Source organism: Alnus glutinosa, chromosome 8 (assembly GCF_958979055.1).
Source record: "Alnus glutinosa chromosome 8, dhAlnGlut1.1, whole genome shotgun sequence".
NCBI lineage: Eukaryota > Viridiplantae > Streptophyta > Magnoliopsida > Fagales > Betulaceae > Alnus > Alnus glutinosa.
Window position 1 is genome coordinate 13,891,453 of NC_084893.1, and position 71,939 is coordinate 13,963,391.

The window sequence follows — 71,939 nt, forward strand, 5'->3', positions numbered from 1 at the left end:
CCTTTATTGAACTCAAATCATTCTTATTTTCTGTGATTATGAGAATGATGATTATACAACGGGTTTAATTGACATTTGATCAAGAGGATTAGATAGGTTATGCCTAGAGAAGACGAATCGTACTACACCCTAGTTTAGTGTAATTTAGGTAGACAATTTGTACTAATCGAAGATGAGTTATACTTTTCCATTGATTGTATGTATCTTATTAAAGATGTAGCTAATCCATGCCTAGGAAAGAAGGGTCGTACCGGATCTTAGTGGTTAGGTGGACGATCCGTGCCAACCGAAGATGGATTATACTTATGCTTTAATAAGGTAATTTCTTTGTTTATTTATAACATGCATATAATGAATTTCTCTAATTAAATATGATTAACCATTGATGTGCGGATAGCGGTAAAGTCAATACTCTACTATTTCTCTCTCTTATATTTCAATTCTCTTTTATGTTTCTGCACTTTAGTTAATCACAAATTCAACAATCTTTTCTTAAGTTATTTTTAATTTTCACAAACTTGATAACAATACCCATGTAGTCCTTGAGGTTCGACACCCTCTCTATAGCCTTATCCTACAAGGATTTGTCCTATTGCGAGTGGTTATTTATTATTGATATATTTTGGTAAACAAAAGATCACATCAATACCTACACCGAGTTCACATATACTGGAAAAATCAATTGCTCTAGGAATCATCTTCTTTTGTGGTTGTGTTTATTAGTATCCGGGTGGTTATATATATATATACCATATAATTAGGACTTCTTACATGAATTAATTAAACACATCTATATATGTAGATCAATTAAATCTTGTATTCACATATGTGCATATTCGCATTTATATATATGAGTCATAAGACACATCAATCATGCAACAAAAATAGGCACATACATCCATCAACATCGTCTATAAGTTATGTCAAGATCACACATGTAATCAAAGCATATGAAAACATTCATAGAAGACGATTGAGAATATGATAATGTAAAACATGTGCAAGTGTTAAGAACACTTACTCAAAAACACTTTCCTTATTTTTCTTTTTTCTTTTTTCTTTTTCTTTTTTTTTTAAAAAATGCAACAAATGCAAAATTACTAAAGCAGGAAAATCACACACAACAAGCTAGAAGGGAAAAAAAAAAAAAAAAATTCAAAAAAAAAATCAATGCATACAAAATAACTAACCAAAAGCAATGCACGAAAGCAATAAAAAGACATTATGTGCATAAATGCATATGCAGATGCATGCCCTAGGATATCAACATGGATGCATGAAGACCCAACCCTAGACATGCTACAAGGCACCTAAAACTAGGTAGGTCTCTTGCCTTCCCCTTTATGGGGTGAGTGGCAGCCTCTCCTCTAAGCATGTTCCTAATCTCTAGAGAAACACCACTAGTCACTTATAACTTTTCCATTTTAGACACTAGATCTTGAACCATTGGGATAAGTTTTCCCAGGTTAGCCCTAGGTGGAGGATATTCTCTTTTAGGTTGCCTAGATCTAAGGTAGTAACAATGAGTATGGATGTGAGCCATCTTACCACAATGAACAATACTTAGGAACAAACCTCTTTAGATGTTGATTCCTAGAAGGTTCGAAATCCTTAACACTAGACTTCAAGAGACTCCTATTATTTTTCCCTTGATCAAACTTCTTAAGTCCCTCAAACACTTGACTTCCTTCCCTTTCGCTAGTTTCCTATGACTGGGACTAGGACTAGAATCCTCACCAATAGTATGTGGCATAAACAAAATCCTTCATTGAAAATCAAGTGGGTTTTGAGAAGTAAAAGCCTCGTTTTTAAAACCCAATCCAAACCCAACCCCAAGGGGTTTTTGAGAACTTAAAAGTTTATCTAGATTAACACTAGATTCATGAGGCACATCAACATTTGACTAAACAATCCATGTTTTAAGTTTGCAAATTCCACCTCTATTTAGAAAATTTTATTGTTGGATTTAAGTTTCTGTTAAAAATCACTATTGAGGGTATTTTTGCAACATAGTAACCAATGGATTGCTGCTTTCTTTTGAAAAAAAAATAAGGGTGATCAATCACCCCATGGAAAGTAATTGACCGGCCCTTGGCAATCTTCAAAACCCACGAAACTCCCCACTTCTTAAACACCCAAAAACACCTTTAAACACATTTCTTTCACCAAAACCCTCCCCCAACCACCGCTAGCCACCCTGTTACGCCGAAGTAACACCACCAAACGTGTAGACACGCCTACAAATGAGTTAAGCTGTGTTTTCTCCTTTCATTTTTTGATTTGGGGAAGAACTAGGGTTTTTTAGTTTTGTTAAATCTTTGATGTTTGATTGATAGGTTTTGAAATTGGTTATTTGGGCATTCATTAGATGGCTTATGACGTCATTTTCACGCATCACATTGTGCCATAAGCCCTAAAAACTGAAATCCCCAATGAACTCCATTCCATTTTGGGTAATTCAAACCCTAAAGTGGCTGACTTTTGGGCAAAGTCCATTATTGAATTGCAAAATACATTAACTCTTAAAATATAATAAATCTAAAGAACAAATATTCTTTTTTTATCATGCATCATCTTGTCATGTTGAACCATTATTGCATTGCAAAATGCATTAACTCTTAAAATATAATAAATCTAAAGGTTTAAGACCTTTTTAGTACATGTGATTTGGAAACTTTATTTTTTAGTAGTTTCAATTTGCATCGCAGATGGTACATAGGTTTTGGGAAAAGATGGACTCAGTACCACCGTTAGTTTTTCCGTCAAAAAACTAACGGTATGCCATGTGTCAACTCCTGAGAGTAGACACGTGTCATAATGTAAAAATAAAAAATAAAAAGGGAAAATAAAAAACGTTAAAAATTAATAAAAAAATTAAAAAAATAAAACTTTAAAAAAATAAAAATAAAAGTATTAAAAACATTTTTAAAAAATTAGGGTTGAACCACCTCCATGATTTGTTTGGGGGTGGTTCGGCCACCCCAAGAGCCAAAACCCCTTAATACATTTTTTTTTTTTTGGCTCTTTGGCCCTTGGGGGTGGCCGAACCACCCCTGTGGCCGGTTCGACCACCCCTAAGTGCCAAAACCCCTTAATACTTTTTTTTTTTTTTTGCTCTTTGGCGAGCCACCCCCAAACCCACCCCTCTTTTTTTTCAATTTTTTATTTATTACTTTTATTATTTTTAATTTTTTTTTTTTTTTTTTTACATTATGACACGTGTCTACCCTCAGGGATCGACATGTGGCAAACAATTAGTTTTTGGACGGAAAATCTAACGGAGGTACCAATTCAGTCTTTTCCCAAAACTCAGTTACCATCTACGATGCGAATTGAAACTGAGGTACCAAATAATAAAGTTTTCAAACCACAGGTACCAAAAACGTCTTTAACCATAAAAATAAAGAACAAATGTTCTTTTTTTTTTTTTTTATCATGCAGCATCTTGTCAAGCCATGTTGACCCACTAACCATCAGAATTGGAAACTCGTCTTGAAATACAAAGTTGTCTCATTTTGAATTAACTTTTCAACACCACCAAGTTTGTCTTCATATGATGTTAGAGTCAAAAGATATAACCGTTTTACTCTGACTGTCTTTTTTTATCGGCATAAACAAGCATGAATTATTCATGTCTTGAGCAATAATTTGATCTCAACTCAACCCTTTTCATAATTACAGTACACAAATTTTGTCATTGAATTAGCCAATACTAAAAACCTAACAGCAAAAAAACAAAAGAACAAGGCAGAAGGAATATTCAAATTCATATATAAGGTGGCATGATGATTTAGGTAAAATAGGAGAGAGCCAGACTTCTATAGAACATTATCTTAATTATACTGACGGATATATTAATGCAGGGGATAAACTATGATGGGAAGAGGTTCCATCAAATTGATGGGCCTCATTTATTTTCACCTTTATTGGTGTATGCAGTAATTTAGAACATTTAAGAGGTTCTTATACAATATATGGTAATGAAGTGAAAAATAGTTACAGTTATTGTCACCTATATTGTTTTTGTTTTGAGAGGAAAAAATAAAATAAAATTAAAAGACAAGAAGAAAAATGATAACAAACAAAGTCATAAATGGTACTATGGCAGTCAACTATGTGACAACAAAGAGGTCTAGAAAACTGTGTATTGTGACCAATGACATTCGAATATGAAGGCAAATGGTTGTTAGGTAATTAATAACCTTGTAACGTCTGAGTGTCATCTTTAATTCTTCGGTAATTACAACTTTTTTCACAAATTAAATGACATTTCTCAAGTTTCATGTATAAAATGTCAAGAGAATAGGCAAAGCATTGATCATCATATAAGAGAATGACTTTATTTACAATTTTCATCATTCTTCACCTTCACCTTACTCCACCATTGCTTCGCCAAGCCCATAAGCTTGTTAGAGCCGACGACAAGTTGATGCAAATGGAATGTCACAATGCGGAGGTACCAACGACATGCATGCAGTGTCTAAAATCTAACCGACGTGCCGCAACTGCTGATAAAGTGGGAATCGCCACTATTCTTGTGATTTGTCTGCAAAATCACGCAAAGACCTTAGCAACCAACATGTCAGATTTAGCTTCCCGCGCCAAAGATCAAGCGGCGAAGACTCTTCTTCAAGAGTGTGGCCAAGGGTATTCCTCAGCAGAAAAGGAGCTGTCTTCAGCGACCTCTAGTTTGAAGAATGGCAAGTACGACGATGCTGAAAGGTTTGTGAATGAGGCACTTAAGTATGAGCTCACATGCCACTCAAAGACCGGAAGCTATAAAGAGCGAATCCCGGAAAACCTTGTTCTTGAAATGAAGATTTACGAACAACTTTCTGAGGCTGCAAATAGAATAGTCGAACGACTTTAATAATTATCGCTGTTTTTCAGTTTCACCTCTCTCGTCATGTCGTGATATAAAAAGATAAATAAAGGGCCCAAAAAAAAAAAAAAGCTTGTTTATGACATAATTTTGTGAAGGTTGGAATTTTTTCAGATTCAATATGCTATACAATGCCCAAGAGAGATTGCCTAATTATAAAATATAATTATGATTATAAATAGCTTATCAAGCTCATGGATCCAAACTTCCAAACAATTGAACCATATAACATGCACGATTGAATCATATACTAGGCAGGGCTGACCAATTTTAAATGTCATTCTTGTATCCCTAAAAACATGATGTGACTTTTAAAATCACTATTGGATCAAAATTTAATAGTGATCTATTACAAATTTAATGGTAATTTTAAAAGACATCATTTTTGAAGGCACACAAGAATGACATGTAACATTACTCGGCAGGGCTAGACCTCAATAAATGATTGATAAGTGAGCTCGTATTGGTGGGGCATAAAATGAACATGAAGTCGAAGGTAATCGCCATGCTGACACTAATCAGCACAAAGTATCTCCTTTCCAGAGGATTCTATGTGCTAAAAGAAACAACTGAATATTCCATAAGAATTACAAACACACAGGACCATTAAATACCTCGGCTTGAAGTAGTTATCAATCAGTAGAGATCCAAGGGTTTTAGTACTCTCTCCACTTGATACCCACTGGTAGAATGAAGCATTTGAATTGCCGCACAACAGGAAAAACCATGCGCAATAGTGAATTTTTCTTGTGCCTGGTGTCGAAATGAAAATCCTCTTGTTCAGATACCTCATGCATCCATCAATTCTATTCTCAAGTTTGCCTACCAGCCAAAGCTGGTTTTTCCTAGCTTTCACAGTTTGTACGTGATGGACCCACCAGAGAGTTCCCAAACACCTCTTGCTGTCCCAGTGAGGATTTCACTTTTTCCTGTGCTGATGTTGGGGATCACAACAGTCATCCTTAACCTGTATTGTATATTTATGGCATTTTCACTTTACTGGTCGCACACCAATGGTTCTTACACGAAACCTATACTGCGGCTGAGATTCTTCGTCGTCATCATCATCTTCTTCTTCACTAGAATCGTCTTCAACTCTGTCCCACCTTGCGTAGTCTAGGGTTGAGTGTCCCTTTGGTTTCGGAATTGTTTGCCATCCTTTAGGATCTTGTTCAAATGGTTCCCTCTTGCTCTGCATTTTAGTGGCAATAACTACAGTAGTTGAAGAAATCATTTTAGTCTCAGATTTATCTCTTTCTTGTCCATATGATTCCTCAGAGCTCTGCATCTCAGGTGCAATAACTTCAGCATTAATATTAGTCCCACTAAGCTCAGCTTTCTCATCTCTATCTACTGCAACTACTACATCTTCGAATTGTTCCTCTTCTCCATTTCTATTTGATTCTGCTTCATCTTTGTCTTCTTCGTCTTCTTCTAGCTCTGCTTCGGATTCAGGTATTGGAGCGAGTGACTTTCCTTAAGCAGAAAAAAGAAAAAAAAAAAAATAAATAAAAAACAATTTCTTATGAACAGCTGGGAGATAAGTAACTTCAACTTTAAAATCTAGACTGCAGATCAACAATTATTAAAAAAATTTAAATAAGCCACAATTTTCAAACAATGTGGGTTTCAGAGGTAGTCAAAAGGATTTTAGATAGGGAGGCAACATAGAAGACAATTTTAGATCATAAGATAGGGTGACGGAAAAGAACACTTGTGGCCAAGCCCTATTATTCAATGGGGGGATCCAAAAAGCTGACCCAAATTCAATTGCAAGAAATAATTGAGTTGAGTTTATAGTTTGCACTCCAAAGGCACGTTTCTCCATCTGAAGAGTCAACATCTACCACAAAAGAGGTTACCCACTGAACTAATGTTAAATCTTAGAGAGCCCCTTAATTTCAACTAAGGTACAGCATAAGTATAGCAGTCTTAACTGGACCCACCTTTCACATGTTGACTTGAGGAGATAACTACCCTAGATCAAAAGCGAAACGTGATCACATGAATAGCAACCATGAAATAATAGCATTCAATTAAATAATTGTAGAAAGAGGGAAAATACCGCTACAATAATAGAAGCATCATAGCACAAGGCACAACAGGTGAAAGGTGATCACATTTAAATGGGTAATCGATACACATATCATTAAAAGTGTAAGTTGCCTGTAAGTACATTGAAAGTATACAAAAGGAAGCACCTAATTAAAAGAAGCAAAAAAGAACAAGGAAATCGTTATAACTAAGCGTCACAGGAAAAACATAAGCAGCTGTCCAAGATTTAAAGTTTTGAAAAATAAGGACTTAATTTCCTCTAAAGTCCTCTCTTGGTCCTCAAAATTTCTATCATTCATTCCCCTCCATAAACACCAGAAAAGACACCAATGCACCATCTTATACATAAATAACAAAAGAAAACCAGTATCATCCCAATACAAGAACAGCAGGTGATGAAGATCTTGATAAAATCCACAAAATATCATGCTAGTTCTAACTATACGCCCCATGTTATCCTTTCCATTATAATTTTGAAATCCTAAATTACTCCTTTAACAAAACAAACCATAAAAAGTGACGGAAGTCTTAGTCAAAAGAAGAGATGAAAGTCTACCAATTGTGTCCTCAAACGAGCTTGAAGGTTTTGATAAACTTCTGATGATGGATTCAAATCCAAGAGCCTGTTGACATCAAAAAGCGCTGAGTGATACTCCTTAAGGGTGACAAGTGTTTGTGCCCGCAGCATTAGTGCTCCAGTGTGCTTGTGATCAAGCTCAAGCACCGAGGTACATTCTTCTGCTGCCTAAAATTGCATAACAATAAAAAACCGAAGCTATTTTATGATAATAAATTAATAATCATATCGGCGAGAGAGAGAGAGAGAGAGATTTGAAAACATAATAGCAGAAGGTGAAATCTAACCAATGATGAACAAGCTCAAGCATCCATTCAGATTTCAGACAAAACCACCCAACCAAATTTAAGCTTCAGCCTCAACCTACCAAGGGATAAATATTTATTTTATTCTTTTGAAACCTAATCTATGGAAAATATTGAAGTTTGAAACAATAATGCCTTTTGTTCATTTTACAATTTTGTCAATGAGATTATATGGGAAAATTTTGACTTCTTCTGCCTGGTCATGCCTACTTTAATACATTATCTTTACAGAATAATGGCACTGTGAAATATAAAAAAAATTAAACACAAAGAGCAACAGAACCATGTGAGACCCCTGGTGAGTGTCAAATATAAAGTATCTTGTAAGAAAGCAGAGCCTTGTTTAGCAAAATATGGTTAATACTCCCTCCATTCGAAATTGTGTTAGAAGATGACTTCCAAGGAACATAGTCAAACGCAAAGGGGAACAAATACTTTTTCCAAAAAAAGAGGAATGACTTTGAATCCAGTCTGCTTTTGTCTCTCAAAGTTGACTCTTACAAAGTGTAACTTATAAATAAATAAATAAATGCCTTAGAAACAAAAGATGACTCTATGAAGGTGTAAATCGAAAAAGACCTCCAGGGGAAAAAAAAAATCAAAATAGACCTCGTGAAATGAAATTATTGGAGGCTGCAAAGAGCCTTCCAGTAGCTTCCCTATGAAATTGAATAGGCTATGAGAATTCTGTGCAAACTTTGACTGAGAATTCGTAAAAGACATAGTAGGCTACCCTTTATATGCAATTCTCTTTTTTTATAGGTAAGCAAAGAAATTTTATAAAAAGCATAAAGGCGCCCTTAAGCATACAAAAAGTATACAAAAAGGACACCAAAACAGAAAAAGAAAGAAGAAAGAATGAAAACAAAACCCGCAAAACCCAAAAACAGGAGGAAACCCAAGCACCCTAACAGGAACTAGCCCACAAAACCCACAGAATAATACATCATGGCAAGGGCCCTCTTGCCTTGCCCCGGCTAGAACCAAAACCCCTATAACATCATAAGACAAGAGAAGAAGAAGAAGAAGAAAGAGAGGGAGCAGCTATGGCTTCAAGAAAAGCCACCACCTTACTCAACTCCCCTGACCCCAACCTTTCTCTTCACGACCCTCAGGCAATAAGGTAAGCCCTTGCCGACCCCCCTCAGCATACACCACCAGTTCCAAGAAACAGTCGGCCCTGTTCTCACCTAGGCAAACGATCAAGACTTGCTGATCCTCTCGAAAGGATTTGACGAAATTATTCATCCCAGTGTTGCGCAGCGCCACCTTCACCGTTGCAACCAACCAGACTGCACATGGAAGACTCAAAGACACCACGCCGGCAAAACCCTTCCTTCTCTCTTCCAACCGCACGACCGCCACATCTTCCGTCACCGAGAAGAGAAAGGATTTCGCCTCAACAAAGAAGTGCCACTCCATACCCTCGCACAGAAACCACTACCACCTGCGACCACCTCCGAGGAGGACTCACCTCCACACATCGCTCACATTGCCGTCGGAATAGGGGATCTCAGCCGAAAAGACCCCCCAAGAACCATCAGAGATGAGAGACAATTGACCAGAACCACCAGAATGAAGGAGCGCCTACCAACTCCGGTAGAAACCCATCAACAAACCTCCAGCGGCTTCTCGAGAGAGGCCTAAAAAGACTGGAATTGGAAGGAATGAGAGCCTAGACTTGAAGGAACTTAAACCTTACCCTCTATATGCAATTATATATGCTTAATAATCATTCAGATAAGAACAAAATGAGAAAGGAAAATGATGTTGGGTAAGATTAGAAAGTTCAGCGAGAGCAGATGTCCGTGTTTCATATAATTTAGCTTGCCCTCGAAAATTTGCTTTAACCAAGTGAATGACATTCTTTTTGCACAACTTATTTTAAGGATATAAATGGAATCTTTAGGTTGGCATTGAAAGGTATTTGCCAGTGCTATGAATGAGACAACCAGTTTGCCTCGCTATAAAGGAGCATAACCTCAGCCAATCTAGTATATACATTAATATGATGTTTTCTGACATGAGGATTAACTTTAAATGGTTGGGGTGGCATGCAGCATATGTGTTTGACATTGGAAACTTAAGCGCCCTCTACTTTTCAAGAAAAAAGACAGGATATGTTAAAAGCAGAGTCCATGTAACCAACTCTATCCCCTCATGTACATGTACATTGAAAGATTGAAATAAGCTTGTTCAATGAAATTTAATAAGACAATCTATTGTCAGACTTTCTAAGATACTAATACTATGGGTTATAGACAAAAATTCAATTTTTCTAATAAAATAATTCTGAATGGAGAGGGTAAAGTTTAAAAGGGAACATCCAAACAAAAGATGAACATAAAGTAATATGAGGAAAACAGCTACTTAGGACATAATTTTAGCTATTCTTGATATTACAATTTAAAAATCTTCAAGTCATGAAGAGCAAAATGAGGCTTGATGGTCATTTACCAATAAAACGTTATACATGAACACCTAATAGAGTTATATTTGATTTGCTATGGTTGTCTATACTGCTACCATCCAAAATATTTTCCAACCTTTCATGAAGATTTCCTAAATTTGAAGAGCTTGTTAGAAAGGTCATTTTCCTAATGAAGTGTTCATAGTTTTCCCATTACCATCATCTGATATCTAGTGTAGCCACCCTCTTCTGCCATCCATCCCAAGCCTTCGAGACTTTAAGCTATGCAGAACAGTAGTCGTATTAGTTACATATGAGCTTATGATTTATGAACACACTTTTTGGAAATTTTATTCTTTGTTAATTTTTCTCCATTTATCATCCTCACTTGCACTTAAGCATGTTGCAGATTTTACTCACTCCTCCTGACTAGAATATGGAAACATCTTTCTCACCCTGACCGCTGAAAACATCAAAAGTACCAAACAGCCAACAGGGGTATCAAAGGATTTATGGCATACATGCACAGCTGGTTAGCAAAAGATTCAATAGTAGATGAAAAAAAAAAGGCACGCACCCTAATGGGTAATAATGGCAAGAAAAAAGCATAAAGCCACAAATAGGGCCATTTCAACTCCGAGCACAACAAAACAGGCCTTTTTTTTCAATCAAAATCTTCGGTCCAAGTGAATTTGGTTCAAACTCTTCCAAAAAATCCTCTGTTTGTTTTTCTTCGTTCATTCATTTTATTAAATCCGAAGCAAATTCATATAGAAAACTAGCTCCTTCCTTATTATCCACACGCACACAACCGCACATACATGCATACATACATAGATAGAGACATACATGAATGCGGACGTACATATGAGGAAAAGAAGAGGAAGAACCTTGTTGAAATCGTGGAGTTTGAGAAAACAAGCGGCTCGGTTGCTATGGAGAGCGATCTTTTGGGGGTTGGTCTTGGCCATCGCCAGGGCCTCCGTGTAAAACCCTAGCGCCTCCGAGTACCGTCCCTCCCGGTACATCTGGTGCGCCCGCTCGATCATGTTCAGCGCCGCCGATGCCATGGCGATGGGATGTACCACAATCAATCTCAACCGTCTGATATTTAAATATTTGTTTTCCTGGATTTGATTAATGTAATAAGAAACAAAATGAAGAATAGGGAACATGTAGTTTTATTGATTTATTGTTTGGGCGCGTGTGTTTGTAAAATTTGAGTAGGTGGCGCAAAGGTGGCAACATGTGCTTTGAGCCCGCCAACCAATTTTGAAACGACAAGTGTACCGTGTGGCGGTGCTCCTATTGTTATTATTTATTTTATTAAAAGCAATATTATTTACTAAATCATAAAAAAGAAAAAAAATTAATCCCAAACTATCAAATTATATAACAGTTTATTAAATAACATTATTAGATAAATAGTCTTCAACATTATTTCTATATTCCATTCACATCACCTTCATAAGAGCATTCCTAGTAGCCTAGACAATTTGGTGAAAACACACAAAAATACACTCAGCATTCCTAGTAGCCTCATCAAATTTTACTCATCAAAGTAGCTAAAAATCACTTTTCTCTATTCTGGTGAGCCACTTTTTAAAAATTCTCCCAGCAGCCTCACCATTTTAACTATTTATTATTATTATTCTATTTAAATAATTTTTTTTTATATTTCTTTATTTTTTCTCTTTTTAATCTTTTTACAAAGAATCATTTGTATCCATGAAATAAGGATATTATCGTGTGAGAGAGATGGGAGATGGGAGAAGAAAATGAGAGAAAAAAAAAAAAAAAAAAAAAAAAAAAAAAAAAAGTGTGCTGATCATGTGAGAGAGAAAGGTGAAACAAAATTTGGTGAGTAAATATTACTCATCAGAATTGGTGAGTAATTTCACTCATCAAAACTTTTTGGTTAAAATGGTGAGGCTGCTGGGAGTGATTTTTTAGTGTTTTCATCAAATTGGCTCACCAAAATAACTAAAAAGCTATTTTGATGAAACTACTAGGAATGCTAACAAAAAAGTTTTGGTGAGCGAACAGTACTCACCAAATGACTAAAATATCTTCTTTCTCGCCCTTTTAAATTTATTTTTTTTTTCTTTATCTCCCACACTGCCCATTCTCTTCGGTCCTTTCTCTTGTAATGGTTTTTTTTTTTTTTTTTAAGGGAAATTAGAATATCATTAATAATCAAACATATGAAGTTCAGAATTTACAATTCCCAAGAGAAATAAAGGAAAAGAATCAACCCAGACATGATTCAATTGACAAGACACCAACAACTTGGCCAGATGGTGAGCAGCCATATTCCCGTCTCTCCCAACATGTTGGATAACCCATGACCGAACCCTAGAAAGAATAGCCCTTGTATCCAAAATCAAGCTCCCATACGGCCCAACCGAGTAATGATAGGTAGGGGCCATCTTGCCGGCCCCTGCCCGGCCCTTTCCTACGTGGAAAGGGCCATTTTAGTTTTACAGTATTTTTTTTTTCCAAAAAAAAAAAAAAAAAAAATCAAAATTTGAAAACAACTCGTCGATATCTATGTTCATTTTCCCATTTTCTTCATTTCAAAGCTTCCCCCCAAATTTTTCCCTCCCTCTCTCCATCTACCCATTTTCTTCCCACCGTCGACCACCAAGAACGACCCGCCACCGCCGTTCTCCACGCACGACCCACCACCGCCGTTCTCCACGCACGACCCGCCACCGTCGTTCTCCATCTTCGGCCAACTCCATCGTTCTTCCAGTTCCGGCTGTCTTCCATCTCCGGCCGTCTTCCAGTTCCGCAACCATTCGAAACCAGTGCAATACGTCTTCTTCTCTGTAACCAATTTTTTGGTCCCCAAAACCACTACAAACGGCCACCGTCGTTCTCCATCTCCGGCCAAAACCCAACCACCGTGCGATCTCCATCTCCAACAGAACGATCGCTGACGAGGTCCCCCAGTTCCGGCGACCCATTTCCGGCTCTGGTACCGATCTCCCCCATTTTTGCGTTTTTTCAGTTGTTTTCAGATTTGCTTTTTTTAGTTCCTTGCTGTGATTTGTGGTTTTTTGCTATTGGGCTTCCGGTTATAAAATGCCTTCTTACATGTTTGTGTTATGTGGATTGTGAAACATTGATTGTAAACCGAAAAACCCCTATGGAACATGAAGCTTCAGAAGCCAATACCCAAAAGCTTGAGTTTCTAGTTCCTTGAACCGGGGGAGCAGATTTTTGCGTTGATTGGGGATCTCATCGAGCTCGGTTCAGCTCATTTCCTTTCCAAGTAATCTCTCACAGTGGTGCGTTTAAATTCCTCTTTTTCCTTTTGGGAATCACTGAATTTAGAATTGGGAAAGTTGCTTGCTTTTTCACTTTTGTTTAATTTAATGTTTTTGGCATATTCGTATGGAAGTATATGAATTCAAATAATTATCATTGCTGATAAAATTGTAGTCTACCTCAAATTAGGGCACTTTCATTTTTATTCTCTTTTGGGTTCATTAGTGACAAACTGACAAGTACATCATTCCTCCCCTCTTTTGGTGTTGCATAAGTGTTAGATGTGGATGAACTTGCATTTGATGTTGTAATGTTGCCCAAACTCACCCTTGAATGTAACTAATACTTGCTCAAATGAACAAGTATTCTGAAGCAAAAGAAACCTATATCATTGGAACTAAACCCCCCCCCCCCCCCCCAAAAGAAGAAGAAAAAGAAAAAAAAAACCAAAAGTCACATACACCCTCCCTTATGTTCTAATTTGTTCTATTGCTCTTTCACCCAGTGATTATGATTTTGTGGATATTGTTTATGGTTTTTTGTGGTTTTTTGATTTTTTGATTCCCTCCCCCATCTTTGGATGATGATTTAAATAATTTTTTTTTTTTCGATTTGGATTTTCTGATTCACACATCCAGATTGGATCTTGAGTTCACGCTGTATGTGGGATTATGAATTAGATATCAAGTAGGCTTAATGGACTTGCAAAAGTTTTCTTTCAAGCCTCTCTTATCCAAACTTTGTAGACCATTTCATTGCTAATACTGCTGATATTTGGGAGTTAGATGTAAAAGGTGGTCCTAATCCTTTGGGATGAGCAAGCCATCTAAAGAATTGCCCTGAATGCTTGTCTGTCTCAAAGGATAAGAAAGATGTTTATAAATTTGACTTCTCTTTGCCCTTGGATGTAAATATACTTCTTCTTTGTGTCATACAACAGATTAAATGTATGATATATAAATTTCTGTAGACATTATTGTGGAACAACCTTCATCCACAACAACTTATAGGCACGGTTGCTGTTGTAAAGGAGATTGATTGTTTAACTACCACTGTGAATGACATCCTTAAACTCGGATCAAATTTTTCTTCATTAATAACTTCTTGAAACATGTGGAGTACCCGATTTGTTGGAAATTGTTTGTGGTTTTTTGATTGTTTGATGGTCTTTCCATCTAGTATGCTGGAAGTTCACAAGAAAGTTGCATAAAGAATTAATTTTAATTTTTCATAAAGAATTTTTTAAAAAAAAAAAAAAAAGGGAGGAGGAGGAGGATGAGGAAAAGAGGTGGGTGATGAGTGTAATTGAATTTGAATCAGGTGAGCTGCACCCACTAGCCAATTCTTGTATGACACTCACTGGCTCAGAAACACTTTTGTTCTTGTTCTGTACAAAAGTTTATTATTACCACATTCTTGTATGACACTCACAAATTGCACAGCTGCCCTTTTCTGTATGCAAGGCCAGCATTGTTTTCATTGTGGTGAGAAACTTGCAAAGGTGGTTCATAAATTTGATTGAATCTGGTCAAGTGTTCCTATATGGAGAAATAACTTTTATTAGACTAACTAAAGCAAAGTGTGGAATTTAGGTGCTTTTTTTTTTTTCTTCTTCTTCTGAGAATCTCTTTTTCTCCCTAATGAATGGTTGAACAATCAGAATCTCCAACATGCCTTTTCACACGAATATAATAATCCCACTTGTTTCTTCTAAAGCCATATTTTTAGCTTCTTGGCCCTCAGGCTTGTGACAATGGAGCTACTGTTGGCAATCGCTTTTATTTTTGTTTAAGCTTTTTGTTCCTCACGTGGGTGGTTTTCACAAGATTTCTAGTCCACTAGCATATAGATGCACTTGGTGCAATTTTTTTTTTTTAATTAGAAACAGGACAGCCTTTTACCTAATTGGCCAATTTTATATAGTCTTTATATATATATATATTTCCTGAATAGAGCTCTCTTCTTGTTTTTTTTCTTTTTTTTCTTATTAATTTTCCGTCTAGTATGCTGGATGCTCAGATTCAAATTTTAGTTGTGCTGGTTCAGTAGGTTGTTGAAGTGCAGATTGGACAATTTTTTTTTTCCCTCGATAAAGTTTTACTTTGATATTGATTTTAAAGAGTGCATGAAAGTGGTATGGATGTAATAACTACAAGGTAATTTTTGTTATATTTTGAAATTAGCTTTGTGTTATATTTCGTCGTTAGTAGTTCATGACATTTTTGTTGACCCTTGTTTTTTTCATGCAGAAAGCCGGTGATTGTGATTTTTTTGAATGGGCTGATAAGGAGATGTCTGCATACGAGAAGAGATTAGTGCAACATCTGAAAGAGATAAAGGAGAGAAGACAGGTTGACAATGACAAAGTTGAGGAATTAATTGAAAAAAAATGTAAAGAACAATTAGCGCAACATTTGAAAGAAATGGAGGAGAAAGTTGAGGAATTGATTGAAAAAAAATGTAAGGAACAATTAGCGCAACGTAATGAGAAGATGTTTCGTGTTTTGTTGTTAGTTGTCATTTTGCTTTTAACATTTTTTATTTTTGTAGTTATAGTGAACCTAGACATACTAACTTGATGTTAGAATGAAATTATGGAAACAATTCAGTTGTATGAAAACTTTTTTCTGTTTGTACGAATTTCTTAAATGTGTATGTTAAATTGAATTGTTGTCTTTTGGTCTTAGACTGAATTGTTCCTATAGTTTCTTTGGTCTTTTGGTTAGTTGTTGATTACATGTTCTAATTGATTCGACAATCGCTCTTAGTCTCTTACTGTCAACAACGGCTATTTTTTTTTTACTGATGAACTCCTGAACTCCTTAGTCTTCAAGCTTTGCTGAAGTGTTTCCAATTCTCATAATACATACATATTCCATTCTTTTTTAATGTCATTGTTGATGCAGGGCTGGTGGCTGTTATTACTATTTTATTGACTTTTTTTAATTTTGATTATTGGTGGGTTATGATTGGGTATCTAAACGAAGCATGCTCAAAACAAATATGTTTATTCTCCTCTTTTTCTTAATCACATGATATTCTTCTAAATGCTCATTTGGCAATCAGGGGCTACCCACTTGAAGTTAAGGAGTCCCTGTCACCCAATTTCAGGTTGTAGTAACCAACAAAAGTTGTATGTCCTTTCTTGCCGACTCTATTTCCACTTTCTCAACATCAACAACTCACACGTCTGGATGGTCCAACCCATGGAAAACTTATCATCAAGATTCAAGACAAGCACGTAAACTAGAACATTAATGACAACCCTCACTCAAAAAATTATTCACACCTTTTTCAGAATTACAAGAATGCTGAAACCAAGACTCAGCCAGCCACAATAAACAATACGATACAGCAGTTACACATTCCAAATGATAATAAATGACAATGCTGATTAAACTTCCAATCTTCTGCATAAGAAGTCACAACAAAAAGTTCGAATTGATCATAAGGAACTGCACACCCATTAATGAAAGGTTCACCTGCATAAAGCAAAGGAAAGATCAAAAGCAGAAAATGTGCACTTTTCAATATTAACAGCAAATATTTTCAAAAACCATTTGCAGTTTTCTATTTCTTATTGTTTTACTTGCCAAACTGCAAGAATTCAACTACCCCAATTCCAATACATCAATACACTTAGCTCTAAATCCCTTAAGATGGTAGTCAACAACTAACAAAATCTTTTACATCATCATGCATCCTTCAACAACACATGGACAGCATTCAAAAGACAATGAAGAAAAATTTAGATCCTGAAAACTGATCAACAGAACTAAAATTGATTCTCAGAATTAAAACAAAAAAAATGAACTAAGGACAATTACCTTTTGATTCCTTCAAATTCAATAAACAAGAAATTATTACTCTCAAAATATTACACTACATACCAAATGCTACGTGATAAAATACACACACCCTTACCTCCATAATCTTTGTTCTTAACATCCAAATATGAATCAGGAAGAACCCATCTGACTCCGGGGACTTCTGAAACATTCAAAAAAAAAATCCATGAAAATTTCCACCGACCAAACATATTAATGAATATCAACATTTATAAAGCAACAGCAGAAGCAGAGCAAGTCCAACATCCTTGCTTCTTCCTCACTGTAAGACGCATACAAAATACAACAAAGAACTTATACAAACTAGATACATGCGAACACACATATGATGTGTAGCATAAGCTTTTCTGAAGCGCGCACATGATATATAGCATAGCCATACAACATTGAAATTGTCAATAACAATCCACCTTCATATAGGAAATGGAGAACCAAATCAAACTTGAAAGGGAGGGCATTTTAACAGATGTTATGGACTTGAACCAACCTGAAAATATAATTTATTCCACCTAAATTATCTCAACAAACCAACTCAAAGCCAAAAAAAAAAAAAAAAAAAAAAAAAAAATCATGTCCTGTATATTACTTTCCACCCATCTCAACTCAACAAATAAAATAGCGAACTGTATATTTACTTACGACAGAAGCTGGGAAAAAAAAATTCTCACTGAGCTAATAGGAAACAGAGAACCACCGATAAATGTATGGATAATGGTACTCAAATATCCAAAAAATTGATATACATGGAAGGATATCTCAACCGTCAGAAAAGAAAGCACAACACAACCAACCGAGAACTTACAACCAAAAATGTGTAAAATGGATCATCAGTAGAAGATCTTAATGACCACATTCCCTTAATACCTTGGAGTTCTACTGAAGCCTACACCATTTCATATATACACATCAATTTAGTTTAGTCTAATAAAAAAATCTATTTGTCATTCTAAGAAGCCACAGGATTGAAGCAAGAGAACAAATAAACTTTCAACATCACAGAATAATAATTGAGCATTTTACTAAGCCTAATTACTCAGTACACGAGACAGGAAGAAAATGAAGGAAAGGTATTTGCTTTAATACCTGAAGGAGACGGATTTGGGGGGAAGCCGGAACTGGAAAACGGCCGGAGATGGAAGAGGGCCGGAACTGGAAGATGGCCGGTGGGTGGGCTTTGGCCGAAGATGGAGAATGACGGTGATGGCGCCTGGCAGTACCTAGTGGCCGGAGATGGAGATGGAGATGGAAGTAGACGGTGGGGGACCTCGTCGGAACTGGAAGAATGATGGAGCTTGGAACGGTGGTGGGCTCGTGCGAAACACCTCGTCGGAATCGGAAGAATGACGGAGCTCGGGACGGTGGCGGGCTCATGCGAAACTGGTCGCCGGGACCGGAAGAACGACGGAGCTCCGAACGGTGGTCGACGGTGGGAAGATTTTGGGGTAGATGGAGAGAGGGAGGGAAAATTTGGGGGGAAGACAAAAATGAGAAAAATTGGGCCTCTGAACTGGTTTTGTTGTATTCGAAAATTTGAATTTTTTTTTTTTTTTTGGAAAAAAAAAAAAAAATACTGTAAAACTAAAATGGCCCTTTCCACGTAGGAAAGGGCCGGGCAGGGGCACGCGCCAGTGACGTCTTGTCTTTGAGCTGCGCGTGGCGGTCACGCTCCGCTTCTTTTCGCCTCGCAACGGTGGTGCCCGAACTCTGGGTGGCTGATCTGCTGTTTGGCAGCTTCAGGGAAGGCGCGTGCTGTTCACGCGCTGTTTTCTGGCGACGGCAGTGTTTCCTTCCGGCGACTTTGGATTGACTTCTGTTAGATTTGTTTGTGTATCCCTTAGTTCCTAGGTACAGTTTGCCTATGTGAGACTCAAATTTTATTGAATTTTTCTTTGTAAATGGGGCTTTATTGTAAATTTAGTAAAGTTTGAGATTCTGCATAGGTAGCTGTTTTTTAAGCCAGATCCTTCTGGCTTAAGAGTTTTGAGGGGCATGTCCCTCTTTGTAATTTTTCAGATCCTATAATAGGACATGCTGTTAGTTCAAAAAACAAAAAAAAAAAAAAAAAAAAAAAAGAATCAGAAAATTCAGACCCAGGAAACGCCCAAACTCAGCTCCTCAACGAGGACCCAAGGCCTTTACCGTATAACGTTGCCCCTAACAGATTGCCCCTAACACTTTGCCCATGTGATCACAAGCGAGGCTGCCCACACCAACAGTCTTCTTCTTGCTGTTCACAGAAGAGAAAACCCTAGCCTGAACCAGCACCCAGAACCAACCCTGCCGCCTTCATCTTCCACCACATAGCACCAACGATTTCCAACGCCCTAGTCACCTGAGCTACGGGAGGGGGCATACCCGTAAGGCCAAGAGTATCTGACATCCACTCTTCAGTGGCGGCACTAACCTTCGAACCTCTCTTAGCCATGGACTTGCGGAAGTAGAAGTTCAGAGGCTTAGACATCGCCGACCCGTGCCCCAAATCCACATGACCGTCGAAAATCTTCTCCTGAACAGCCGCTGAGGAAGCCACAGAAGTAACTGGAAAATGAAAAGGAAGAGAAACGGTGCTCGGATCCGAAAACGGGTTCAAAACCGCATTTGGACCTGTACCCTAATTCAAAATCGTACCCAGATCCAAAACCAAAACCAAAACCAAACCCAAACCGGACTCTGACACTACAGAATTGAGCTCACACCTCGCAATTACAAACCCTCTAGCCTTCTTCAGGATGGGCTTAAACCCAACTCGAGCGCTCTTGACACCTAGAGAGAGTTTGGGCTTCAGACCCACTCCAAAGAACTAGGCCATGGTCGTTGAAACCCGGTCCAAGCCTGACCTAAGGAGCCCGAGAAGCTTCTTCCAAAATCTATGATACACTAGCTTCATCTTCCTAACTTTGACGACTCCTTCCGTTTCTTCTCCATTAACCCCGGTGACTTCTCCTCCAAATCAAAGCAGTTCACCGCCACTCTCATATCCTCTTCGTCTCTAAATAGCGACATCGGCAACAGATCCAACTTGCGCATCTCCGCCATCGACACCAGCGTAACCGAGATCTTAACAGAAGAACCAACCACCCCATGCACTACATTCGGGTAAGACGAAAACACCCCACCCTTCTCAGGGCTAGCCCCAAAAGAATGCCCACCAGAAAAATTCTGCAACTCCTTCCCCTCCGAAGAACCTTCTGCAACCACCATCGACCCAAACGCTGATTCTAGAAATGCCACAATCTTGCTAAGCTCACCCGCAACATGCCTCCAAACCCACCCTTCTCGACCCTCAGGGAGCCAGATAAACCCTTTCCAGCCACCAACTGCTAAAAGGGCCACCTCTAGAAACCTACCTGCCTGATTTCCACATCTCCGAACAATCAGCACCTTTGAATTCTCCTGAAAAGACTTAACAAAGTCCTCAACCCCCAGCGACTTGAGCGCCTCCTTCCCCGTGCCCACCAACCAAGCGGAACACAGTGAGGCCAATACCACCACCCCTGAGAAAGACTTCATTTTTTCCTCCAAGCGAAGCTCAGATACACCAAACTTCGCCCTAAAAAAGAATCTTTAGCTTCCACAAGAAATCTGCACTCCATGACGACTGGCCTCAAGCGTCAAGCTTCGAAAAACCGCATCATGGAGGACGAACCCAAAAAATAATGGGGTAAAAAACAAGCCTACCTATACGAAGAAAAAAAGGAAGAGATAATATGGCGATTTGAAATTGAAAGCTAGCGGGACGCACCTACACGCCACCGGTAGCGGAGGGAGGGAGAGAGGGAGTGAGAGAGAGGTGAGAGAAAAAGTCAATAGCTACATTTATTGAAAAGAAAAAAGGTCCATATGAGACAAGGATAGGACTAGTAAATAATTTATGGAATTGCGAGTCGAATTTATATGAATGTGTATTAAGCGAGTTGTCGAAAAACTTTTTCACTTGCAGCCCTAACCACGAGGCCTCATCCGTAACCTTTTCTATTTATAAATTCAGCTTCTCTCCGGTGGAGAGTAAAGAGAAAGAGTAATAATTTAATATCACTTAAATATATAATTTTTTATCACCTTATCTATGTGGTAAAGTGGTCTCCCACTATTTTTTGAATTTTTTTTATTTTTATTTTTAAAAAATAAATTAAAGTGAGGACCACCTTCCCACATAAACAAGGTAGTGAAAAGTTGTATATTTAGATAGTAGTGAATCATTGCCCAATGAGAAATGATGTAAAAAGCTTTAACTACTCTTAACTGCCACGTAAAGTAGAAATGAAGCGGAACCTAAGTTTAGTTCTTTTTGCTACCAAAATTTACTTGAAAGTCAATAATTCTAATCAAACTTTAAAAGTAGAAAAAGTTATAGCTATTATCAATACTACAACTTATATATATATATACGAACCGAATAGGAGAGACTGATGTACAATAAGTGAGAGTCACAAACTCCCAAGCAATTGTGATTGAAAGAGGAGACGTGTTGTTTATAAACATATCTCAGCTCTACTCCCGCTCCTGACCAATGTGGGACGAGGAGCACCGTTTGTTTTTTTGACATAAGAAAATCAACAATTCGATATAAGCAAGCTGAATAAGAGAGAGTACAAGACCCACAAACCCACAACTTTGATACAATTACTGATTGAAAGAAGAGGCACAGCGCTTATAACTATAACTTTACTCCAGCTCCGGGCCGGATGTGGAAGGAGGAACCACAGTACCACAACTTAATAAAGGCAAGTGCCCACATCTTTTCTTATGCAAGCGTCATTACCTAATGTAGATACCAATGCATCTTCTTTTTCCTAGTCTGAATTGTTCTGATCAAGTACTGGCAAAGCTTGGTACAGAATTTCAGCTGCATGATCAAGCTCCTGCTCTGTTATGATCAGTGGAGGCACAAGCCTAACAACATTTCCTTTTCCAGCTGTTAATACAAGAAGGCCAGCATTTCGGCATGCATCAACAAGGGGGTTGGCAGATACATCCAACTCGATTCCGATAATAAGCCCGAGTCCACGTATTTCTCTGACATGCGAGCTTCCTCCAATCTTCTGCTTTAAAATTTCTTTCAAGTAAAGGCCTTTCTTAGAGACACTGGCTAAGAAACTAGGATTTGAGATTTTATCTACAACAGCAAGGGCGGCATTACAGACAAGAGGCCCACCAGCAAATGTGCTCCCATGATCTCCATAATTGATGGCAGAAGCAACTTTTTCTGTCACCAATACAACTCCAATGGGTAGGCCTCCTGCAAGAGGCTTGGCAAGTGTCATCATATCTGGGAATATATCATAGGCCTCATGGGCCCAGAGGTATCCAGTTCGACCTAATCCACATTGTACCTGTAAAATGAGAGAAAAACAAGTCTATCAGAAAGGACAGATTTTACAACAAAAAGATCCCTTTGATTTTTTTTTTTTTTTTTTTTTTTTAATACAAGTTTGAGAAAAATTAATGAGACCTGCTATATGTACATCTCCAGTGATTTGAAAAAACGATGTACGGAGATGTACAAGAGATGGAAAAATAGCATTTCTCAAAATTAATACTACAATGCCCGCTATGATACTTTTCTGTATTTTTGTGTGAACAAGATATGAAACAGACTAGTCTCACTGATATCATGGATCCCCGAGATGTCATCAAAAGAAAAATAGTTGCCAAAAGTGTACAGACTAAATACAAAAGTTTAGAAAATATAAATAAAGAACAAAAAAAGAAGCCATTTTTAACACCTTACCACTGAACTGTAGACATGAGGTAAAATTCCCAAATGTATTTCATTTCAGTTACAATTCAGCCTAGATTATCTTGTTTTAAGGATATGAATGTTCAAAAGCCTACATATATAGAATTAGACTACATTAAATTTTGGTTAATGAAAACCTGGACCAGAAGTCTAAAATTGAAACATGAATCAGCACATAAGGATTTAGCTACACATAAGGATTTAGCTAGTTCAAACACGCACACACGTGCGCGCCCACACACACACATATGTATGTATGTAGAGAGAGAGAGAGAGTAACCAGGTAATGCAATGCATGAAAAGCTAAGAACTAGATGGTGGATTGTCTGTTCCTCTTTGTCTAGGGGGCTTATTTTCCATGGCATTATCTTTCAATTTGACATGGATTAGTGGGATTTTCTCCCTTAAATGTCTACTTAGATGTTTTCCTTCTCAGATTCCAGAGGCTGAGGAGGAATCCTTCCAGGTACTGTCATGTTAGCTCTGACATGGAGAACTTAGAGACTCCACTTGGTTGGTGGCAATAGTTTCAATGAACCTTATTCTCACTCAGAAATGATCTAAACTTTGGGATAGCTGGAAATTGTTCTTTGTCATATTTATGTGGAGAACCTAAGGCATCTTTCCTTAGAATGCCAGTTACCTAGGATTTCCAATCCTGCATAACTGCTTGGTGATAAGGGCTGTTGACGACTGGGGTAAGGAGTTAGACTGGGCCAATCATCTTCAGCAGAAAATAGTTATCAAATAAACTGTCTTTGCTGCAGAAGTTCTATACTATTTAAAAGAGAATGCAAAAGCCATGGGCAGTGATCAAAGAGGTTGAATGGGAAATTGCGAAGAGTTTTATCTTTGAACAGAGTCATGGACTTTCCTATCTACAGAGAGATTTGTCAGCATTATCACATCAGCGCAGAAATTCCCGCATCAGCTGAGTATCTTTGATTCCATTGTCTTGTGATAGAAGTCTCTCCTTCTTGTTGTCCTCCTTTATGTTTTTCTTTTTGGAGAAGGGATGGGGTCTGCTAAACCATGTATTGTTATTTGGGCTCTATGTTATTTTCGTTTTGGTAATAAAGCTGCCTACTTAATATTCAAAACAAAGTACAGTACCACATAGTAGTTGTCTCCATCAGATGTCGACAATGGACCCTGCTAGAGAAAATCTTCAAATTGCCAAAATTGGATGTAACAACAAAATCAGCAGCTAAAACCTTTTTCCCTCTACTACCTCAGCTTGCTGGCAGAAAGTTGTTTATGCCATCCATAGACCAATGGATGCACTGTGGTATAGCTAAGTCAGATGCATCCTTGCTAGCAAATAGTAGACATTATTTTTTTCTTCAGCATTTTTGCAAATAAGGATATTATAAGCGGAAAAAAAAAAAAAAAAAATCTCGCTACTTGATGGTTGTAAATATTGATTAGGTCTTTCCATTTATGCTTTGACAAGTAGGTGGACTCTAGGAGCTCCTGAAATACTTGTTCTCCATTGGTTGGTACTTTTTCTTGTTGTGTTGCATCTTTTAGGTACTTTTGGATGTTGACACCATTTGTGTGAAAGTCATATCTCCTCCTAGGCCCTGCTTTATAGTAGGACTAACAGTGGGTAATGGTTGCACTATAAGAACCAAATGAATATGTACCATGTAGATTTACTAGACATACTGTAACTGTTGCATGTTCCAAAATTTCTCAGTAGAGAAGCAATAGCAATCCAAAGCTGAGATACGCTTGTTTGTGCCACAGGATGGCATAATGGTGCTTCAGCATAACTCCCCTGAAAGCGCTTTCAAAGCATTTTACCTCTTCACCACTAAAAAACATAATCGAGCATTCAAGAAATAGACTTAAAGCAATATACCTCTATATACTAATTGGGAATAGAAATTTTGAGGGAAAGTTTGAGATATAGGTATAGATCCTCAAATGCAACCAAATGACACAACCACCTTTCTAATGCAAATGATATCAGCCAAGAAGAACAAGCACCAAAAAACTACAGAATTCCAGTCAGTGCTCAAAAAGTGTAAGTAGCAACATCATCCCAATAGACAGCAACAGTCTAACAAATGTAGTAGACTGTTTCTACTAACAGAATGTAACCACTTTCTACCTAAATTTTAAAACACTAGCAAGAACCCCAAAGAACTACAATTCGCAACTACAAATTAACCACGATATGCTATTTTTTTTTTTTTTTTTTATAAAAAAAAAAAAAAAAGTAACGATAATTTTTTGATTGGTAAAAACAACTCAGGCACTTGTATGGGATCAAACATATATCCTCATTCTCCACCTCCTATTTCAGTGGGAAGCAATTTGGTCCAAAAACCATGCTCAAGTGATGCTAATAATAACGATGATAATACTAATGAATTGGTTAAGATGATGATGTATCTAATAGAAAAACTCAGTGATGTGAAATCTATGTGGAAAAATGATATGCCCCATATGAATCTAGCTAGATCCCTCTCTAAGATGGTGGTCGTCAGCTTAGAGGTCGGATGAATAGTGAGAAACAATTTTTGATGTATCTTACAGAACACCATGCCAAACACAGATATGTGTATATACAAGTATAAATAACAACATATTAACCACAAAGAATTAACATATGAAAAGGTGCATCACACCTACCAGGGAATAATAACCTAAATCTTATTTCAACTTTTGGGTGTTCTAGAGAGTATGTAGTCTGATATGAACAAAGGTTGGTGAGGTTTTGCCATTAATCTCAGAATCAAGTATTGAGAGTTGAGAGTCCAGCTAAAACAAGAGAATTGGATGGGCAGACAGTTTTGTATTCTAGGAAGAAAATTGGAAGAAAAGCGAAAATTTCATTTTGGACTCTAGACAAGGTCATTTATAAATTAACATTCCCAATACAAGCTGATCATAGAAGTTTTGACCACATAATCAGCGCTCAAGTGAATTATTTTCTGATATCAAAAATTAGGTTTTAGAAAAACCAAAACACAAAACAGTACTTTATGGGCATGCATGTCACTCTTATCAAGATGCAACTATAAATCAAATTAAACAGATGATTACCTCATCAAAGACCAAGAGAACCCCAGCATCATCACAAGCAATACGCAAAAATTGTAAGAACTCCTTTGTTGCACTGTATATACCCCCTTCACCCTGGATAGGTTCCACAAAAACCGCTGCAGTTTTCCCTTGCTGAATCAATTCTTTTGTAACTTGTATATTTCCATACTCCAGAAAAGTGACTCCAGGCATGACAGGTTCAAAAGGTGATCTATAATGATCTTTGCTTGTCAAAGCAAGAGCACCCATGGTCCGACCATGGAAGCTATTAGTGAAAGATATGAACTCGGTTGCAGGCTCTTTAGCATCAGGATGTGAGTATCTTTGAAACTTCCTGGCAAATTTAATAGCAGCCTCATTTGCTTCCGTTCCAGAATTTGAGAAAAACACACGATCAGCAAAAGAAGAAGCTACTAGACGCTTAGCAAGCTCTACCTGCAGCAAAATCTTATTATTAATTCTTAACAAATTCAGAAATGGTAAGCACAACAAATTTCAGAGAAAAATGTAGAGAAAAGGCAGGATTGAAACATAGTGTCACAAACAGGAATAGTTTTTTTCATGTAAAGAAGACATTTCTGGCATATTTTCTTCCTTCTCTTTCCCTTCCTTTTCTGCTCTCCTCCCTTCCTCCTTTTTTGATGAGTACAACACTTCTCCCCTCTATTGTTTGAAAATGTTTTGGACAAACACCCAACTAGCATTTGTCCTATAAGCAATGGCAAGTTTTAATATCTTAATTAGGTTTTAGCCAAGCTAATTATATTATTAATGTCAATTCAATCATAAAGACTAAAGATATTTGCACCCCTATAATGAATAAATACATTACACAATATTAGGAGGGGTGGGGGAATTATTTATTAGATTTGAGGTGGGTGATGATTCTAAGATCAAATTTTGGTATGATGTGTGGTGGGGGGATCAGACTTTGAAGGCAGCTTTTTCGGAGTAGTTTAATACAACTCGCTTCAAGATGGCTTTGGTGGCAGATCACTTGCAGTTTTCTAATGACACTTTCCAGTGGAACATCACTTTTATCATAACAGTGCATGAAGGTGGATTTGATTACCTCATTCTTTAACCTTTTGTATTATCTTAGATTGAGACGAGATGGTGAGGATAAGAATTGTTGTGTACCTTCCAAAAGGCGGGTTTTTGATATCAGATCATTTTACAATGCGCTAAATGTAATGGGTTTTTCTTGGTTTATGTATATTTTTGGTGATTTGCGTATAGAAATACGATTGATTGTTTGAATCTGTTTGGTTTGTTGTTCAAATGTATGTAGGTTCAACTGTTAGAGCTAGTAAAAGGCGAAAATTGTCCAAACCATGGTCCATAGCTTATGGCATGAAAAGCTGTCTCACAAAATTTGCTAGATCATTTCTGTACATCATCCCATTTTCAGTCTTCCTACCAAGAGAGAGTGTGAGCTGAGAATTATGGGGTTTTCAAGTAGCTGGTCGGTGGAATCCAAAGAGTTTGAAATGCTGGTAGTGGGAGGGGAAACAGGGGTTCGTATCAGGGAGAGTTGTAAGGGAAAGAATAGGTCGATCCTGTTAGATAGAGCTGAGTTAGCATGGTTGTTAAACACTTTTGAGAATCTGGTTTGCGTGAAAGACTCACGGGTTTTTTGGGATCAATCTCAGCATGGGTTCCCGCGGATCCTTGCGCAACGGCATTTTAACAGACATGATGGTTACATGGTCATAGAAGAATTTAATGGTGATCGGAGGAAGGATTCGATCTTCATCCCGGAGGGAAGATCCGGCCAAGGTTGGAATAGCTTTTGCGCGGAATTACACCTGGTCTCTGATTACTTCAAAGCCGGTTTCAGAGCCATGGTGGTAGAACCGGAGCTCCTCGCAGACTTGAGAGGGAGGAGAAGCTATGCAGAGGTGTTGGCGAAGACAACACCTCCGCTGGATGCGCCTTTCGGTGCTGCTTCCGGTCCAGTAGCAAAAGTGCCGAGATGGGTTAGAGAATGCTCAGAGGGGATTAAGAATTCCCAACCCCCAGCGAAGCGTGATGCACATTTTCTGGCGAAGGACTTTCACGCCCAGGAGTCTATTCCGGCTAAGCATTACAGTACACAGGAGAAGGGAACCCTCCCTTGGTTTCCTGTGACTTGGAAACGTCTACCCAAGCAGACGGTCCTGGCGAAGACAGAAACAGCTGCGGGAAAGACAGCTCCAGCTCCAGCAGGGCACTCTGCTGTGTTGGGAAGGACCACTGACAGAAGGCATGGAGCAGTCTCAGCTACGTTGCTCCCTACAGCACACAACAATCATTTTGGTGACAGCCTCGATGTGGGCACCTTCAGAGAGATGTTAGAAAGGCTTGAAGAGGAAATCAGTTATTGCTGGAAGGGTTTAGCCATGTTTGAGGGTGGTGGACTGGGTAGTGCCATGTCTCACCCCAAATCTAGGACCCGTGCAGAATCTGCCATGGGCTTCAAAGTGCCACGGCCTAAAACGAAATTTCTAGCTCATACCAAGTCAGCCCGGGATACTAAAGGAAAAGGCCCCATGGTTTGTCCGACTAACCGGCCCAAGATGTTCAAGGCTAAGGAGGGTCCAGGCTCCCGCCCCCTTGGCTCTTTCGGGCTCAGGCTCATCACCTTCTCGGGCAGATTCGCTACCGGGCCCGGACACCGGGATCTTCACACCAGGTGCCTCATCCTCAAGGCTGATACCAACACTGGTCCCAGCCGCTGGTAACCCATCTCCTGACGGCCAATCTCGAATGCCGGTGATGGTTTCACCATCGCCGGTTCCTATGGGCTCAGAAGTTTCAGCTGCACGGATGGAACTACTACAGGGCCCAGCCGCTGGTTGTCCGACACCCTCACCACCGGGCTCAATCGTCAGTCATCCAATATTACAAGGCCATCCCAATTTCCCGGACAGGTGCGTTTCACCCCGAGGCAGCACTGAGTTGACGGTGTTTACAGAGCCAGCGCAGGTGAAGGAGGTCTCGGTTCAGAGGAAGGAGGGTGAGTTGAATGCAGGGTCCGGATCAGCTATGGAAAAGGGGTCCTCGGAGCAGTTACAGCTGGACAGCCGTGAGCTTTTTGTTGTTTGTTCAGAGGCTGGTCCAGTTTGGGTGAGGGAATCTTCGGAACAACTACAGTTGAAAACTGACAATCTTCTTAACGTGCCACGGATGTTGACAGGGTCTGAGTTATGGCCTCAACCGTTGGTGGAAATTGCGATTGTTCCTTGCATTGACAGTGCTGGAGGTGAGGGATGTGATTGGAAGGGGGGGCCAGTAGTGGAATCAGAATCATCTGGTCTGCAGGGTGGAGATGAGGATGAGGCCTCCAACGGCAATCATCTCGGGGGTGCTGAATTGGTGGAGTTCAAGGTGGGTGAGAAGGTGGAAGATGCGGGCACTCCTCTCAATGCTTACTCTCCAGTCTCGGGGGGTTTGGGGCACTCTGATTGGGTTATTCAGTGTGCAAATGAGATTTATCCCATATTAGGGATGTCGTTTGCGGGTCATAATCTGCAATTGTTAGCAATTCTGACTTGTCTAGAAGAGTAGCGCCTCATTGGAGACGGATGCACGAAGGGTAAGAGGGAGATCAAGAACTTGGAGAGTTCTATAAACTATGATGCCAAAGGTTCCTACTCGAACCGCGGTAAAAGGAGGGCAAGGGGGCTTATAGTAGTACCATGAAGTCCAAGATTCTCTCTTGGAATGTGAGGGGGCTGAACAATAGGCGCAAACGCCTAAGGATATGCAACTTGCTCAGAGATTGGATGGTGGATATTATTTGCCTCCAAGAAACAAAAGTTCAAGATCCGTCTAGAAGCTTTGTGCGAAGCTTATGGGGGTGCATTCATGTGGATTGGTGTAGCTTGGATTCTAGTGGGGCTTCAGGGGGTATCCTGATTATGTGGGATAAGAGGGTGGTAGAAAAGGTAGATGTGTGCGTGAGGGATTTCACGCTTGCAGTTTCCTTTAGGAATGTTGCAGATCATTTTGAGTGGGGTTTTGCGGGAGTGTATGGTCTGAACTTCAGTATTGATAGGAGGGGGCTTTGGGATGAGTTAACTGGGATTCTTAGCTGGTGGAATATGCCTTGGTGAATAGGGGGTGATTTCAATATTACTCGGTTCCCTAGCGACAGATCTGGGGATTTTTGTGATTTTTTCTTTGATAAGGGTCTTATGGATTTTCCTCTCGCTGGAGGATCTTATACTTGGTCGATCTCTTGTGATCCTCCCGTTTGGTCCAGGATTGATCGTTTTCTTGTTTCTCCTGATTGGGAAGCTAGATTTCCTGTGGCCTTCCAGAAGAGGCTTCCCCGCCTTTACTCTGACCATTTTCCTATTCTTCTTGATTGTGCTCACACTTCTGCGAGAAGTAGGCCATTAAAGTTTGAGAATATGTGGCTTAAGGCGGATGGATTCATGGGGTTGGTGAAGTGGTGGGATTCATTCTCTTTTCATGGTACTCCTAGTTTTGTGTTAACTTGTAAACTAAAGGCTCTCAAACAAAATTTGAAGACATGGAATGCATAGGTTTTTGGTAACGTAGAGAGAAACAAGAGAAAGCTTTTCGAAGAGCTTCGGGTGTTGAAGGTAGTAGGGCTTTGGTGAGGGGGAACTCCTAAAGAAGTCACAGATTATCAGCAAGATATAGAGAAGCTCTCTTTTGGAGGAGGTTAGCTGGAGGCAAAAGTCCAGGGTGACAAGGTTAAAAGAAGGAGATAAATGTACTAAATTCTTCCATTCCATAGCCAATTCATACAAAAGGTACAACTCTATGGACTCCTTATTGATTGGAGATTCTATTTCTTCTGAGATAGGTGAGCATGTAGTTCAGTTCTATCAAGATCTCTTATCCGAGAAGCACAGTTGGAGGCCTCGGTTGCATGATCTTTCCTTTGATGCTATTCTAGAGTCAGAAGCAAGTTGGTTGGAGAGAGCCTTTGAGGAAGAGGAGGTTAGGAAGGTAGTGTTCACTATGAATGGTGACAAAGCGCCGGGTCCTGATGGTTTTACTATGGCTTTCTTCCAAGCTTGTTGGGAGGTTTTGCGCTTGGGCATTATGGAGGTATTTTCTGACTTTCATGCTAGAGAAGTGTTTGAGAAGAGTCTGAATGTTTCTTTTATTGCGCTTATTCCCAAGATTCTTGGTGCTCTCTCTCTCAAAGACTTCCGGCCCATAAGCCTTGTGGGAGGTATCTACAAGATTATTGCTAAAGTTTTGGCTAACAGATTGAAGACGGTTTTGGAGAAGGTTATTTCCAAATCCCAGAGTGCTTTCATCAAAGGGAGGCAGATTCTCGATCCGATCATTGTAGAATGAGAAAAATAAATAAATAAATTAGGTATTGGAAGCTAGGATATGAAGAATCGCAGGCTCTGATACCAATTGTAATGGGTTTTTCTTGGTTTATGTATATTTTTTGTGATTTGTGTATGGAAATATGATTGAAATGGATATTTAGTGAAATATGGATTGAAGATGATGATTGATGATGGAAAATACTGGATAAACTTATATTGAAATGATAAGAGAAAATTCGAGATTGCTCAATCTCCAGGGAATTTCAAGTAACAACTTCAGACATAATTCTTTTCTCCCACATTCTTTGCCGATTGGGTTGTTCTTATAGATCCAATTGGTTACTAACAGAATGTTGCCAGCTGATCTTCTAGAGCCTTTTGCTATTGCCATGTCATCACTTCCACGTCATCACTTGCTTTCTCTTTAACTGCTCCCTACTCAACTCTTTATCTTACTTACAATGAGGCCCAACACCTTAACAAAATTACAAAGTAAAAAAGATCCATCAAAACTAACTTATTTAGAAGAAAAGCTCATTAGATAAAAAGCTCACTAACCTAATTAACCCATTAAAAGCCCCCTATATTATATCCCTTACATTAAATCCCCCAATGGCACTCCCTTTTCTTGGAAGAGCATTTGAAGGAATAAGGCTCCTTCGAGAGTGACATTCTTTGCATGAACGATAGCTTTAGGGCAGATTCTCACTATGAATAATTTGAAAAGGCGACATATCATAGTGGTAGATTGATGTTGTATGTGTAGGAAGAGGAAAAAAACATTGATCATCTATTGCTTCATTGCGAAGTAGCAAGAGACTTGTGGGAATCGATCTTCCATCTATTCAGGATAGAGTGGGTCATACCTCAACGGATAGTGGAGTTGTTGGCTTGTTGGAGATGATAGTTTGGAAGACATAGTGTAACAACCCAGGAAAAAGCGCTAGCCACATCTGCGTTATCACTCTAAAAAGACTGGCCAATTTGAAACTCCTTAAAATCATTTATAAAGCTCATTTTCACCTAGTATGTTATATGGACTTAGCATTCATAAGTGTCTTTTTTAAATTACTCACTCTATGTGGCCTACTCATCTTCCCAATATGGGACAAAGGTGTTACAAACCCCCCTAAACCCTTAACGTCTTCGTTAGGGTCACGTCGGGCGATGCTGACAATATCACATGGCATTACTAAGTGACTTTGATAACATTTGTTAATGACTCAGGGAAAAGCACTAGTCACATCTACGCTATCACCACAAAAGAACTAGTCAATTTGGAGCTTTCCTATAATCACTTATAAATCTCAATTTCACATAGTAAGTAAGTAATGTGGACTTAGCACCCATTAGTGTCTCTTATAAACAACCTTCTATTTTTTTTTTTTTTTATAAGTAATAAAATTTTATTAACAAAAGCGTAAGGCGCCCCCTATCTCCCAACTCTACCGCCCTTGAGTATGAGTCACCAAGAAAAAGTGTGTTTTGCCTAGTGGAGGTGGGCTGAAACTGATGCTCAACAGACCCAACACCATTGCTTAGTGGTGCCGGAGATGGCCCCTCAGACCTGAGGGAACCTTCCAGAGACGCTGAGACAGCATCCCCTTTGCCGGAGCAGAGAACATAGCAGCAGAAACCAAAGGATCAGGAGAGGATGTCAGATAGGGAGGAAAGACAAACCTTGAAGCAGTAGGGTTCTCGATCACCTGAGAAGATTGAGCTACGTCCTCCAACGCTAACACCATGAAGGTTCTATTGCGACCACAGGAGCAGAAACACACCTACCGGCAAAAGCAGGCCTCACATAAGAAGACCCACTCTAGCAGACTTCCAGACCCCCGGTTGCACATGAAGACAACGTAATGACCGTCGACAGCGAAGAAACAAGCCACGCTTGGGGACCTTTGGCAACTTCAAGCGACGATGCGGACCCAGTATCTGAAGAGAACCTAGGACCCGCAACGGGTCTCGAGCCCAGACCAACATCCATAATCGCATCACCCTCAACAAAACCAGAACCCATCGTCTAACAAACCGGTTTGGGCTTAGACAAGAAACAGCCCAAACGAACACCTCTAAAACCCGCAGAAGGTAATTGGTCCAGCCCAAGACCAACCACTTGACCCACTTCGGCCTTAACCCAATCGCACATCTTTCTCCAGGCATACCCTAGAATCTTCTTCTGCAAGCAATTGACAAGAGTGCCTTCTTTTTCGCCTTCTTCACTGACCCAACGATCCCCTCTGAGTCAGTCTCCGCCCTCTTCAGATTCATCTCCAACTCAAATCCACCGCCAATCTCAAATTCTCACCTCCATTTGCCCACTCAAAACAATCCGCTACTGAAAACAAATCAAGATGACCCAAAGGTAGCGTCTTTAACTCACCAGAGTCCGTAGCAGAACTGGTTGTTGCACACACCACTTCCGCAAAGGAGTGCTCAGACGAAGAAGCCTTTGTGCCTACTCCCACTTGCTTCCCCTCTGATGAAATCTCAGCAGAACCGAGCAACCCAAACTTGGCTACAAAAGGCACCAACAACTAACGCAGCTCTCCCACAAACTGTCACCATCCCCACCCTCCACGACCCTCGGGAACCCAGATTATACCTTTCCCACCACCCTCTGCATAAACAGCCACCTCCAGATAACAGTCGGCCTTATTACCACCCCCACAGACCATCAACACCTTCTCATCCTCACGGTAAGACTTGACGAAATCTTCTTTACCCGGAGACGTCAACACCTCTTCAACCGTATCCACCAGCCAAACGGAGCATTGGACACCCACGAAAACATACTCGATAAAATCCTTCCCCCTTTCCTCCAAACGAAAGTCTGCCTTATCAACTCTCACCGAAAAGAAGAATTTTTTTGCTTCCACAGAGAAACACCGCTCCATATCAACACGTCATGGTATCTCCGCATGAAACCCCACTCCACCACCAGCCGGAGACTAGCACTAGCCTAGCTCAAAATTGACGAGCCAAAACCAAACCAGAACACACAACCAAAAACAAAGCGCTATGCGAAAACCCACCACCTGAGAAACTTCGCGATCTAACACGTCGTCCGAGCTTCAAAGCAGCAAGAGAGAACGTAACCCCAGTAGGACGCGCCACCGCTGGGGTGAAAGAGTCGAGAAAGAAACAAGAAGAGAGGCTGATAGAACAAATATATTAGGCTGTAAAACCTTACTCTATAGCTGAGCATTCATTGAATATTTATAGGAGAATTACAAGAGTTCATAATAGACTAGGACTCCTATACACGCTGATCATAATAGATTAAGACTCCTATACATACTGAATGTAGGACTCTTTAACTCCCATCTATTTAGCATACAATTAGTTAGGACTCTAGCTTAGAACCAGGAGTCTGGATGAGATAGACTTCTTATCAACCACTTTCGGATAGAATTGTGCCACACAAGACTCATACTTGTAATGAGAGTCTTGTGTTGTAGTTGCATTAATATCCTCCCTCAAGATCAACGGGGGAGATCGCACGTTGAGCTTGTAAAAAAAGTTTTGAAACTTGGCGGAAACAAGGGGCTTAGTAAGAACATCAGCAATCTAATCCGAACTTGGAACAAACCGAACCACTAAGGATTTATCAGCAACTCGGTCACAGACAAAGTGAAAATCGATCTCCACATGTTTCGTACGTGCATGAAAGACTGGATTGAACGACATGTAGGTGGCTCCAATATTGTCACACCAAAGTATTGGTGGAGTACACTGTCCAATCCCGAGTTCTTGAAGAAGTGCACGTATCCAAAGAAGTTCTGCTGTGGTATTTGCAACTGCTTTGTATTCGGCCTCAGTGGAAGATCTTGAAACTGTCGGTTGTTTACGTGAACTCCAGGAGATTAAATTAGAGCCAAGGTAGACACAATAGGCACCTGTAGAGTGGCGATCATCTGAACATCCGGCCCAATCAGCATCGAAGTATGCTTGTAAGGTATTGTGAGAGTTGCGATGAAGAAGAAGGCCATGAGAAATTGTATGCTTCAAGTACCGAAGGATTCGTTTGACAGCTTGCCAATGTGGCTTGAGCGGACGATGCATGAATTGACATACACGATTTACTGCATAGCTTAGGTCAGGCCGAGTGAGAGAGAGATACTATAATGAGCCAACCGTACTTCGATAGAAAGATGGGTTGTCCATTGGATCACCTGTGAATGCCGAGAGAGTTGAGGAGGAAGCCATTGGAGAGGTGATCGGTTTTGCTTCATGCATATTAGTTTCTTCAAAAGGTCCATGATATAACGTTTCTGAGAGAGCAGTAGACCCGAATCCATCTTTAGGACTTCAACACCAAGAAAATAATGGAGATCACCTAGGTCTTTGACAGCAAAATCTGCACTTAGAAGTTGTAAAAGTTCGGTAATAGCAGCCGGATCTGAGGCTGTGATGATGATATCAACATAAATAAGAAGATACATGGTGATTGTCTCAGTGCGATAGAGAAAAAGAGAAGTATCCGCTTTTGATCCCACAAAGCCAAGTTGAAGTAGCTTGTCACTGAGTCTTGAAAACCAGGCTCGTGGGGCTTGTTTGAGGCCGTAGATGGCCTTTTTGAGTTTGCACACATGGTTAGGAAAACTAGGATAAACAAAACCTGGTGGTTACACCATAAAAACATCTTCAGAAAGAAACCCATGAAGAAACGTGTTCTGGATATCAATTTGCTTCATGGGCCAGCCAGCTGAGTAGGCTAGAGAGAGGACTGTCCGAACTATTGTAGGCTTCACAACTGGGCTGTAAGTCTCTCCATAATCCACCCCAGCCTGTTGATGAAACCCTTTTGCTACAAGGCGAGCTTTGTGTCGTTCTATGGAACCATCAGCCTTTCTTTTAAGATTAAAAACCCACTTGCATCCCACAATATTATGAGAAGGATGAGGAGGAACAAGTGACCAAGTCTGATTTTGAAGAAGTGCATTGAACTCGGTTTGCATAGCATTTCGCCATTCTGGAATAGGGGCAGCATTGGAGTAGCATGTGGGTTCACAACTAGCCGGAGAAGCTACTGTCACTAAAGCTTGAGGAGTTGGATATCTAACTCGACCATCTGTTAGTTGCCGTGGCTGCACAATGTTGTTCATGGACCGAGTTCTCATAGAGTGTACTCGAGCAGGAGGCTAATCTGCAAAGGAATGGAACAAGGCATACTGGAAACTACTGGAGAATGATTTGAAGAATCAGGGGTGGACAGGGAGTGAGAAGGAGAAGAAGATAAAATTGGAGGAGAAGCCGGAGGACATATAGTGGTAGAAGGAGGAGGAAACAATGAGGGAGGAAGCACAATAGGAAGAGGACCACTGGGAGACTCGGAAATAGGAGAGACCTTGGAAAAGGGAAACCGGTCTTCATGAAAGATGACATCTCTAGAGATGTACATCCGGTCAGATTCTAGATGGAGACATTTATAACCCTTGTGATTTTGGCTATACCCGAGAAAGACACATTCTTTTGAGCGAGGAGAAAATTTGTGAGAGTTATAGGGACGAAGATTTGGATAGCATGCACACCCAAAGATTTTTAGGAAATTGTAGTCGGGTGGTGTATGGAAAAGTTTTTCAAAGGGAGATTGATGATGTAACAAGGGAGTTGGCATGCGATTAATGAGGTAGCAGGATGTAAGACAAGCTTCATCCCAATATTTTTGGGGAAGATGGCTGTCATTGAGCAATGCCAAAGTGGTGTCGATGAGATATCTGTGTTTACGTTCTACACATCCTTGTTGTTGATGTGTATGAGGACAAGAGAGACAATGAGTAATACCCACAGATTGAAAGTATTGATGAAGATTACGATACTCACCACCCCAGTCAGATTGAACACTTATAATTTTATGATTTGGCTCTGATACCATGATAGAACAAATATATTAGGCTATAAAACCTTACTCTATAGCTGAGCATTCATTGAATATTTATAGGAGAATTACAAGAGTTCATAATAGACTAGGACTCCTATACACGCTGATCATAATAGATTAAGACTCCTATACATACTGAAAGTAGGACTCTTTAACTCCCATCTATTTAGCATACAATTAGACTTAGGACTCTAGCTTAAAACCAGGAGTCTGGATGAGACCGGATGAGATAGACTTCTTATCAACCACTTTCGGATAGAATTGTGCCGCACAAGACTCATACTTGGAATGAGAGTCTTGTGTTGTAGTTGCATTAATAGAGGCGAGAGCATTTTCTTTTGTTACCACCCACTGTATGTGAGCTACTTATTTTCCCAATATGGGACTGGAGTGTTACACAGCAATATAAAAGTATAGAAGATGATTCCACTATGCTTAATGTAGTTTATTAGGTGAGAACACAATGCATGAAACTTCAAAGACTGTGAAAGAACGGTGATAGACTTAAAACCCTTTACATTCAAGTCTCTTTATGATTGGATGGTTGCCTATAATTGGTTCGTTTTTCTAAGTTCTTAAAATTTCTTGATGTGTGTAATTTTTCTTAATTGAGTGTTTTTCTTGTATACTTCTCGTCTCGTCTACTTGGGTTACACCACTTTGCTCTTCTTTATGAGATTGGATTAATTATTAAAAAAATAAATACATTACTTGTCATGCAATATGATTTATGTAGATCACGAAGGGAAAAAAGATATTTGAACTAGTAACCTCCGCTCCATAAAGCATGGTTCATAGCCAACTCAGCTAACCCTTAAGTTAAGTTGAACGCTCTTATATCATTCATATAGAGCACATCCAGTAGAACTAAATTTGGAGTCAATTAGTTTCACATGATTCAAAATATTTAGTACCATTCTAATAATTAAATATGCAACCATACGATGATTTAGTTCCTCAACCAAGCAAAGCAAACATTTTTTTTTTAATAAGTAACCAAGCAAAGCAAACATTACAACAACAACAAAAATAAATAAATAAGTGTACGAAATGTACGAACCTGAGGGAGGGAGTAATACATATTGCTGACATGAGTGAGGGTAGTGGCCTGCTCAACCACGGCCTTCAACCAATCCTCATCCCCATGCCCTAGCGCATTTACCGCGATCCCGGCACTCATGTCCAAATACTCTCGCCCCTCGACGTCGTACAATTTACAGCCCTTGCCACTGGAAAGCACAACCGGTGCTCTCGCGTATGTCCCCACCAGAACCCTGGCCTCCGTCTCCATCACCTCCTTGCTCTTCGGAAGCCCAGGCTTCACCGCATTACTATCCGGTGCTTCCACCTCCGCGTTCAGACATGCGGTCGCGTACAACGTCCTGCGCCCGTTGCTGATTCCGAGCAACGACGGAGTTTCTATGTGTAGATTGAACGAGCGGCGGAGGGTGCTCGACGGAGATAGTGGATTGTTGAGGCAAACGTGAACGGAACTCATTGCCCCTCTTGTCACAGTCCCCGTTTGGTTGCTGAGAAAATGTGGAGAGAAAGTTTCAGATTGTGATTGTGGTCGTGCAAACTTGACCGGCGGCTTTGGTCTTTTCTAAAGAAGGAAATCAGGGCCTACGTACCTTTTCACGGCCGGCTCGATTAATCCCAAGGGGTAAGGCGAGAAAATTTAAGTGAATTTTTTTTATTTAAATATCAATTCAATTTTGTATTATATATTTTTTAATTTAAATTACATTAGGAATTGTTGTTCATATTCCTTTATTTGTATCTCGTGAGGCTAAAATTAAAACATGAAATTCATTTGGGCAAAAGTTACCCTTTTGTACGTGGACAAGTCTAACATATTAAGCATATCCTTAGCTCGTATCGACTTTGCAACATATGATATAAGTCGTCTTCACATTCACTTTCATGGCATCAAGATTTTTTTTAATCTTGAAGGGTACCTTGTATGTTGACTTTGTCACATCAAACCCAAATAATAAGCTCTTCACCAAAGTTCTAAATGTGAGAGACGTCTTCGTATTTCCAACTAGTCTCATCCACTTCCAGTTCAATGTAGGAAATATCAATGCTTATGCCTTTTCCAATCTCAACAGCCAGAACCCGAGGTGCATTACCATAGCAAACACAATGCTTGGATATAATCCTCTAATCAATCCTGACATAATCATCAAGGCCTTCTAGTCGAACTAGAACTTCCTTGGGGTTGGACGGCTAGGGTTTGGAAAACCCTAGCTTTCCACCTCATGGAGTTGACACATGGGGTTAAGGAAAAATTTCATGGCCCATGCATCAACTGCAATCCCCTTTAGACTTGGGTTTTATCCCAAAGCTTCTCATCTTGCATGTCATGCACAGCTTCTTTTGAGCTCATGTTTTTAATAAATAAAAACAAACAACCCATCAAATAAAAAGCCTGATCTGGTTAAATTAAATCAGTTTGGTGAAGGATCTAAAGGAAAAATAAAAAAAACTAGTCAAAATAGTTCCAACTTATCAAGTCACTATTTAACTGCAATTGTTTAGTGCTCTAGTTTCTATTTTTTACTAAAACAATTAATCATTTAAACTTACTTAATATTGACTTTTGATTTTTTCATAAAATCTTTCGTAATAGAATTAAAGTCAAGATACTACCATTTAATTATCTACCTCTTTTTCCTTGAGTCACTAATTTTATTTATTATTCTCGTACTTGTGAAAAACTTATAACATGTACATTATATTTTGGTATCTCCTACCAAAATGCTCCGACCAGAGACTGAGAATAATCTAATCCATAAAATATATTTCAAGGAAATTTTTTTTATCCATTTTAATAAAGAACTTGGATTCCTTCTTGAGAAAAGCTTTCTCACAATGTTAATTGCGATCACCCAACGCACCAAGAATGTTGACCATCAATTTGGTCTCACCCATAAATGCATCAAGTGATCTACACTTTACATCTGAATACACAATCTTCTCAGGATTTAGAATTAATATCATAAGTAATCTTAGGAGTATGAGTTTTTCCCATCGACAATATTTTAATGGAAAAGCAACTTTTATGGTTCGTTCATTGTATAATACCTACACATCAACTTGAAGCCTCTAACTTCGCCTAATCAAGATAAATCACAGAAAATCGATGTGTAACTGTGACGACCCTTTTTTTTTTTTTAAACATACAAATGGATCTTCACAGTGGCACAACTACTTGTCGCTCAGCCAACATATGGCATATGCCCCATAACATGTACCTGGTATTCAGAGTTACATCTAACAGTGGAATATAATAATCAATGTGAAGCAGAACACATGTCATAAGCGGAAATATATCTAATACATAACAATTAATTACAACAAGAAGAGCCATTTACAAGTCTATCTGTTTAAGGCTTAACATAACAATAATTTAACTACATACCAAAATACTGGCTCAACAAATACATATGCCACGTAGGACACGAGCCATAAATACAATACCCAAAATGCGAACTACCCACGAGTCTGCAACTTATGACTCTTGCGATATGCTCCAATCATAGCATCCCACACTCAGTAGACGAGTCACCTACATCCGCAAAACCTGCAACCAAGGGAATAGCATCTATACGGTTGTGGTGGTAGCCACATATGTATAGGTGAAAGAATGAGTTCATCATCTCTGTATAAAATATACCGAGACCTCAGTAGTATACTATTCACTGAGTTTTCGCAAAGAACTAACTTTTCCTTTTTTGTCTTACGTACATTATAACAGCTACCAATTATAAACTTTTGTCTTTGAAAACACTTGTAGCTGATACAGTAAACACCGACTATTAGAAAACATTTAAAGCATACTATACAGCTGAGATTATACATAGAAGTTCCGTTGTTGGAAACAACTGCATACATTCTCGCCTACTATAATACTTTTATGATCGATAGTTCAATTGTACAAAGACCCAGCGTTGTCAAACGTGATAACACCGTGCCTCAGGGCATTACGGCTTCATGCCTTTGATGCGACAGTTTGATCATGCGAGCACTAGAGTGAAACTCTAATATGTAAGCATGTCGTTGCTGAAGAACAAATAGCATTTCACCTACCTACTCCCAAAACACATGCATTACCCAATCCGATAGCGTAAAACATCTAAGTACATCAAGCTTAGAACAATGACACTTTGCTCTTCAATACAAAGATACCATCATTCTTCAAATACAAGTAACACCAAATCCCAGGGCATTACGGCTTCGTGCCCTTGAACATCAATTGATCGTGCGAGCACTAGAGTAAGACTCTAATATGCAAGCACGTCTTGTTGATGAACAAATAGCATTCTACCTACCTACTCCCAAGACACTGCATTATTTATATCTGAACAACAAAAATACCCATGTACATCCAAGTTCAATGTCCTCAAATCATGCAACCAGCCGATAGAAATATACATATCATAAAAACATCACACACATGTAAACTATGCAATGCATGTGTTGGCAAGTACCATTTCTTTCCTCCTTGCTGTGTGGGGCTTGCCCCGAGGTAGTGAAAGCTTGCAATCACACCCCATGACCCCATGACCAATCCTTCATACAACTTAAAGGCTTGCCTCAGTTGTGTTATTACCAATGCTATATGTATGCTTTGGCAAGTATTATTCCTTCCCTCCTTGCTGTATGGGGCTTGCCCCGAGGTAGTGAGAGCTTGCAATCATACCCCCTGACCAATCCTTCATATAACTTAGAGGCTTGCCTCGGTTGTGGTTTTACCCACTTTTATTATTTTTGTTTTATGCTCATGCTTTATGCTTTGTTTTTCAAACTCTATAAACCCATCCATTGCAAACCATGCATTCTTCAAATACAATAAACAATCAGCATGCAATTTTATTAATCAACTTTGCATAATTTAAATCTCAACCACAACACACATTCATACCCTTTAAATCAATTCAAACACCTTTCATTCATGCATCAATTTCATAAACATCATTGCTATATTTGAACATAATGGGAAAACTACTCAAATCATTCCAAAGCATATATTCAACATACAATTGGTTCGGATTTGTAAAACAATATATATCTGCAATTCAATAATACTTAAAATATAACTTCTCAGTGAGTAGAATACTCACCTTGGTTGGGCGGATTTAAGCACTAGGTTTCCTAAGCACCACCTTGCAAATGTGTCACTGTGGAATAACACATTGCACCATTTAGCACTCTAAATAATTCAACACTCTAATTAGCACTTGAATCGCTCAAGGCTAAAATGTTGGCAAACCCATAATATCTTTGGGGTTCCAATCACGCACCCATAAACCTTATTTACTAATTTAACCACAATCCTACTAACCCAAAACACTAGTTTAGGGTTAGACACCAAAACCACATTCTAACAAATACCCCTAATATTAAACACTTCCCATAATTTATTTTCACTAACTCATAACATAATAATGCTATCTAACCACAATAACAATAACTCCCAAATCATATTCATTAACCTAATCACAATAAATATTAACCCACTAACATATTTAAAATAACATTAACCTATAAAAAAATCTTAGGGTTAAATCTACAAAATACCAATTAAACTAAATATCCATACTCTAGGGTTTAGAGAAACTTACCCAGAAATTTACCCAAACAATGTCCCGTGTTTGGTGGATCTTTGCAAGCTTCAAATAACACAACACCTAAATAAAACACTAGATTAAATTCATATTTCTCAAGATTTAACCAAAAATCTCAAAAATACAAGTTTAGCAATTTACCTCAAAACGATTTGTAGAAACATAGACTGGGCTTCGTAAATCACGTTTCCGAAATCGGATTTGAGTTTGGATAGTTGGATCTTTGTGAATCACGGTTTTTGTGAGAAAAACCAAAGAGAAATCGAGAGAGTGGGAAAGAGATCTGGAGAAAATGAGCCAAAAGAGGCTCTGTCCTACATTTAAGTCCAGGGCCGTCCGGACGGGATAAGTGAACGTCCAGACGCGCATGCACACGTGGTGACATGTCGATCGCTAAAAGGAAAAGAGACGTTCAGACAGTGGTCTTGACCGTCCGGACGTGCGCACAAGGAGTCGTAGGTGTTCGCTCGAACTTTCTGTCAAGGTCGTCCGAACGGGCTAAGCAAGCATCCAGACGCGCACCTATAAACTCTACTTCTTGGATTATCTAAGTGTTTTCTACGCGTCCTCTTGCATTTTCTAGACATCTAATTAATCCAAGTCGTTTATCCTCTAGATTTTACACTTAAAATGCTATTTAATATTCGGGACATTATAGTAACAGTCTTTGCAAATGGAATGCTCAATTCCATTACTGACTGTGAACTATACAAAGTTTAAGACTACAAGGATAATGGACTAAAACCTTGTGTGATAATCCCGTTACTCACACCATAGACCATATTCAATGTAATCCAATGGCCTTTCACATGCAAAATATACATAATCAATATTAAGCATGTAAAATAGCATATGTCTTATACTCAAAATAGAGCAGTGAATAACAACTTTATTCATAACAAACTTATATGACAACAGTACATTGGGATTTAGGGTATAAATCCCAACAACTCCTTCCTAGACTAACTAGGGTATGCGTTGTGGCCACCGATGGCACTGCTTTACTTAGCTGAGTAAACATGAAAGGTATGGCTACTCTCCAATCCCCACACCTAGCATGCATTCCCTGAACCCTTCACCTAGCAGGCATTCTCCATAACCTGCAACAGCCGACGACTACTATAATGCTCTGAAGAAAATTAACTAGTAATTGATTCCACGACATGTTAACCTATACCCATTTGAACGAAATGGAAACATAGGGGAAAGCAATTTACTCTCATCAGAAAGTATACAACGAAAGACTTTTCACTTTCCAAAAGCAAGACAGCCATTAATCATACCACAATAAATAAATACCAGAATAAAACTAAAAATATCAAGTCATAACATAGATATTATCTAGAGTTTCAGTCTAAGACTGATCATTAAGTCAAAAGAAAAATAATACAAACCAAGCCTAAAGGTTCTAAAGCATTAAACAAGTTCAACAATACTAAAAGTTTAACTGATCAAGGTTATCATAAGTCTGATCACAGTCTTGAATAACCTTGACAACATGTTCATAATTAATCTTAGGGCCTTTACTCTAAACACATTGCACCAAAAAAACACCATGCAAGAAATCTATGAAGCAATCAATTTCCTGTGCTCTTGCCAACGTCAAAAGATCCGAAAATTCAGGGTCCAACTCCTCAAAAATAAGCCATGCCAAGTCCTCTAGGACTTTTAGGAAAAAAGGTTCCTTCTTCTTTGGTTCCATCTTTACCAAACACGCCCGACTATAAAATAAAAACAAATGTTTTACAGATGGAAAGGTACAAGCGTAAATCAACGACTTAGTGAGTACAATACACAAGAATAAAATGTTATTATGTAGTGAACTTAGTTATTTAGAAAAAAGTTTGCAAATAACAAGTAATAATAAGATGAGATTCTCAGTTCAATGATAGAATAACAAGATGATGCAATACAGATATAATAAAATGATATTTAAAGTGAAACATGTCATAGTCCAACTCCATATGGTCTATCCAAGCCCTTGACCTCTTATTGGTAGGGTGTGCACTGTCCCAAGTGACCTATAGTGCAATACCGTCCAAGATATTGTCACGTACTGTCACCGAATTTAAACCCCTGGTAATCCACACCACAAACGATATCGTAGTTGTGACCCCCTCCGTATATGGTGCGCCAGTCACCTATAAAACAATTGGATTCAAGGCTAAACATAAAAGTAAATCTTTTTTTACCATAGGACCAACCTGTATAATAGTAAGCCTATTGTCGTTATCCCGTACGTGGTGTACCATGTCATACAATATAAGTACCCATTAACTTTGACATGCATGCATTTACAAAACTCATATATTACATTGTTTCATTAGTCATCAATCATTTTCATAAAAATGGAGTTCACATCATTCTAAAATGTATATCATATGAGTTGTAAAGATGCACGTTTGCTACGTAAAATAATCATGTTGTGAAGAATTTAAAATAACACGCATCTGTATGAGTTTTACTCACTTTGACCGATGCAATTCCTTCGTAAAATCACCTTGGTACTCACCACAGCCAAAATATGTGAAAGAACTAACATTAGTCTTTGATATATACGAAAATATCTTTAATCCTATACTATGGGCAAAATGGTCATTCTGTTTAACCATTGATCGTTCAGTTATCATGTCGATCGTCCTGTAACCTAACCGAACATTCGGCATTCGAGCAGAATCTTCATTTCTAACAAAGGTCTAAGCTTTATCTAATCTAACACGACCTAAGGCTCTATTATCAAGCTTAATATAGTCCTAATCCGCAATAACACCTTCATGCACAACAAAGTACATCCATTAATATTTTGTAGCTAATACATCATTATTCTTATCTTAAAAAAAAAAACCCTAAAATATTAAACCCAAAACCTAGATCTACAAGCTAAGGTTATCTAACATAAAAACAAAACTAATAGAAGCTAATCAGTAATATAACATGCTAATAGCATAAAACAAAACTAGTTTAATCTAAGAGGTTACCTCCTCTTGAAGATAAGACCACAAGATAGCTAATTCTCTCTTCAAACCCACACATTCTCTCACTCTAAGGCTTTCTCAGCTCAAAATGGCAAAAATGAGGACCAAGGGGCAAAGGGTCTCTATTTATAAGCTCCCATATGCATCCAAAGGGATAAGGTATCTTAAAAGAAACCCTCAGACAGACATCGAATGTTCGGGATCTAACTTCAAATGTTCGCCATCTAGCGTTGGAGAACCAACTTCGAATGCTCAGGCAACACAGTAAATTCTTAGAAGTCTAAAATTCTACCTCTTAACAGTTGGAATAAATCCTAACACTTATACTAGTTAGAGCATACTTAATCTGGATTAAAGGTTGGGGTATTATAGCTACTCCTTCCTGGGCGAACTAGGATACCATCGTGGCCATCGACGACACTCCCTTACTTAGTTGGGTAAACAAGAAGGGTACGGCCATTCTACGAACCCCACAGATCGTGGGCATTCTTCATAACTGGCGGCTACTCCCTCATGGGCTTACTATGGTACACATTGTGGCTACCAGTAGCACTCCCTTACTTAGCAGGGTAAACATGAAGGGTATGACCACTCTCCGAACCCTACACCTAGCAGGCATTCTCCAAAATACAGACCTGGTAGGCATTCTCCATAACCGGTGACGGCCAGTGGCTACTCCCTTATGGGCTAACCAGTGGCATGAATAACATATGACAAGAATACAATGCAATGCAAACAAACATGCCATGCTCTAGGATTAGGAATTGAAATCCTAGGCATGCTGTGATCTCACCACTAGGTGAGTCCACTGGTATCCCGAAAGAAGGTCTATCTTCGAGAATACCGAAACTCCCTGAGTTGATTGGACAAATTGTCAATTCTTGGTAAGAGATACTTGTTCTTGATTGTCACCTGGTTTAACTCACGGTAATCTATGCACAGCCGCATAGATCCATCCTTCTTCTTCACAAATAACACCAGTGCTCCCCACAATGACACGCTTGGGTGGATGAAACCCCAATTAAGCAACTCTTGAAGCTGCTTTTTCAACTCTCTTAACTCTGTCAGAGCCATACAGTAGGGTGCCTTGTGAATAGGAATTCCTTGTACTAAGTCAATGACGAACTCCGAAGGCAATCCTATGACTTCTGAGAAAACATCCAGATAGTTGCATACCACCGAAATGTCTTCCAATTTCGACTAGACTTCAGGCTTGGCTTGGACATAAGCCATATACACTTTTACACCCTCTTTAACACTCTTTATTGCTTGAATGGCAGAGAGAAGTGGCGGAGTAGCTCTCACACAAGACCCACAGAATATGAATTCTTCAATGCCATGAAGTCGAAAAGTCACTTCCTTCTTGCGGCAGCCTATATTTGCTCCATACTTCGATAGCCAATCCATTCCCAAAATGACATCGAAGCCTAGCATGCTCAATCCAGCTAGCTTCGCTAGCAGAGTCCTCCCTCCCATAACAATTGGATAGTTGTCCACACATTTCCTACATGTCACAGCGTCACCAACAGAAGTGGCCACACACGTGACGACCCATTTTTTTTTTAAAAAAAAAAAAAAAACTATAGATGGATCATCACATTGGCACGACTACTTGTCCCTTAGCCAACACACGGTACACATCCCATAATATGTACCTGATATTCAGAATCACATCTATGCAGCGGATAACACATTAATAACATTATCAACATTGTTAGTGTTTGTGTTGGCTGCATTATGTTGGACAAAATCACTTCTATGTAATGTTGCTGCTTTCACAGGGATGCCGTTTATTTCAAAGTCTTCAAGATATTCAGAGTGTATTTCTCTGATATGGAAAGAGCCTCATTATGACAAGTTGCAAGTGTCACAAGCTTCAAGAAGGCTATTTCAGTGTTCATGGAAGTTTCTATGCAGATTTCTACTCAGAGAAGTTGGATCCCAAGCTTCCGTCCGGACGACTCAATATAACGTCCGGACGCTCATCAGTCAGCAACATCCCTCCGGACGTCGTGACAATACCGTCTGGACGCCATTCAGTGTTCGATAAGTAATAGGGTTTCTGTCTCAGACACAGATATGGGAAGACAGCTGCAACGGTCCGAACGATGTGTGTTCTCGTCCGGACGCTATCCTTGATAAGGCAAGTCGTGCAAAAGAAGTTCAATCGTCCGGACGTCAAACTCCATAGTCCGGATGCTCAGACCTTATTATGGAAATTGCGTGCAGCAGAAGTGCAATCGTCCGGACGCTAGGGCAACACCGTCCGGTATTTTGATCATAACTTTCTACTCAAATATCGGATTGAGACAAAATCAGCTTCATTGGAAAGCTAATGAAAAATTCTATAAATTGATTATTCGGACGGCAAATAGAAACTTCCGGACAGCCCTCCATCCGGGCGGAAAGATAGTAGCATCTGGACGGCCTGCCAAAATTCAAGAAATTTTCAGAATTGCTTTTCAGACACAGTTGCCCGTCCGGACACCCAAGGCTACCGTCCAGACGTGCGTGCTAGAACTCTAATTCTGACTAGAATTAGGGCTTCTAAAGCTATAAATAAGAGGCTCTAGGCATGCACTTTGTACAAAATTCGGTAGTGAATTCCTTATAGCTTAGAGATGGTGTTTAGGGAGATATTGAAGATCTGCTAGCTCTCTAGCTTTGCAAGTGTGTGATTTGATCAGCTGTGAAGTCTATCTTAGGGGTTGACCCTAAGATAAAGGATTCCATTGAAGACCACTTCAGGTAGGAGACCTGGTTGGGCGGCGTTCGTGTTGGATTACACGTCAGAGTTCAAAGTACAACCACTGCATCAGGGGTATGTGAGTGCTACTGCTTTGTAACTAGCTTTGTATTCTGAATAGTGGATATCCTGGGTTTGGTTGCTCCGAAGTGGTTTTTCTCTTAATTGAATTTCCACTTCGTCAACAAAATATTTGTCTCCTTTAATTTTCGCATTTAATATTTTGTTGCACACTGTTTACACACACTTGTTAAATTAGAAGTCGTCTATTTTTCAATTGGTATCAGAGCAGGTACACTCTGTTAAGGATTTATTTCTTGAGTGTGATCCTCATCCCTTCTATTTTTTTTATTACACCTTTTATCATGAATTTCTGTCAGTTATCTGAATAAAATTATGATATTGAGTTCTCTAAAATTTTTGCTAAATTGGATAAAATTGTTTCTCCAAAAGAGCTCAAAAAGGTGAAGCAAGAAAAATAGTCTTTGATTGTTCAGTTATCTGAATCACATGTTTTGATTGACTTTGAAAAATAAAGAGACTTCTAATTTACATAAGTGTGTGTGAACTGTGTGCAACAAAATATTAAATGCGAAAATTAAGGGAGACAAATATTTTGTTGATAAAGTGGAAACTCAATTAAGAGAAAAACCACTTTGGGACAGCCAAACCCTGGATATCTACTATTCAGAAGACAAAGCTAGTTACAAAGTAGTAGCACTCACATACCCCTGATGTAGTGGTCGTACCTTGAACTCTAACGTGTAACCCAACATGAACGCCTCCCAACCAGGTCTCCTACTTGAAGGGGTCTTCAATGGAATCCTTTACCTTAGGGCCAACCCCTAAGACAGACTTCACAGCTGATCAAATCACACACTGGCAAAAGCTAGAGAGCTAGCAGATCTTCAATATCTCCCTAAACACCCTCTATAAGCTATAAGGAATTCACCACCGAATTTTGTGTCGAATGCATGCCCAGAATCCCTTATTTATAGGCTTTAGAAGCCCTAATTCGAGTAAAAAATAGAGTCTCTGGCACGAGCATCCGGACGATAACCTTGGCTGTCAGGATGGGCAACTGTTTCTGTGTCTGGAAAGCAATTATGAAAAATTCTTGAATTTTCGCGTGGGCCGTCCGGACGCTTAATTTTTTCATTCGGACGGGGACCGTCCAAACGATTCTAATGGCCGTCCAGACCATAAATTTACAATATTTTTTGTAAGCTTTCCAACGACACCAATTTTGTCCTAATCCGATATTTGAGTAAAATGTTATGTCCAAAATACCAGAGGGTGTCTGGACGGCTTGACCGAGCGTCCGGACGGTCAACTACAACCGCCTTTCCAAAGTAGCACTGAAAGCTTCCATAACAAGGCAGCGTTCGGACAGTGTTGCCCTAGCGTTCAGATGGTTGTACTTCGGCTGCACGTAATTACCATAATAAGGCTTTGAGCGTCCGGACCCTGAAGGCTGATGTCCGGACGGTTGAACTGGTGCAGGCAATTTCCATCTATGATGCTTGATTGTTCGGACCATGAAGACTGACGTCCGGACGGTTGAACTTTGTATACACGACTTGCCTTATGGAGGACATCGTCCCGACGAGATCACACATCGTCCGAACGGTTGTAGCCGTCTTCCCATAACTGTGTCTTGAGGCAAAAACCCGAATGCTTGTCAAACACTAAATGGCGTCCGGACGGTATAGCCACGTCGTCCAAACGGATTCACTAGAACACTGGGATCTTCTTGAACTCTGAAGAGCGTTGTAGCGATTTGCCATTACATCCAGACAGATGCAGCCTGGAACTGTTCAAAGCTTCTAGACACTGATGGGCGTCCGGACGGAATACCACGTCGTCCGGACGGATGCAAGGGAACTGAACTCACTGATTTGAATCCTACATAAAGTCTTCTTGAAGCTCATAACTGAAGTGTAGACTCTGAATAAAATAGCATCCCTGTGAAAGCAAGAACATTACATAGAAGTGATTTTGGCCAACAGAATGCAGCCAACACAAAAACTAATAGACTCTTTGAGATTTGAGAATACCATGCTATTTGACATCATTGATACACTTGAGAATACATTGAAAGAATCTGAAGATATCTTGAAAAAATTCTCAAGTGATAATTTGTAAAGCATGCTTTGTATTCACTCAGATGTTTCTAACAAGCCTGATTTAATTGTTGATTATTTGAATGCTTCTATTTCACATGCTTCTGATTTTGAATTAGATTCTATTGTTATTAAGCCTGTGATAGTAGACACTGTTTGTTTGGATAATTTTGAAAAATTCTTGCTTGAATAATTGTGTAAAGCCAAAATCCAAAGATACAGGTACTCAAGCTCATGGTAAGTTTGTTCCTACCTGTCATAATTGTGGGAAGATTGGTCATATTAGGCCAAATTGTTATTTGTTGAAATCCCATAGGCCTTGGATTAAGCAAGATGCTATGAGAAAAAGTGAAATTGAAGATTCTTCTTCATCTAAATATGTCCCTCCTCATAGGAGACATATAAAAGGTAAGGACAATATTATTTGTAAGAATGCTAGTCATAATTCTGCAGAGAATATCAAGAATCATTCAAACAAAAGAAGCTTGCCCACCTGTCATCACTGTGGCATCACCGGTCACATCCGATCCAAATGTCCACATCTACAGGCTCAGAAGTCGAAGGTTTAGAAGAAGCTGCCAACAAGAGCTACATCAGGCACTCTACCTCCTACGGCTCTTCAGGCTCCACAGCATCAGCAGAAGTTTGTTCCTGCCAATCAGAGTGGTAAACCAAAGAAGAACAAATCAATGCGCTACAAGAGAAAGCCGCAGAAGCCCAATAGCCGCCATGGCTATGAAGGATTGCTGAGCCTAATACAAGGTATGCTATGGAGTATAGCCAACATGGACATGACCTGCAAACCATCTCCACGGGTCAAGCAGGTATGGGTCAAGAATGATGAGACCATTCACCCCTCGAGGGGGAGTGGACTCACCTAGTAAAGGTGAAGTCTCACCATGCCTAGGATTTTGGTTCCTAAATCCTAGTGCATGTCAGATATGTTTGCATTGCATCGTTTATCATGTCATATCTTATTCATGCCTTGCATTCTGTTTGAGGAACCAGTTATTTTATCTCCTATATTTTCTCTTGTTGTCTTGAGAAACATCTGCAGATATTTTTTTTAGGGATGACAGTTAAAAGCACGTCAAGTGGCTGCTTTTCTGTCTTGGTATTTCTAAACCTCTCTCCTTGAGGACATGTTTGATTTTACCTTACATGCTGGGACTAGATGTCATTTTCTTTTCCATAAGTATGTCTTTGTTACTTTTCTGTTTATTGGTTTTCAAAAAAAAAAAAAAATTTGGGGAGAAGATGCGGATTTTTTTTTTCTTTTGATAGCTTTTCAGATATTGTATATGTTTTTGCCTGATATCTCAGTTCATTGTGCATTAATTGAATATGCTTATATATGATTGAGAGTTTATGTCTGATATCTGCTAAGTTTTCCTGTTGCATCTTAATGATAGATAGTTACTTTTCTCATGCGATGAAAATGTGCACTATCCAAGGCTCCCCTAAGGTACATCGTTTTCCTCTCTGACTTCTTGCTTCTGTAAATTCTAATGAGAGAGATGTTTTTGATAAGATGGTAAAATTGACTAATATGATAGTTGAACCTAGAGCCTAAAAATTCTAGCATTCCCTATAGGTTGCAGCACCAAAAGAAACAAGCAGTTATTCTTGTGAATTCTGTGCTTATATTCACTGCTTCTCTGCTGAATTTATATCTTGTCCTTCATGGTGCAAGTAAAATTTTACCTTGTCCTTCATGGTACAAGTAAAACAATTAGGTACTGTGATAAGCGTTGAATGTTGCACATTCAAGCCCCTTAACTTGCATATGTTAATTCCTTAGCATTGTTATTTGTTTGATTTTGTGTTGTTTTTAATGTTTTCAGGTTTTAAATAAAGATGCAATTAATTCCATTAATTTTGGGCTTAAAGCACACTTTGAGAAGACCTAAAAGATATGTTTAAGCTTAACCAATCATAATAGAATACCAATATGATGTGGTTAAGTTTAATCAAATCAAGTGAAGGATTAAATCGGAATTTCTCTACTAAGAGTCAAAATCGGATTGGGTTCAAATTTGGATTCTGCACATGCCTCAGTGTTTTTATTATAACTTTTGCGTTAGATATCGAATTGTAATGAAACTAGTGGCGTTGGAAAGCTAATAAAAAATGAAACAAATATGTTAGAAATATATTTTCCATAATTCGAACATTTACTATATCAAAATCGCCCCGCAATAAAAGACCACAATTTTGGACGAATTTGGAATCCTTTTCCTAATTGGACAAGAAGACTCAAGAAACGATTTGTTTGGAATTCCCAGAGCTTCTAGGCCTCTCCTAGTCTCTATAAATAGACCCCTAAGCTTAAAGATAATGTGTGCTTGGGCTTATGCTTAATTAGATTTAGACATAAAATTATTCTTGGAGGTCTAACAAGTTGAAGAGGAGAAAAACATGGCAGGAGGCCATCACAGCACCACGATGAGTGGCTAAATTCTTACAAGGGTGTTGATGTTGTAGCCCTTTCCAAGTAACAATGGTTTAATTGTATTTTAATTTGGTATTTTCTATATGCATGATGGTTGTATAACTGTGAGAATTGATTTTAATGTTTATATTCAATTATTATGAATTTCTTATCTTGTCTTAGAAAATCTTTTATATTGACTGAACTCAATCCTTCATATTTTCTGTGATTATGTGAATGATTGTTATATAACGGTTTTAATTGAAATATGATCAAGAGGGTTAGATAGGCCATGCCTAGGGAAGACGGATTGTACTACACCCTAGTTTAGTATAATTTAGGTAGACAGTTCGTGCCAACCGAAGATGGGTTATACTATTCCATTGATTATGTGTATCCTATTAAAGATATAGCTAATCCATACCTAGGGAAGACAGGTCGTACCGCATTTTAGTGGTTAGGTGGACGGTCCGTGCCAACCGAAGATGGATTATACTTATTCTTTAGAGGTAATTTCTTGACTACTTGAGTGAGATGAGCCCTATATCATGCATAGTATGAATTTTCATTGTTAATTTATTATTGAACATTGTTATGCGGTGAGTGGTGAAATCAATCCCTTTTTCTTTATCTCATCCCTATTTTATTTACATTTATGTCTTTTACTTTTATGCATTTATTTTTAGAAAACAAAAATCAAATATCTTTTTAATTAAGTTATATTTAATCTTGAAAAACTTGATAGTAATACCCCTGCAATCCTTGAGTTTCGATACCCTCAATATAGCCCTATCCTACAAGGATTCGTACTATTGCGAGTGGTAATTTTATTATTGATATATTTTGGTAAACAAAAGACCACACCATGCTGCATCTTAGGGGGAGTGTATCAGATGAGGGTGGCTAGGCCCTAGTAAATAATAATAAGGTTTGACTTTTGACTGATCTTTCATTGATTTTTTCTCTTGTTTAGAAAATCTGGTTGCTTTAAGTCATATCAGTGAACTTCATACCTTATTGAGAAAGCTTTGACACACACATACGCATTGCATGAGTTGAGTAATCTATTTAACATTTCTATCTGCAGGGAAATTTGTGCTCATAGAATACTTAATTCTCATTTTATATTTTTGCATATTTTTGGAATGCTATTTGACTGTTTTATCAGTTGATTATATATGCGTGTTCTGAAGCTAACTTTTGGGAAAAATATTTTTCTGCAAATTTTCCTCAAGTTTCAGATTTTCAGTGTGAAGCGTTCAGACGGACCTATTCTTACGTACGGACGAGAGCAGTCTTGCCTTACGCTGTCCTAGCAGTAGCCCGTCTGGACGATTAAGTGACACGTCCGGATGGGATCTCTATAGGTTTGAGACTTGCGTCTCTTTCTCTGCCATACACAAAATCTCTATTTCTTTATCATGTCATGTTGTGTGCTTTTCTCGAGGTTTTCTTTCGAGATTTTGGCATTCTTTGCACATCTCTTCTCATTCCATGATCTTCATTGTGTCTTCTGTTATTCTTTTAAGTTTTTGTGCTTTTAGAATATTGGAATATTTGTTGATTGTGATATTTTCTTGAGATATTATGCATGGAAATCCTATTCTGTCTGTGTGTTGGGTTGATATTGATATATTTGGGTCATTTGGATTACGATTTTTGCTTTTGTAATACTTGGGCATCCAATTGACAGCTGTCATAATACCACTTTCTTTTTGGGACTAACAGGATCTAATATTTCTTTGTGGTGTTATTTTTGGAAATATTTATGTTTAAATATTTTCAGGAATATGTCGTCCAGCAGCTCCCAGCACAATATCTGATAGATGGATCCTTTGGAAAACTGACTGTTGTTGAAGTTAGATGTTCAAATTCCAAAGGTCTCAGGATTAAGATGAGCCTTTTCCTCTAGCTCATGCAGAGCCTTCCGTAGCATTCCCTCAGATCTGTATCAGTTAGAGATTCAGTGGTGAATTTTCTCATTTATCTTGCAGACCAGTTGCTTAGAGGATGTCAATCTGCAGATAACCAGTTTCAAGCTTTACAAAAACATGAGATTGAAGGTTTTTCAGTCCATGGTTCCCGGCTTCTTGAGTTAGAGCCGAAGTAGTACAAATCTAGCTTTTTATACGGATTTCTCTCCGCTACTTGATTTCAGTGGATCAGCGGGATTTGATATTTGGAGGATTTTTATTCATCTCTTTTGGGCCACTTGCAGACTCTTCTCTATTTTCTTTTTGTTTTGGATTATAGAACGTTTTTGTCTGTGAATTTTATATACTCTGTTTACCTTTGTCTTGTTGAGACATCAATGGGGAGTATTTTATTACTGTAGTATTTCTATACTCTGTTTACCCTTTGTCCCTTTGAGACAAAAAGGGGGAGTATATGTTAGTTTTAGACCGGGAATGTATTTTTAACCCGGTCAAGTGATTTTTGTCGCATAATGGCCAAATGGGGAGTTTGTTAGTTTTTGTGTTGGCTGCATTCTGTTGGACAAAATCACTTCTATGTAATGTTGCTACTTTCACAAGGATGCCGTTTATTTCAGAGTTTTCAAGATATTCAGAGTGTATTTCTCTGATATGGAAAGAGCCTCATTATGACAAGTTGCAAGTGTCACAAGCTTCAAGAAGGCTATTTCAGTGTTCATGGAAGATTCTGTGCAGATTTCTACTCAGAAAAGTCGATCCCAAGCTTCCGTCCGAACGACTCAGTATAACGTCCGGATGCTCAACAGTCAGCAACATCTGTCTGGACGAACGAGAACTTTCTGTCCGGACGTCCATCAGTGTCTAGAAGCTTTGAACTGTTCAAGGTTGCATCCGTCCGGACATAATGACAAATCGTCTGGCCGCTATTTAGAGTTCGAGAAAAATCTAGCGCTCAAGTGCATCCGTTCGGACGACATGACAATACCGTCCGAATGACATTTGGTGTTCGACAAGTAATAGGGTTTTTGTCTCAGACACAGATATGGGAAGACAGTTGCAACGTCCGGACGCTATCCTTGATAAGGCAAGTCGTGCAAAAGAATTTCAACCGTCCAGAGGTCAGACTCCATGGTCCGGACTCTCAGACCTTATTATGGAAATTGCGTGCAGCAGAAGTGCAATCGTCCGGACGCTAGGGCAACACCGTTCGGACACCCTCCGGTATTTTGATCATAACTTTCTACTAAAATATCGGATTAAGACGAAATCAGCGTCATTGGAAATATAACAAAAAATGGTATAAATTAATGGTCTAGATGGCAAACAGAAACGTCCGGACGGCCCTCCTTCCAAACGGAAAGATAGTAGCGTCCGGATCGCCCGCCAAAATTTGACAAATTTTCAGAATTGCTTTTCAGACACAGCTGCCCGTCCGGACACCCAAAGCTGTCATCCGGACGCGCGTACTAGAGACTCCGATTCTGACTAGAATTAGGGCTTCTAAAGCCTATAAATAAGAGGCTCTATGCATGCACTTTGCACAGAATTCGGTAGTGAATTCCTTATAGCTTAGAGAGGGTGTTTAGGGAGATATTGAAGATTTGCTAGCTCTCTAGCTTTTGCCAGTGTGTGATTTGATCAGCTGTGAAGTCTATCTTAGGGGTTGACACTAAGGTAAAAGATTCCATTGAAGACCCCTTCAGGTAGGAGACCTGGTTGGGAGGCGTTCGTGTTGGGTTACACATCAGAGTTCAAAGTACGACCACTATATCACTGGTATGTGAGTGCTACTGCTTTGTACTAGCTTTGTCTTTTGAATAGTGGATATCCTGGGTTTGGCTGCCCCGAAGTAGTTTTTCTCTTAATTGAATTTCCTTTTTGTCGACAAAATATTTGTCTCCTTTAATTTCCGTATTTAATATTTGGTTGCACACTGTTCACACACACTTGTTAAATTAGAAGTCGTCTATTTTTCAAACATAGCGGAAAGCACATTTATAAAATTTTAAATTATACAAAAAGAGCCATACATAAGTCTATTTGTTTGAGGCTTAACAAAATATTAACTACATAACAAAAGAATGGCAATCACATGCGTGTCACAAGCGACACGTGCCATAAACAATATATACAAAAGAATGGACAACCCATAGTCCATCACATTATAACTGTTGCGTCGAGCTTCTGTCGCAATATCCCAAGTACTGTGCTACAGGGTCAACCTATACATTCGCTAAACTTACAGCTAAAGCATCAATGTCTGCATGGTTCTAGGGTTAACTACATCCGGATAGGTGAAAGTATGAGTTCATCACCTCAGCAACAAATTACTAAGGTCTCAGTAGTATAAAACCCACTAAGTTTTCTCAAAGAACCAACTTTTTTTTTCCCTATTCGATTACAATAACAGCTACCATTTTTAGTTATGAAAATCCTTTCCTCGAAAACATATCGTAGCTGATAAAGTAAACACCGATATTTCAAAAATACATGGAAGCAAACTATGTAGCTGCGAACACATATAGAAGATCCAGTAGCTCAATGCCTTTAAAACATATGCAATCAAGCCGTTAACATATACGTATGCGCTGTGCCATTCAGCCTCATAGGCATATAGATACATCTAGCGTGAAAACTATCATATATTCACGAAGACACTATAAAACACCACATAAAACAATGCTATGCTCATGTACACAACCCATTATTGTGCCATAGGGAGTGCAGGCCCTCAGGTCTTTATCACCACAATGTTATGCCAAAGGGAACACAGACCCAAAGGTCTTCAACACAATTGCCAATGGGAACACTGGCCCGAGGGTCTTCAACACATTTGCCAATGGGAACACCAGCTCAAGGGTCTTCAACAAATTTGCCAATGGGAACACTGGCCCAAGGGTCTCCAACACATTTGCTAGTGGGAACACCGGCCCAAGGGTCTCCAACACATTTGTCAATGGGAACACCGACCCAAGGGTCGTTTACAACACTTTTGCCAATGGGAACTCCGGCCCAGGGGTCTTCAACACATTTGTTAGTTTTATTGGCTACATTCTGTTGACAAAATCACTACCATGTAAGGTTGCTGCTTTAAATAGGGATGCCGTATTATTTCAGAGTCTTCAAATATTCAGAAATTATTTCTCTATAATGGAAATGGCCTTATTATGACAAGTTTCAGTGTCACAAGCTTCAAGAAGGCAATTTTAGAGTTCTAGGAAGATTCTGCGCAATTTCCAACTCAGTAAAAGTCGGATCCATTTTTCTGTCTGGATGGCCAAGTGAAACGTTCGTACACCTTTCTGTGTCGAGAAGATAAAAGTTTTTTTTTTTTTTTTTTTTGTATTTAAATGAAATAATAAAATATTATGTTGGCCACTCTAGCTTAAGGTGAAGGTGCACGTTAGGGAAATAATTGAAGCTTAGCAAGCCATACTACTGGAATAGTTTCAGCAGTTGTGAATTCATAAAAAAAATGTATTGAGCCAAGCACAAACCTCTTAAGGCTCAGGTCGAGTTTGAGCCTTTAGTATGTATCAATTCAAACTTGAGAAGTTAATATTCGACTTAGTTTGGTACATAGTACCCCTAGTTGTTTCAACACTGTAAAGCAGTTGTTTTGTATACGTTGCCTCTAAGGATTATCTTCAATTGAGAGTATACTCTGTACATTTGGATGCCAACCAGAGTACATTTGGATGACAACCAGAAGTGCTATTATTACTATATTGAAAGTCTTTCTTTACATTTTATCTTGCCTTTTCTTTTCAATCAAAATTTTAAATCTAAAAGATAAAGATGGATTTGTATTATCTCTTAAAGTATTATTAAAAGCACTTGATAACTCATTTCATGAAAATCATTGCTACAGTCACTTTTTATTTTATTTTGTTCTTTTATTTTCAAAACTATTGGTGACCATAGATGGTTTTGTATGGATGAAGTTGAGATGGTTTGGCATCCTCCTCCAAGTGTATCTTGTGCATAACCACCGAGGGACTGATTCCTTGGATATCTTCAATGGTCCAGCCAATAGCCTCCTTGTGCTCTCTTAAAACGTCCAGTAATTTTTCTTCTTGAGTATCAACTAAGTCTGAGGCTATAATTACTGGAAAAGATTCAGCTGGACCTAGGAACTTATACTTAAGACTGTCAGGCAATGGCTTAAGTTCCTTCTTGGGAGGCTCGGAAACTTCTACCTCCTTTTCCTTGCTATTCTCTAAAGAAGCAAGTTCTAACATAGCATCTGCTTGCTCAAGTAGCTTATCCAAATCCAAATCTTCTCCAAATTGAGCAAAGCATGCCTCTAGGAGGGAGGTCTTCTATGCTTGTTTCATCAATAGTATCTTCGATGATCTCCTCAATCAAGTATGCACTTCCAATCTCAGTAGTCTCTAATGGCTGTTTGCTAATGTCGAAGATGTTCAGCTCCACTGTCATGTTGCCAAAAGAGATCTTCATGGCCCTTGTTCTACAATTGATGAGGGCGTTAGCCGTAGCTAAGAAGGGTCGCCCTAGAATCACCGGTATTTGAATCCCTACATTCTGGACCGGCTCTGTGTCTAGCACTATAAAATCCACTGGGAAATAGAATTTGTCCACCTTAATCAAAACATCCTCGATGATTCCCCGTGGTACCTTCACTGACCGATCAGCCAATTGGAGCGTCATAGAGGTAGGCTTCAATTCTCCCAACCCCAATTGCAGGTAGACTAAATAGGGTAGGAGATTGACACTTGCTCCAAGATCTAGCAGAGCCTTCTCTATGTGGTTAACTCCTATCATGCAAGAGATGGTTGGACATCCAAGGTCCTTGTGCTTGATGGGCAGCTTGCATTGCAGGATCGAACTGACATGCTAGGTCAAACATACGTTCTTCGGGACATTAGTCTTCCTCTTAACAGTAATCAAGTCCTTCAAGAACTTGGCATAAGACAGCACCTGCTGGATGGCATCCAAAAATGGGATGTTCATCTACACTTGCTTGAATACCTCTAGAATGTCCTCGAACTTCCCTCCTTTCTTGGGCGCAAGTAATCTGTCAGGGTAAGGCAACTTAGGTATAAACGACCTAGGAGGGGTCTCCATAGTGGTTGTAGATGGCTCCGCATCTTTTTCCTTTGTGCTGCCACTTCCTTGCTCTTGTTGTGCAACATGGTTCTCTGCAGGAAGAACCACTTGGTTGTCCACTTGTCTCCCTGACCTATGTGAAACAATGGCTTGAACATGTTCTTGCCCCTGTACAGCATTGGATGAACTTCCCCCATGGAGCTGTAACCTCGGATTTGGCATGGGCTAGTTGGGAAGCTTCCCCTTCTCTCTCTCACCCAATTGATTTGCCATTTGCCCAAGCTAAACTTCCATCTTGGCAATTGCTTGAGAGTTCACCATGGTTGCATTCTTCACTTCACTGATAGTTTGGTTTGTAAATTGCATGGAGGCTTTGAGAGAGTCCTCTAATGTGGAATGTGAAGAAGAGGCTGGGGCTTAAGTAAGAACTTGGTATACTGGTGTTGGCGGCGCTTGACCACCCTGAACCGATTGATGGAATCTAGGGGGTATTGATTATGGGCTTGATGAGAGGACCCTCTTGATTCATTGGTTAGTTCTGCTTCCACGAAAAATTAGGATGGTTTTGCCACCTAGGATTGTAAGTCTCAGAGAATGGTCCATTGGATTGCTTTCTAAAGTCATTGAAAGCATTGATTTATTCCATTGATGACTTGACAAAGGTTGGCAAAGAAGGACAAGTCTGTGCCGAGTGAATGGGACTGGCACAGATGGAACAGCAAACCACGTGGAATGGGTTCGCAGCATTGATGGATTTCCCAATGACAAGCGCATCGACCTTCTTAGTGAGGGCATCTAATTTCATCTTTAGCTCCATATCTTCCTTCACCTCGTAGATGCCTCCCTTCTTTTGGATGCGAACAGATTTGTCAAGATAGCTCGAAAAATCCCACTGCTGGGAGTTGTCGGTCAACTGATCTAAGGTCCGATATGCTTTTTCTCCAGTTAAATTCAGAAATGCGCCTCCATTCATTAACTTGATCATGCTGCGGCTGGATTGAGTCAATCCTTAGTAAAAGAACTGCATGAGTCTCCATTTCTCGTATCCATGTGGAGGGCACTTGATTAACATATCTTTTAAACCTTTCCCAACTTTCAAAAAATTTCTCATCCTCCTCTTGCGAAAAAGAGCTTATTTCCTTTCTACATTCGTTCACCTTGGACATTGGGAAAAATTTGTTGTAAAACTTGGTGAGCAAGTTATCCCATGATGTGATAGAACCAGGCATGTTTGGTGGCACATTTCCATTAACAAGATAGAGAAAAGAAATTGCAAGTAGGGTAAACAAAATTCTCCAAGGTGCAATCTAGGTTAGTTCCCAGGAAGGTGAGGGGGTTACACGGACACACTTAAATCCCAAGACCTTCCTTGCCAGAATTTGCCTTGATTTTGCCCCTTAGATAGCTTCGTAGACCCACACTAGCAAAGTCTTCTCTTATCTCTTATTAGTTTTTTATTCTTTTTTTTTTTTTGAAGATTAAAAGAAAAATAGCACAAACAAAATAAATAAGAGAAAAATCAAGTCTAATCACGAATGCATACAACAAAACAAAGATACAAAAAAAGGTAAAAATTAAAACTTACAAGATTGGACCAAAAATAATTTTTGGCAAAAAATTTCCTTTACTAAACTTCTCCAGGTAATGCCTCCTGTGTTGGTTCGATCGATCGACTTTAACGGTCGCTCGATCGACTCCGCAAAATTCTGTAGAACCTAAAACAACGACAGAACAGAAATCCTTGCTCTTTTCTTTTCTTTTTTTTTTAAAATTGAATAAAAAGATTGAGAAAAAAAAATCTAGTAGAAAAACAAAATTAAAATAAACAAAACTTGATTTTTTTTTTCTTATAAATCAGCACCTCCCCGGCAACGGCGCCAAAAACTTGATGTGTAAATTTATTTAACTCGCAAGCGCACGAATCGTATGTAGCATAGTACATGCAAATGCGAGGTCAAATCAGCAGAGAAGTGTGTGTGAAGAATAAAAATCAATTTCTATTTAAATTAATTTTATTTTAACCTAGAGCCAAATATTTGAAAGATTTGTCAAGCAAAATAATAAACAAAAAAAATAAAACTGAATAAGAACAATTTATAAAAAAAACACTAAGGTATCGGAATTCACCAAACCAAACCAAACACCCTACTCTTACATTTTATTCATAAATTCAATTCAATAAGCTCGATATTCAAATTCTTAAATAACAAAGCATGAAAATATTTGAAGAATTCAACTCAAACAAATCACAACGATTATCAATTTTCAATCGAAATCATCTATTGTATCCGGAAATCACAATAGATACCACAATCTCAAAGAAATCAATCGATGTATCCATCGATTGAATTACAACAAACATCAAATAAAAATCAATCTAAAGAATATGATTCAATAAATTGACATGGAATTTGAATATACATAAGAATATTGAATCTATGAATATCATGACAAGAGCATAAGTGTTATCATTGATGAGGTTTCATCATCAACCTTAGTTGAGGATTTTTGCCTCTCATGAGTAAAAACACCAAAAACTCTTGAAATGAAAACATAAAATAACAAAAGCGAAGAAGAGAAAGAAGAACAAAAACCTAATAAAAGTGAAAAGAAAACAATAGATTGAAATTATGGGAAAGAAAGGAAGAACGGAAACTAAATAACAATAAATAAAAAAGTAAGCAATAAATAAAATTGAAAAGAAAGAAGAACAACTGAAAATTAAAGCGATTAATTAAAGAAGATAAAGAAGAATGGAAAATAACTTTAAATTAAAAGAAATAAGAACAAAGTAACAACTTACAAAAGAAAAGACAAGAGCTAAGACAAGTGCTCTGAAGAGAAAAGCAATGCCCTAAGTGGTGCATAGCAGGGGTAATTTATAATAGATGATTATGTTAAACATAACTTTTACGAAATGGCACATCTACCCCTCTAAACCCTAATAGGAGAAAAGAATGTTAGGGTTTAGGCAAACTTTTACAAAATGGTGCCTCTACCCCTAAAAAACCCTAATAGGCTTGTCAGCAGTCGTCAGAGCATTGGAATTCATGCATGCCACATCAGCCCTGATTGTCGCTCGATCGACTATTTTGGTCGATCGATCGACAATGCGCTCGATTGAATTTCTTGGTCGATCGATCAAAAATGCGCTTGATCTAACATTTTGATCGATCCATCGACATCGATGCTTGAGCCCTTATGCCCCTTTCAGGTGCTTGATTCTCCAAAGATGCTGCCACGTCAACCCTAACACCTGTACTTTGATGGCTCTAATGACTCCTCCTATTTCTTTGCAAGTCCCACAGAAAATACTGCATTTTATCTCAAAGTCCTGCAAAACACCAAAACTAACAAAAAAAAAAAAATCAGAAAATAACAAAGCTAAAGGTCTAACTAATGCAAATTAAGGAGACCAAATATACAATATTTGGTACTCATCATCTAGTAACGTTGATGACTATGTTTCTAGCACCAAATCACTTAATATGCTTAATTGTCTAATCAAATAACAAAAAAAAAAAAAAAACTACATCATCATTACAAATTTACAAATACAAATACAAAAAACTCCATCATCATTACATCAAAATTGTCCACTCTTGATTCCTTGAATGACCCACAAATATGCTCATTGTCCATCAGATTGGGTCCAACGCAGGTTAGTTTGACATGCCCATCTTTGTCATTCAACTCCACTACCTAAAGGAAAAAAAGTAGAGTAATTACATTGGGAGGTGAAAAAGTTCTGAAGATTTTCTCTATGGTTCAAAAACAGAGGATGATAATCAGATATGGAGAATTTCTATCAAGTGTTTGTTTTTTCAGCATGGTTCATGCCAAAATATGTGATCCTGAAGTACAATCCTCAAGCTATTTTATGAAGACCATGCTAAAACACAAACAATAACATAAGAACAAAAGAAAGAATAGGGGATCTCACAGGAACTGCTACTATCCAATGTCAAAACATCATCTTCTTCGTTATCCACCTTCATTAAAGTTTGTTCTATATCAAAAGATAAAAGAAATTAATGCCATTAAAGTAAGATAAAAAAATACAAGTAAATGAAGAAATTAAATATGCAAATAACTAATATTACCCTGCTCTCGATATAACCAATCTTTAGTGCAAACCAATGCCTCAACAATATCAGGCTTGAGTGAACTACTATACTGATCAATCACACGTCCACCAATACTAAAAGTGGATTCTGAAGCAACAGTAGAAATAAGAATACTCCAAATATCACGAGCTATGGCAGCTACTTCAGGATAACGAAATTCATTTCATTTCCAAAATGAAAGGATGTCAAATGTCGTATTCTTCTCCAAATACTTGGGTTCATCCAAATAAAGTTATAATTGAGTCTTTTGTGTATCAGGATCGACTCCATCAAATGCTAGAAAATCCTACATGAAAAGAGATAATATAAACATAAATTTAGTAAGTGGTTATGAGTATATATACTAAGTTACTAACAAGCTAAGAAACTTGTGATATTATTTACCTTTTCCCAATCTGAGTCATCTTGGGGCTAAACAACTGTGGAGCTTGAAGTCGTAGGAGCACTATACTCCATAAAAAGTTTGGTTAACGTTTTCGTCACATTCTCATACTCTTGAGATTCAGCTCCATAAATCTTCATATAGTAGTACTTTACAAGGTGCAGCTTGTAACGAGGATCTAAGACAACTGCAATGGCCAACACTAAACTGAATTCTGACCAATATTTCTCAAATTTAGAGATCATTTGACTTGCCATTAATCTCCTATACCCATCTTTGCTCACAAGTTCTTGCTTCAAGTTCACATAAATCAATGCAACTAGGGAAAGTATAGATTGGCTGTAGGATATTTGGTACCAAAAAAAGCACACATAGCACGATAAAAGCAACCCAAGAAACTACTGATATCATTCACCTTTTCCCACTCAAGTGCATTAAGACAAAACGTATAGTTTTTATTAGTCATCTCCAAAGAAGCAAAAGCACGCCTATAATGAATTGCACTCTCAAGCATAAGATATGTCAAATTCCATCTAGTTGGCACATCTTGTTTTAACCCCTTGTTACTGTTCAATGACATTCGACTGACAGCCTGAAGAAAACTTTGTTTTCTCATTTGTGATCCTCTAAAATACTTAACACTATCTCGAATCTTTTGGATAGCACCAGTGATCTCTTTCAATCCATTTTGCACTATCAAATTAAGAATATGAGCACAACAACGCATATGAAACAACTCACCTTCACAAGGAAGGGCTTTTTTCATGTTTAATTTTGGTTTGAGATTCACAACACACAAATCATTCACAGAAGCATTATCTAATGTTATAGAGAAAACATTTTTATCAATCCCCCACTCTTCTAGCAAACTATATATCTTTTCAGCCAAAGATGCACCATTATGTGGTGGGGGCATGAATGAAAAGCTTAACACCCTTTTAGATAACACCCAATTCTTGTCAATAAAATGTGCAGTGAGGCAAATATACCCATCGATTGTCAAGGACGTCCACAAGTCAGATGTCAAACTAATCCTCCCAGGACAAACATTTAACAAAGACTTAACCTTTTGTTTCTACAACATATGCATCTTAATCAAATCAGCCTTGGCAGTATTTCTACTAATTAATAGTACATCACTACGCAAGTATATATGCATTTCTCTTACACCATCATATTCAACATATGAAAAAGGCAAGTCATGCTTAATAATCGTACCAACCAACAATTCTCTATATCTTTTAGGACAAAATTTTGAGGCACTTACTGACAGAGTTCCTTGATCTCTAGATAGGAGCATTTGCTAAATATCATGATCAGTTTTCCCCCCACAAACCTTCATATGCTTCTGTAGATTTTCAGTTCCATGAGAATTGTTAACTATATACTTATGATCACAAAACTTGCATTTTGCCCATATCCTTGTGTCATTTGGATCTGTAGAAGGAAGTTCATCAAAATGGGTCCAAACTGTTGAGGTCTTCCTACGCTTCTTCTGGACCTTTTTTGTCGTCATCGGATTTGTATGAATATAAGGATCTTCCATTGTATCTATTTCAACCACATCATCATCGAATACAACCGAATCTTCGTTAATCACCTACACTCATAATCGTTAGTAAATTAGAATGAAGAGGTAAACGAAATTAAGATTATCAACAATCAACCTAATTTATAGAGATAATTATCAACAATCAACCTACAGAAGTTCATTCAAGTTTGATACAATTGTTCACAAATTATAATCTCCCAAACATACACAACCAATATCTGACTGACTTTTCTCCTTGTGCTTTTGCCTTTGACAAGTCTTAGAAATCCCCACCCTGCATATAGAAGCTTCATGCAAACTCAACAAAAAGAAAATTCTGTGCTAGAATGGTTGGGCAAGAAATGCAAATAATAAGGTAATGGGAGCATCCTACCCCATGTTTCCACCAATGTGTACACGCCCTGCAACTTAACCCATTTGATGATCCTTACAATATATTAGGAAGTGATCCTTTTGAAATAAATTCTCATAAGTCATAATCCATTTGTGCATGAAAAATATGTAAGCAAAAATGATTTACCTTCACTAAGATCTAATCTATTCTACTTTGCATAGCCAATACAAGACTAACCACTTAGCATTGCCGTCTAGTTATTTTTTGAAAATATTTTTTTAGTTTCTTTTGAAAAGTACCAGTGACAAAGACTACATCCAAAAATCTGTTTAGATAATTTTCAACGTTTGAGAAACGAAAAAGAGATTTTAAAATTTTCTCAAACATGCCCTTGTTCTGCTACCACTAATCATGTAACATTAACCCTGTTGGAGACCAGTTAGGGGATAAATTTTGTATTTCAGGCTATACATGCGCTTTACGTGAGGAAATCCATCAATTAGAATGGAAAATATGAAGATTTCTGGTTAGTGGCAGTTTTCAAAAGACAGTGAGTCACTAATGTATAATTACCCCTAATTATATGGAGGTAACTAATAATTTACAATAAAAAAAAGTTACAAAATATACAAGACTCCTCTATACACTATAAAAAGATCACATTATATTCAAATGATGATATCTTCATTACAGATGGGAAATCAAGCATCATGAATTCTACATTACTGGGTGAGTGAATAAAAAAGGAGAACCAATTGGAGCGATAAGACCAAGGTATCACATTATCCTAAGCCGCCGAACCTTCTTAGTCGATATCATTGGTTTCAAGAATTTCAAAGATAGAAAACCAGAGCAATACGACCTGGTAATCGAAGTTAAATTCTTGAAGTTGCCATCATATGAGATATCCTTTCTCATATCAGCAACAAAACAACACAGAGAAAACCAAAGATTAACAAATAAAGTAATAAACAAAGATTAACATACCGGCGGTACCGGATGCGACATCGGCGGAGAGAGGAAGAAGAAAAGGGGGCAGTGCTGGCGCTAAAGGAGAAAGAAAAGAAGTTAAGGTTTTTTTTTTTTTTTTTTTTTTTTTTTTTTTTGTGTTTTCGGTTAATCCTAATATCCCATTTCCTTTTTTAAAAATAAAAAATAATCTGGTCTGGCGGGTCACCGACATGACCCGCCAAATCGAACAAAATGGGTCATAAACGGGTCAACTCGTTTTTGACCCAAACCCGCTAATTTTGTGTCGTGTTCGTGTCGGGTTGTCGGGTCGTGTCAAAATTGCCAGCCCTAGTTAGTATGCACTCGTCCAAATGACAAGGCAACACCGTCCGGACGCTCTTCAAACTTCAGTGTTCGAGAAGAATCCAGAGTCCTTTGCAGACATGGATTGGGAAGACAGCTTGCAACTATCCAAACGCTAGGGCAATACTGTCCGGACACGGCCTTAATAAGGAAACGCGTGAAGCACGTTATGGAAAGGTGGTTGCAGTTTACCGTTTGGACGCTCTCAACCTACATTCGAACTCGACCTAGAGAAATTCAAATCATACTCGATTTAGGTCTTCTAAAAATTATAAATAGAGGTCTCTAGGCATGTATTATTTACATAACTCAGTATTGAATTCTCTTGAGGTTAGAGAGGGTGTTTTGGTAGAAATTGTGAAGATCTGCTAGCTCTCTAAGAGTTTTCCGGTGTGTGACTTAATCGTGTGAAGTCTAGCTTAGGGAGGAGCCCTAAGCTAAATGAATCCATTGAAGAACCCTTAAGATAGGAGACCTGGTTGGGAAGAGTTCATGTATAGGTACAAGTTAGAGTGTAAAGTACGATTGCTGCATCGGGGTATGTGAGTGTTACTACTTTGTTACTAGCTTTGTCTTCAAAATAGTGGAATTCCTGGGTTTGGCTGCCCCGGGGTGGTTTTTCTCTTAACTGAGTTTTCACTTCGTTAACAAAATATTTGTCTTATTTAAATTCCACTTTTAGATATTTTGTTACACATTGTTCACACACACACGGTAAATTAGAAGTCTTTTATTTTTCAATTGGTATCAAAACTTGGTACACTCTGTTTAGATTAAATTCTTGGGTGTGATCTTTTTGACTTCTATCTTTTTTACCATGTCTCAAACTCTTAATTCTATTCCTACCTTTGATGGCACGAATTATGGCTATTGAAAAGCTCGTATGCGATTCTTTTTAAAATCTATTGATGTTTGGAAGATTGTTGAATCTAGGTTGATTAAACCAGAGGATACAACTGACGAACTCATAGTTGTTTAGATCAGCACTCGACTTTCTAATAATAAAGCCCTCCATGCTCTATGTCAAGCGCTTTCACCGTCTGAATTCACAAGAATTTCAAACTATGAGTTCGCTCAAGAAGCGTGCGTGGCAAATCTTAGAAACAACATATAAGGGCACCAAACTTGTTAAATTTGTCAAGCGCCAAATGTTGATTTCTAGATTTGAAGAAATTAAGATGCTAGAGGATGAGACATTTAGTGAGTTTTACACAAGAATCAGCAACCTGAGGAACTTGATGGTGAATCTCAGGAAGATGGTCTCTGATGTAAAACTCATCCGAAAGATTCTAAGATCTTCGCCAGAACATTTCAGGATCAAAGTTACAACTATTGATGAAAGCAAGGACCTGGAATCGATGAAGATTGAAGAGTTAGTAGGATCTCTTCAAACTTATGAGTATTCCCTGCCTCCAGTCAGAAAGACAAGACAATTTCCCTCAAGGCATCTAAAAAGAAGGCCAGAGTCTCATTTGAGGAAGATTCTAATAATGAAGAAGAAGATGCAATGGCAATGATGGCCAAGAACTTCGGGAGATTGATGAAGAATGAGAAATTCAAGAAGAAGTTAACTGAAAGACTAAAGAATGCCCTCAAATAATTTGAACCAGACGAAGCTGAGAAGAAGGGTCCAAGAGATCCTAAATCTTTTGAGTACTCAGGCTTTGGGCACATGCGGGCTGACTATGGGAATCTCAAGCAGGCTAAAAGGAAGGCCTACAATGCTACTCTCAGTGATGAGTCAGAAGAAGAAGAAGAAACTCCTGGTAAAGATCAAAAAATTTTAGCCTTTGTGGCTCCACATAAAGACCAGGAGGATTCCCAATCCTACTACTCAGAGCACAGCGATGAAAACAGGGAAGAACTCAAAGAGGCCTGTAAAGTCCTCTATATAAAGTTCTTGAAGCTAAAGAAGACTCGCCAACAACATGTGCATGAGCTGAACAGTTTGCAAACTGAGAAGAGTTCCTTACTGCTTAAGATTCAAGATTTAGAGGAGAAGTTGTTGGAGACATAGCTATAGTTGGAGAGGGTCACTAATGAGAAACACACTCATATGCTATCAATTCAGAAGTGTCCAACTAACAAGATAGGACTCAGGTATGTAGCCTCTATCGCTGATATCACATCTACTTCAAAGACTATATTCGTCAAGCCTACAGTCCCCGAGCCTCCACCCACCTGCGTGGATAAGGGAAACGCTGTCATTGGAGGAGAAGATCCAGTTGGTACAAAAATCATTAAGAAGCCTCCTACCAAAAGAAACCCTCCCATATGCCACCACTGTGGTGTAAGCAGTCACATCCGACCCAGGTGTCCTCAGCGTCAAGGTCAGAAGAAGCTATCAAGACACACTACATCAGGCACTAGACCTCTAGCAAGATATCAAGCTCCGCAACATCAACGTCAACAGCTGAGATTTGTTCCCATCAATCAAAAATGGATCCCAAAGAAGGACAAATCAAGGCACTACAAGGAGATGCTGCTGACGCCTAAAAGAGACCAATTTTATGAGGGGCCGCCTCTTTTTAGTAGTTTGATGCAGAACTTGCTAAGATGGATGGAAAACCAGTTGAAGGACAGTCAACAACAGGAAAGGCAGGGTTCGGACAAAAATGATGAGGACACTCACCCCTTGAGAGGGAATGGACCCACCTAGTTGAGGTCACACATGCCTAGGATTTTGGTTCCTGATCCTATAGCATGTCAGGTTTCCTTGCATTGCATTGGTTTCTCCCTATCATATATCAGTTCACATGCTTTGTATTCTAGGAACTATATTTGTTTTATCCCCATATTTTCTCTTGTTGTCTTAAGGAAAACTTTTGCAGGTATTTGATGGGGATGACAGAAAAAGCACGTCAAGCTGCTGCATTTCTTTCTTGGTAATTCTAAACCTCTTTCCCTGAGGATAGGTTTGATCTTACCACACATGCTGGGTTTAGATTCTGGTTCTTTACCATAAAAGCATGTTTTTGTTTTTATGTTGTAATTTTTTTTAATAAAAAAAAATTGGGGGAGAAGATGCAGATTTTTTTTTTTGATAGCTTTTTAGATATTGCATGTATTTTTGTCTGATATCTCAGGTCATTGTACTTTGATTAAATATGCTTATATATGATTGAGAGTTTATGCATGATATCTGCTAAGTTTTCATGTTGCATCTTAATGCTAAATAGTTACTTTTCTCATGTGATGAAAAATAGTGCACTATCCAAAGCTTCCATAAGGTATATTTTTTTTACTCTTTGATTTTTAGCTTCTGAAAATTTTGATGAGAGAGATTTTTTTTTTGCTAAGATGGTTAAATTGACCAACTCGCTAGTTGAACCTAGAACCCATAAATTCTGGCATTCTTTCTAGGTTGCAACACCAAATGATAAAAAGCATTTAAAGTTCAGTAAATATAGATAATTAAAAAGATCCACTGCTTATTTTGCTGTAAATCTGTCCTTAAACTTGCCCTCATAAAAACAATCAGTGACCAAATCATTGTGGAAATAGATGGCCACTAAAGGACTAAGTAAAATAAAAGTGTTGCATCTTAGGGGGAGTGTATCAGATGAGAGTGGCTAGGCCATAGTAAAATAAGGCTTGACTTTTGACTAATTTATCTTTGAATTTTTCTCTCATTTAGAAAATTCAGTTGCTTTAAATCATATCAACAAGCATCATACCTTATTGAGAAAACTTTTACACACACACACACACGCATAGCATGAGTTAAGTCATCTATTTAAAATTTCTATCTGGAAGGAAATTTGTGCTTATTGAATACTTAACTCTCAATTATATCTTTGCATATTTTTGAATTGCTATTTGACTGTCTTATCAATTATTTATAAATGTGTGTTTTGAGCTAACTTTAGGAAAAATTATTTTTCTGCAAATTTTCCTCTAATTTCAGCTTTTCAGTGTGGATCGTCTGGACGGACCTATTCCTTCATCCGGACGCGTGTAGCCTTGACAAAGGCTGACCAACAGTAG

The 71,939-nt window shown here is 38.6% G+C and overlaps 5 protein-coding genes across 6 annotated transcripts; 1 reads left to right on the top strand and 4 right to left on the bottom strand.

The window, feature by feature from the left end:
• Positions 1-4,333: 4,333 nt before the first annotated feature.
• On the top strand, positions 4,334-4,870 carry LOC133876143 (uncharacterized). Its single transcript, XM_062314428.1, has one exon. It carries the CDS (start codon positions 4,334-4,336, stop codon positions 4,868-4,870), a length of 537 nt encoding a protein of 178 aa, XP_062170412.1.
• Positions 4,871-5,320: 450 nt separating this feature from the next.
• LOC133876393 (uncharacterized) lies at positions 5,321-11,392 on the bottom strand. The gene is made up of 3 exons (XM_062314662.1): positions 11,120-11,392; positions 7,494-7,682; positions 5,321-6,353 (listed from the first exon to the last, which is right to left on the bottom strand). The coding sequence occupies exons 1-3, from the start codon at positions 11,297-11,299 to the stop codon at positions 5,874-5,876; spliced, it is 849 nt and encodes a 282-aa protein (XP_062170646.1). The 5' UTR covers positions 11,300-11,392; the 3' UTR covers positions 5,321-5,873.
• Positions 11,393-16,230: 4,838 nt separating this feature from the next.
• Positions 16,231-19,329, bottom strand: LOC133874569 (uncharacterized). 2 transcript variants are annotated; one of them, XM_062312423.1, is made up of 3 exons: positions 18,434-19,329; positions 17,427-17,489; positions 16,231-16,984 (listed from the first exon to the last, which is right to left on the bottom strand). In XM_062312423.1, exons 1-3 carry the CDS (start codon positions 18,719-18,721, stop codon positions 16,925-16,927), a joined length of 411 nt encoding a protein of 136 aa, XP_062168407.1. In that variant the 5' UTR covers positions 18,722-19,329; the 3' UTR covers positions 16,231-16,924. The 2 variants fall into 2 exon arrangements, with proteins under 2 accessions (XP_062168407.1, XP_062168406.1); XM_062312422.1 differs by having other exon boundaries at positions 16,352-16,984; positions 17,427-17,492; positions 18,434-19,307.
• A 2,376-nt stretch (positions 19,330-21,705) lies between these two features.
• On the bottom strand, positions 21,706-38,989 carry LOC133875462 (acetylornithine aminotransferase, mitochondrial-like). The gene is made up of 3 exons (XM_062313607.1): positions 38,395-38,989; positions 26,145-26,579; positions 21,706-22,683 (listed from the first exon to the last, which is right to left on the bottom strand). The coding sequence occupies exons 1-3, from the start codon at positions 38,830-38,832 to the stop codon at positions 22,144-22,146; spliced, it is 1,413 nt and encodes a 470-aa protein (XP_062169591.1). The 5' UTR covers positions 38,833-38,989; the 3' UTR covers positions 21,706-22,143.
• A 20,447-nt stretch (positions 38,990-59,436) lies between these two features.
• LOC133876144 (uncharacterized) lies at positions 59,437-60,465 on the bottom strand. The gene is made up of 3 exons (XM_062314429.1): positions 60,166-60,465; positions 60,046-60,114; positions 59,437-60,003 (listed from the first exon to the last, which is right to left on the bottom strand). The coding sequence occupies exons 1-3, from the start codon at positions 60,463-60,465 to the stop codon at positions 59,437-59,439; spliced, it is 936 nt and encodes a 311-aa protein (XP_062170413.1).
• Positions 60,466-71,939: the final 11,474 nt, after the last annotated feature.

Excerpts from the sequence above, each read along its gene's own strand:
- LOC133876143 (XM_062314428.1), top strand. The coding sequence starts at position 4,334 with ATGACTTTATTTACAATTTTCATCATTCTTCACCTTCACCTTACTCCA.
- LOC133876393 (XM_062314662.1), bottom strand. The coding sequence starts at position 11,299 with ATGGCATCGGCGGCGCTGAACATGATCGAGCGGGCGCACCAGATGTAC. Across the intron at positions 7,683-11,119 it reads AACTCCACGATTTCAACAAG|GCAGCAGAAGAATGTACCTC; the intron begins GTTCTTCCTCTT and ends ATGCAATTTTAG. Across the intron at positions 6,354-7,493 it reads CTCGTTTGAGGACACAATTG|TCACTCGCTCCAATACCTGA; the intron begins GTAGACTTTCAT and ends GCTTAAGGAAAG.
- LOC133874569 (XM_062312422.1), bottom strand. The coding sequence starts at position 18,721 with ATGAGCCCGCCACCGTCCCGAGCTCCGTCATTCTTCCGATTCCGACGA. Across the intron at positions 17,493-18,433 it reads CCCAAATCCGTCTCCTTCAG|AAGTCCCCGGAGTCAGATGG; the intron begins GTATTAAAGCAA and ends TGAATGTTTCAG. Across the intron at positions 16,985-17,426 it reads TAAGAACAAAGATTATGGAG|GTGAACCTTTCATTAATGGG; the intron begins GTAAGGGTGTGT and ends TGCTTTATGCAG.
- LOC133875462 (XM_062313607.1), bottom strand. The coding sequence starts at position 38,832 with ATGAGTTCCGTTCACGTTTGCCTCAACAATCCACTATCTCCGTCGAGC. Across the intron at positions 26,580-38,394 it reads TGTATTACTCCCTCCCTCAG|GTAGAGCTTGCTAAGCGTCT; the intron begins GTTCGTACATTT and ends ATTTTGCTGCAG. Across the intron at positions 22,684-26,144 it reads TTCTCTTGGTCTTTGATGAG|GTACAATGTGGATTAGGTCG; the intron begins GTAATCATCTGT and ends CTCATTTTACAG.
- LOC133876144 (XM_062314429.1), bottom strand. The coding sequence starts at position 60,465 with ATGCCAAATCCGAGGTTACAGCTCCATGGGGGAAGTTCATCCAATGCT. Across the intron at positions 60,115-60,165 it reads AGTTCGAGGACATTCTAGAG|GTGCTGTCTTATGCCAAGTT; the intron begins GTATTCAAGCAA and ends GCCATCCAGCAG. Across the intron at positions 60,004-60,045 it reads AGACTAATGTCCCGAAGAAC|CTGCCCATCAAGCACAAGGA; the intron begins GTATGTTTGACC and ends CTGCAATGCAAG.